The sequence below is a fragment of the Numida meleagris genome, chromosome 1 (assembly GCF_002078875.1).
Source record: "Numida meleagris isolate 19003 breed g44 Domestic line chromosome 1, NumMel1.0, whole genome shotgun sequence".
In the NCBI taxonomy this organism is placed as follows: Eukaryota; Metazoa; Chordata; class Aves; order Galliformes; family Numididae; genus Numida; species Numida meleagris.
Genome location: NC_034409.1, coordinates 63582279 through 63654367, shown reverse-complemented (window position 1 = coordinate 63654367; position 72089 = coordinate 63582279). Strand labels below are relative to the sequence as shown.

Here is a 72089-nt window from a genome sequence, read left to right as displayed (position 1 = left end):
ATTTTCATTCCTCTGCAGAGATGATCCTAACAACCAAAACAAGTCTCCCGCTACGATTCATGCAACCAGTAGCACATTCAGAAAAGCTCCAATATCTGCCTGATTGCAGCTCAATTCTGTTTTGAATGCAATGTCTAACTAAATACAATGCCAGAAAGTGATATACTTCTAGACAAAGAAAGCAATATTCAAAAGTATTTCCACTCAGAAATAGTGAACTCAGGATCTCCAGCTCTCTGTTGATCACAGAGAGATGTCCAAGTTTTCCAGTCCTTAACTAACCCAAATGAAAAAGCTGACATCAAAGCAATGCAGTGCCTTAGCAAGGACTCAACTTCACTGTGGTATGTTAACTCTTTCTTCAGACTTTATATTTATTAGCATGTGTAGCCTGCTTTTTGGTGTGCTCACCTAGGGATGCAGAATTAAAAATCCAGGTTTAGTACCTGTTTCCACCATTAATTTTGCCACATTATAATTATAATTGAAGTCCTACTTTCTATAAATTCATAAGGACTTCCATGATGCAGGTATGCAGCTTGATATGCATGATGGATATCATTGTATAAATACCTATATAGAGAAACATATGCACATGTATACAATATATGCATATACTATGTGTACGGAGGAAATCAGTTACACACCTTTGCTTCATATGCACTTCCATGCCAGACGCCATTCTGTCAGACTGCCCCTCTGCTACCATCTGTCACACAGCAACAAAATGTAATGGAATATTGGCAGGAAGGTTCAACCTTTACTGCTGAACCACCAACATCCACTTCTGACTTTGTGGGCCAACATAAAAATAGGGGGCATTACTTTTGGAGCAGCCCTCATATCTTGTTTTAATTGTAATTGTAATGATTCACTCATTTTTCCCATGTTTTTTTTTTTTTTCTCCCTGCCCGTGCTATTCCTCTGTTTCTTTCACCAATATTCATGCCTGCATTCCATTCCCTTTATCCTGTAGATCTATAAATTGACAGCAGTTTGGGAAAAGTGCATGTTCTTTTAAGTACCATTGTACTATAAGTACCATATTTCTGTGTCCAATGCATAATTTCTAAGCCATCCTTCTCCACATTTTTCTCATTAAGTCATATAACCCAGAAATTAATCTTACTGGTAGTTTTAGCTTCAGCCTTCTGAAATACTGAGGTGTGGAGTTCAGTTGCAAAAAGTAGGGAGGCCATAAGTCACTTGTTTGGCAGTGACGGGGGCAATGTGGTAGATGTATAAAAGCCTCTTTTAATACTCCTGCAACAACCACTTGATTTATAGACTCACTGGACCTAGCTCACCAAGATGTGTACATACGATTTGCAAGGACCTTCTCTCTGAGTTTAGACTCAGCATGTGTTATTGTGCCAGAATAATGCCTGTTCTGCTGACCAGTTATGTCTTCCATATAATTTGAACAAATGGTCCAATCACAGCCCTTAAAACCTAGGATAAGATTAAATCACAGAGTAAAATGCTGTTGACATGAGTTGAGTTGACCCCTGAAAACAAGAGGTGACATGTTTTGAAATTCACGTCACTATCTACATTTGGATTTACAAAGGACTTCTGAACTTACTCTCCAAAAGCCTGAGAACATTTGGTCAAAATCCCACATCTTGTTGTTTGTAATAGATACTACTTCATTCACCATCTTCTCCTTAAAAAACTACTCCACTGTGTGCTTAAAAATACTGAGTACAACTCATAACCACCAGGATAAGTGCTGATAGCTTTATATGCTTTGTTAGATGGTTTCCTGAGAAAGTTTCACATAACTGTACGTCTTCATGGAAACATGAATGTGTGTGTGTGTACATGCAGGTGCTTTTAGCAAACTTGTGAATGATTCATCTGTATAGATTTAAGACAGTGTCAGAAGATTAGAACATTTTCTTAGAACAGCAATCTCCTTAATTCTGTATGCTTTAATACTACTGAAACACATTTTGATTCATTTTTTATTTTACTCTGAATACTCTCTCCTCGCTTTCCCATCTCTTTAAGATCCAGCAAACAGTACAAGACAAATACAGTTAATTTTCAAAGCAGACATTATTGATCCCATGTCACTGCTCTATTAAAGTGACATTTCGTGCTACACAGAATGACTGATGCAGAAGTTATTTAATCTGATGGATACTACAGCAGGAAAGCAATATTCGCTCATTGCATCGTTATTCAGTGGATAACACTGAATAGCTACCTTTGGAAAGACCACTCTCATATGGGGGGTACTATAAAAACTGAAGCTATTTAAAACCACTACTTTATTATGCTTTCAGAATGCATAATTTACTTTTAACATTTTTCCCCCATCCCAGTAAAACCATCTTAAATCCAGTCAAAGCAATGGTGACTGAAATGTTGCTGAATTCTGTTATTTGGATTGGATTAAGCTAGCCATCTGGTTCTGATAATGCCTATATTCTACAATCAGTTCCCTTCCCAGTTTCTTTCCAATAGATCTTAAACAAACAAACAAACAAAAATACAAAAAAAGCCCACACTTCATCTTTGATTTTCTCTTTTGTGTGCAGAACTCTGTTTCCATAAGCCAAATGTCCATGGTTAGAGACTGCCTAACCCACTCAGGGAGATACCAGGCAGACTGAGTGTGCAGAAGCAATCATTCATGAAGCTAAGACTATCCCTCCAGCTTTTAGACAATTCAGACATCTTTCTGTGGTCCTGTCCATTCCTCCCTGTGTATTATCTGGAAACTCCTATGACAGCTAAAAAATAATCCTGAATTAGGAGGAAAGACTGATCAAACTTCTATAGTCTTGTACCACACAAATTATTTCAGTTGTGACTGGCATTATTTGCATGTCTGAGGACTACCTTCACTGGGATCTTACTTCCAGACACCTACACAGTTCAGGACAAAACAGAGCCATGCCACGGGTGTCTCCATGAGCTCTAAACCATTCATACCTGTGGAACAAAGCAGCACAGCCATGTTTGAGCAGTGCTTTGCCAAGGCAGGCCTTCAGTCCCAGCTGAAGGCCATTGGAAATAAAGAGCTAATTGCTAAACCCAATAATGTTTGGATTTTTTAAAGTGTAAGAACTTGAGTCACTCAGAGTACAACCAGAGAGCTTTTTGCGGACATGGGAAACTGGTTTGCCCTGGCTTTGGGCTGCTTGCATGTAGTGTGGCTTCATCCAAGAGCCAGAGAGCTGCCGTTAACATGACCGTGTGCTAATACAGCTCTGCCAAGAACAATCCTCACGCAGTGTGGCATCAGCCTAAGTGAAGGATGATGGCTCTGCATCTGCTGTTTTCTGCTTTAGAAAGGCTAAAAAATGAACAGAGAAACTGGACTCCAGCAGCACACAAACTTTTCAGCAGCAAAGTTGAGCTTGATCTTCCTTTGAAGAAGAGCACAGGATAGACCAGAAAACCAGGCTGAGCATGAAGAATAAAGAAAAACATCACTACATGGGATGACAGATCTATATGCAGGTAGAAGTAGAGAGACAGGAAGAGGTGCATAAGACTTCTTACTTTTTCCCTTGGTCATACAAGAAATAGGCTGAATTTATAAAGAAGACTAAGTCCTAGAAACATCTTGTCTCTGTCAGAACAAGGAAAACAAGCCATCTCTGACAGCACACATCTCTTTATGCAGCTTGTTTATAGCAGAACTCAGTTGCCAACTGGTTCATGAGGAGAGATGGTTCATCACTGCTTGGCCACCAAACCACTATTGCCCTACCCTTCCTAACGTAAATTTGAGGAGATACAATGCGTGAGGACTTTTATTTGTACCTGGAAGAAGACAGTGAACAATATTAGGTATAAGAAATGCTGGTTTTAAGTCAGATTTGTTGACAGCAAGTCCAGCAGAACCAGATGAATCTTCCAAGGGACCTGATCAGTAGCAGCAAAATATTTCTAACACAAACAACTGCGCATTAATAGCCACTCTACAGTGAGAATCTCATGTGATAAATACACCCAAGAGAACCAAAGGCTTGTGCTGGTAATCTTAAAAGTTCCCTGAGGCCTTGTTATTTTGCAGCAACGTTGCAAGAGTTGTCAAGACTCATTGCTTAATCAATCTCTGCAGAATCATTGGGCTGACCGGCTGCTCACTGACAGGATATCCACCACCAGCCTGTGAGCCCTACCTCTGCACAACTATCATATGATAACTGAGCCAATAAAGCATTATTGGCCATTATCGGTTCAATACCATCAGTCATTCATATTGACAAGACTTCCTAAGGATGGAAAGTAACGAGACAGATATTTCTTCTGAGGAAAACCTCAGATTTGGTCATTTCTCTCCTACTGTTCATGCTCACCACATATTTCTTTATTTAGTAGCATCCCTCAATTCATAACAGCCTATTTTAGTAGCTGATCATCCCAAGATATTTCTGGATTCATTCTTGTAAGGCAGGAAGGCATTATTATGATTATCCTGGTCCTTCACATAACCCCAGCCAGAGAACATCAACCAATTTCTCTTAAGTCAAGCCTAAAGCATCTGACTGAGCTATAACACACCCTATACATGGATTTCTAGTCTTGGTATCATTTGCATCAACCTATCTTTGCCTTATAGCACAGTAAAGAAAAGGTGGTAAGTAAAACTGAAGTAAAGATTTATAAGAGAGGAAGAAGCCACTGCTTCCCTAATTTGCTACAGAGATTAATTACACATGATGTAAATTCCTTTTTCATATTAAACTCAGCATCAAATCCTCTGATCTAACAGAATAAAAAATACGGAGATCAATGGACCATATCTACACCGTAATCAAACTGAGTCCTTCCCTTCCCAGGAATAAACTAACTAGACTGAGCTTCTTTAATCTCCCATTCTAAGGCATGTTCCCCAAGCCTCACATCACTCTCATACCTTCTTTCACAACCTTTTCCCAATCTGCGGCAGGCTTTTTGAAGATATATAAAAAAAATAACACAGCTTGGAAACAGCTTGCAGAGTCATAAGACCAAGCAGTTGGATGTCATTAGAGGATCCAGCAGAAGCTGGGTTTTGTTAGCCCAGAGCCAAAATTATTGGTGAAATAGCATTTGTCTGTAGCAGAGGAACCCTATAAACTTTAATGGAGATCTCCAGCGGAAATGAACATAAAATCACCCAGAGACAGCAGAAAGATACAAGAAGAACTAGAGCCACTAAGAAAAGGAAGTTTGTTTTGTGCAATACTATCTTTTTACCACATTTGCTGAAGGATGAAAATTCATCTGTGGAGAAATTCATAATTAGCAAGGACCAGTTTGTTTAAACCACATACCAGCTCTTACTGGGAAGCAGAAGTTGCTACTTTCTATGCTGCCTTTGGTTAAGAATTCTCATTCTCTCATACAAATTTTAAACATAAATGTGTTTTACTCACAGGAGAGATTCAAGGCTGCTTGTCTGAAAGTATTTATATTATAAGGAAACGGAAAAAAACAATTTGATCCCCTTCTGTTCTCTCTTAGTGCTAATGTCCACATAAAACAAGCCTGGAAAAGCTCCTGGAATGGGAAAATCAGCAGCTGTTTAGGGAAAGTAGAAGCTTTGCATTCAAGCATGAGTAACAACAGGACACCACAAAGTGCAGTCAGCGTGTGACATAAACCTGGGGCAGCCCACATCTCTCGGCACACTCTCCACCAGGCCCAGGACCACACACAGCTGCATCAGTGGTCGGGATGCTGAAACACAAGCCAGCAAACAGATGTCCCAGTTTTAGCATTTCGCCAGGCTTCATGCATTTAACATGATGCCAGATCCCAGTGAACCCTCCTTTTCCTGGGCACAAGGCACCACCAGCATGCAGTGCAGCAGCTGCAGCCCCCTGACATCAATGCCACTGCCTTTCTGGTAATGTAGGGGCAACAGTAGGCAGCGGCAATGGCTCACAGGGGGATCCGGCCCCTGAGGCTGCTGTAAGGGCAAGCTCTAGGCAGCTTTTTCCAGATCCCAGATACCACACAATCAGATGTATATTTGCACTGAGATTTCAGGCAAAATTTAAAGCACTGTGGGCACAGGGGTGTGGTAACTAACACACTGGCTACACCTGTGGTAGCAGCAATAAAGCAAAGGAAGGAACAAGAGGAGCTGGTAACAGTTCATTATGAGTTTGAAATTCTGTGCCTTTTTAGCCCATAAATCCTTTGAACTAAATCTGCCAGTGGGCTATGGCATGATGTTACAGCTCTGGACACATCACAGTGTGAGCTGCAGCTATAGACATACATCAAAAGTTAAGCTTTAAGAGAGAGAAGAAAACAGAAGGTCTTAGAAACTGCCATGATCAGGAAACAATTGAGAATATGACTAGAGAAGAATCAATGCAGTGCCAGCTACCTGTGTCTGCAGAGACCCTGAAATGACAATAATTATCCCAGGATCTATTGACCTGAAGGAATTTCATCAGCATCACATTGTTCCCTCCTGTCTAATGACAACAAGACTGTCACAATGCCATAGTAAGCATTATGTTATCCTGCACTTAAGATTTTGGATAGTTTTCAGATAATTATTTCTGATACCATAGACAGCGTTGCTACAAACCTGACCACAAGCAATCTAGAGCTGCAGCTGTATCAGCAATGATTTATTTTTAAGATGTAAAATCTGCAGTGATAACTGCAGATAAAATCTTAGTTATTCTGCTGCAAGCGTTCTGTTTCCTTAAGGATCCAATTTTCAGTTATTTTGCTTTTGGATGATGTACCTGAGCTCATGCAAATTGGATACAACATTAGAGACAATGCTGACTAATATGCAAAGGACTTCCTATGATAAAAGAGCCATGGAACTACTATGTAACTGCTTAACCAATGAAATACAACTCACAGTAGCTTATTAGTGACAGTTGCAAAAGTCTCCAGAGTTTTTAGGGGTTTTATTAGAGGAATGGAAGGAAGAACAGAAAGAAATGGTTTTTTTTCAAGTGGCAGAGCAAACCTAATTTCCCCAAGACCTCAGAAATAATTTTACAAGTCATTTTACTGTTGCAAGAGGAGCTGCACCGTAATGGAGGATGTGAAGCGTTAGCAGACTTCCCTTATATTCTGGTGCCACCTTCCCAGCTGGCAGGTTGGGGAACCTGGTTCCACCAGAATGCTCACTGCCACTTCTCTCAGCCCTAACTGCTGCAGCACACAAACAATTTGGACTTTCCATAAAAAGATGAGCTCATTTGCATTCACTGTTACTCTTGTTTTGTTAATGACAATGCAGCACATCTCTGTACATGGAAATTCATGTACCCACAACAAATTTTCACATTCACATCTTCATGATGTATTTGGCTAAATAAAAAATAATTTTATTTTCTGCTTGTATTTATATCATGGAAACTTTTCAGATGTTTTTTATGTTGCAGCATGCCACTTGTCATTATTTTTTTTTTTTATTCTATAAAGCATTATTGTTGGCTTTTAGCTTTTTGGGGCAGTTTGATGGATACTGCCAGGTAAGCATTCTTCTAGTCCATTATTTTCTCAAGTAAGTGCATGCTGCGTTTGGAAAGAAACTCCCTTCCAAGGCATTGTACTAGCATTTGCTTTTCTCTCAGTGTCCATGGGGAAAAAAACTCTTCAGCAGCTTTTCCAGTACAGAAGTAGGATGTTGAGATTTTCATTCTTTGCTCATACTTGAAATAAAAACTTTATCCTAAACACATGCCTGAGAAATACAATTTCTTCCCATTAAGCCAGGCATGGAGTCTTTGAATTCTAACCTTCTGTTTCACCTTCACACCTAAAAACATGTCTGTATGATAAAAGAGGATGAATAGTACAAACTGTCATCTCCAGGGTCTAATGCCCTCAACTTATCATTATGATCATGTTCCCCTCTATTTTGATGCAGACACTCAGTGATCATCTCTGTATGCCTGAGGAACCAAAGTGGAAGTTTCTCCACCCTCTGCTTTCAGCTCAGAGATGAAGCATGTGTTCTCCTGGATGGGAAAGCCTCGGTGCCCGATGCCCTGCTGGTGACACTGGAATAACTCCCTGAAGCATCACTTTGCTACCAGCTGGTCTCCTTTAACAGTGTTCAACTTACTGAATTTACAAATGTATAGATCAAAAACTTCAAGAAGTGGGTTCAGATTGGTGATCGCAGTTGATGACCGAGATAGTCTCTCCACTCAGCTGCACCGGAAGCTTCACATGTGCAAGAACACTCCATGTATAAATGATCTTGGAGGTGGAAAGAGCTCCTGTCATGTTTCTAAGCCTTTGAAGAAATGACGATGGAAAGAAGGAGGAGGGAAAAGAGAATCATCCCCCTGGGCAGTGGGAGTAAGGCTGACTGTGAGAAAGGCAGGGGAGGGGGGTTGCTGTTATGCAGAAACTGGGATGAGACGAAGAAATCACACAGCATATACCAAATAATGATAGAGTGTCGAGTGCAAGCTTCAGATGGAACAAATGCCAAGTGAAACAAGAGAGCTGCTAGTGACTAACAGAATATGTCTCTGGAAGGCTGCTGGGATGAGGCTGCAGCAGAGGGATGGCATGGAGAGGAGGCACAGCTACAAGACAAGGGACACCCAGTTTTGCTTCTGCATCTCAAAGCAACAGCTACTGTCACTCCACCCTGGCTCCACAGAGATGGAGGCTGTACAGCAGGCAACCTCACATGCAAATAAACATTAAAAGCTTGATGAGACATGTTCACACAGTGCCATTTTGCTGTATTATTAGCAGTGGTTCAAGCAGTAGTAGAACATAACTGAACAGGCACAAGCACACTACAGCAATTCAATTCTCCATTTCTCATTGTGTTCCTCACTCCTTCTCACACTTTCAGGAGTAAATGAGCATTATGTTAAGTTTGGCCCCAAACATAGGAAAACATTGGTTTGTAATAACCCTCCTAATTTGCTTTCCTTGGCAAGAACCCTGCACCAGCAGTCCTCAGTTCTGTTGTTAGGGGCTGATGACAAAGTTAAGAAAACACACACACGCATGCACGCATGCAAAATCTCCAGCAATTATATGCCCAGTACCTGCTTTTTAATGTGCTGCAGTGTAATTACCTTTTTGTCAGCTCAACTTCATTCCACATAGAACAGCTGAAATCCCTAATTACCAAACGCAGCAGCTTAAGTCCCCAATTTGCTTCCCAGAAAGCAATGTCATTAACCCAACTCATTACATGCTGCTTGTTGGCTGAAGGCTACGGAAATTTCATACTCATTCACAGGTTCCCTTCTAGGGAAGAGTAAACAGGTAAAAGATTGAACCAGGAGAGACTGTCTCCCCAGGGACAAAACCCAAAAACCTGACTGGATGTCCCATCCCTGGAGATGCTCGAGGCTGGGTTGGATGAGGCCTTGGCAACCTGATCTAATGGGTGGCAACGCTGCTCACAGCAGAGCGTTGGAATTGGATGATCTTTAGTGTCCCTTCAAACCCAAACCATTCTATCATTCTATGATCCTATGACTTTGGTGACAGTCTCACAAAAGTCAAGCTGAGAGTGAAAGACATGACAATAGATACCAGAGTTCAGCCCTAAATAATGAGAACTGTTCCTTCATTCATTAGCAAGCCTCAGAGTTTGGAAAACGGCACCTTTTAAGTGGGGAACCCAAAGATCTAGTCCCATGTGGGTATAATTTGGATTTTGACCCAAATCACAGCACCAGGCTATGCAGTTGAAGAACTGTTCCATGAGGAGCCGGAATGCCTGGAGTACAGGGTCTCCATGGAGCAGCCAGCCTGCTGATGGCTGGGAAGCTGCAACTCCACAGCCAGCCAGGTGCCTGGAGCTAATCCTAGGCAGACTTCAACTGATGTATTTATATTCTGTCTAAAAAACATCCTCTGCTAGCTACTGAGAAAAGAAAATACAAGCAATATAAGCTAAGTGCTAAAACAACTCCACTTAAAGCAAAGGTATAAAACTATCTCATTGATATCTGCCAGGAGCTATGCTTCTTTGTGTTCTCTGTGCCTATCTTTTCTATTTACATTCCTGAGAAAAGAACAGTTTTCAGTGTGCATTTCCACAGGGTCCTGAGAGACGAGTACTTTCATAATATAAATAATGCGTCGTTAACAATTCCTCTGCTATAGCTGATGTCAAACTTTTAATGAAAAGAAATTGAGCTGTTGTGTAGAGCAGCCACGTGGGTGGGAATTCATAACAGGTAAGTAACAGGACTTCGCTGATCATAAATTAGGCATTAGAACAAATGCAAACTAGTAGCATCAACTCTATGTGTTGCAGCTATATTTATTTGGGTACCATCACAATTTGTCTCTCTAGAATTCCACGTGTACTTTGTAATTGGTGAGTCACAGATCTGTGGATCACCCTTGGAAAGAGTGGGAAATACATCACTATAATAGCCAGGGATTATGTTCACATTCATCAGTTTTTAGTCTTGCTTCCTGCTATTAAACAGAGGATGCATTTCACAAGTCCGCACTGGGATTTGGATACAACGTATGCATTACTGAGTATTTAGAGAAATCCTGAATTTACTTTGCAAAAGTTCTCAGCAAACTTAAAGCCTTCACGATTCAATCCTTCTTTGCCGCAATTTCTACTATAATATTAGCCTGTTAGACATGTACAAATGGAAGAATTAATAAATTATAAATTATTTTTATGTGAGCTTACATGATTTGTTCTCTTTCCAGAAACTAAATGGTGAAACAAAGAGAATGACAGAATTTTAGCAACTTCCAAGCAGATTTAATTAAGGAAACTCCATTTTACTACAGACAGACTGTCCTATTTAATCTCCCACTCCTAGTTTTCCTTCTCACTGCATTTTTTTGCAATTAAAAAAAGACAAACTGGAACTCCAATTAAATGTCTGTGGAAATGGAAGCCACCCTTTCTGACACCTGTTAAAAAATGCATGAACTGACACATTTGCAAACTAATTTCAGAGCTCCCATAGCAGGCCTGGTTGCTTTGCCTTCTAGGCTGCGGCATTTCACGCCTCAGTAAAGCAGAGAACACAACATCCACACTCACAGCCTCTGTGCCACAGAAGGGTTTCCAAAAGCATGTGTGGCGACAAGAAACAGCTGTGGACTTCAGGTTTTCAGTGGCTGCTTGGAAGGAGATGGGATGGTCTCTTTCTCTCCTGATCAGGTACCCTATCTGTTATTCATATGCTTTGACCTACCCCAGGAACCATGAAAGTATGCACCCTTTCTCTACTCTGAGACTTAAAGAAGCCACTCAATCTAACTCCCCACAACATGGCACCTCCACCTTATACAAAAGTTTGCTGATTTAATAATTCATTCTTTCTGCAGTGCTGTTCCCCCCAGTACCTGTTTCATGCTTTTAACCCATCTTGGTTCATGGAAGCTTTGTGCAGCTGCTTCCACCTCTGCAAAATGAGTGGGAGCATTAATAAGCCATCGGTGAGGAATCAGACTTGCTACAAAGCTGCTTCTGTAGTTGCACCAGGAGAGGTTCAGGTTGGGTATTAGGAAAAATTTATTCTCGGAAAGAGCAGTGAGGGATTGGAGCAGACTGCCCAGGGAGGTGTTCAAGAGAATAGTAGACGTGGCACCGAGTGACATGGTCTAGAGCGGTCTCAGGCATGGGTTGATGGTTGGACTAGATGATCTTACGGTCTTTCCAACCTTAATGATTCTATGATTCTAAGCTAGGCCCTACACCTCCTTAATTGTGCCAGCACTGACACCACTAAAAGGCATAATCATATCTTCCTCTCTAGAAGGCTATTTTTCTTCTGTGCTCTTTTTCTTTCCTTGTGCTCTTTCCCTTCTTATAGAACCCTGTGGATACATATTTTCATAAGAATCACACAAAGAATTATTTTATTTCCTTAGATTTTTTCATCCATAAGTGTTAGGAAAGAATTTCTCACCTTTCTAAGCACTACTTGGAAGCATTTAAAGATTACTGCATCTTGTGGGAGTACCAATTACAATCTGTTTTGATTTCTAAATATGAAGCCTCTTTATTTTTTGCCAGTCTGACTCAAACATCAATAGAAATGATGGGATATTGCTTTTTCATCTTGCAGAAAGCAATTGAGTATTTTTTCCTCTGTTCTTCACTGAAATGAAGAAGAATTTACATTGTTTTCCATGGAAAATGAGAAACATGGGGTGGGAGAAACAGGAAAAGGAGGAAATGTTAGAATAAAATCAAGGGAAAGAGATGGGAAGGCAAAACATTCCCACCTTCCAATTTCCTGTTCTGCCTGACTGTAGCTGCAGTTGAACTAGGTATTTTGGTGAAAGTTTAATATATTTCATCTGCTGGACACATTACTTTCTGTGTACTTTCTGAGCAGTGGGAGATCAGGGTTCAGGCCTCTCTGCTCACAGCATCCCAGGCCAATGGTTTAATTCCTAGGCTCCAAAATCAGTCACTCTGACTTTGGAACAATGCATATTGTGTGCACAGATTGTGGCAGCTCCAACCTGAATGTCTGAGAAAGCCATCTTGAAATCATCAATTACTGAGGGTGTTTCCTCGTAAAGTGGCAGCTTGCTGAAAAAGGCGGAGGATCAGACAGTTGAACAGCCCTGCTGAATTCTCACGTCCTGAAAATACTACCCTTCTCCAGAATGAGTCTCACTTTAAAATTAGGGTTTTCGTTTGCCATCCTGTAAAGTTTTCCTGTGAAAGTCTCTTTGAAATTGGTACATACCTATGTAGAGTTCTAATGGAGGAACAAAAAGTTATCTGAATAAACTATTCTTAAAATAAGGCTAAATATGAAGCGTATACACACACAGCTGCCTGTGTAGGAAGCTGAAGCATTGTGCCAAGTCTTTGAATCTTAATTAAAAAAAAAATAATAAGAAGAAAGAAAATAGCAAAAAAAAAAAAAACAAAACAAAACAAAACAAAAACCTAACCAACCTCAAAACCCACACTCATACTGGTTCTCTATATTCCTTGCCTCTGTATCGTTTCTAGCACGTCCTGTCACCAGTCAGATTTTCTGGTAATGGGTGTTCTTGTTGGTGATATACACTGTTCTCCCAGTACATGCAATAGTTAAGCTATGGTGCATATCTACTTAATGTTGTCAGCTTGTATCATTTCTTTATTCCATCTTCAGCCACCTGCAGTTGCAATACTGCTGATCAAGCAGCCAGGCTCTGTCTTCATCTAGGTAGACCTCTGAGGCAAAGCTTACCTCTGTATTTGTGTTTAACAGCACCCAGCACAAGTGTACCCATTTAAGAACCCATATGCACGCATGTAAGAACTATCCAAAATCTGAAAGCACTGAAGGATTACATATGATTTTTTTTTTCAATGAGATGCTTAAAACATATTTCTCCTGCTGTAGGCATAGCCTCAAAATATCTAACCATAGCTAGTTCTGACCTGTGCTAGACACAAGTCCAAAGCAAAAGTAATTTCAGAGAATGGAAATAAGGCATTATCAAAACAAAAGCTCACATACAACTTTTCACATACTTCATTAACAATCCATGCTATTTAAAACAACCAAAATAATTAACAGCTCTTGACCACAAGCCTTCAACTTACAGTGATGGCTAGGACTGCTTAAAAGGTCATTTTCAAATCTTCTGACACTGTCAATTTATTCCACAAACCTGTATGTTAATATATGGGAGACATCAACAAAGCAACTAGGCTAGATGAACTTCTGGATGTGAGGGTGACCCCACAGGTCTCTGCTGACTGAATTTCTGCCAAGTTTGAAGCATACTGAACCAAGCACAGGAAGCAGCATCAATGCTATAATCCCTTATTTGAGCTTAGAGGCCTTCACACAAGACAAGCCTAGAATGAGGTCCACAGAGGAATTCCTAGAGGAGTTCCAATTTGCAAAGGAACAGAACAGTTGCCAATAAAAATTGCAATTACAAATATTTCTTATTAAAAAAAAAAAAAAAAAAAAAAAAAACTTGACTGGTACATGTTTAGGGGACTTTGCCTCACCCAGATAAGCTGCTTATATAGGTGCCTTGGTGCACGTTTTTCATGTGAGCATTCAGCGTAGGCATCCAATATGCTTTGTACCTAACATAACCACAACAAAGTAATGGACCACTAATGGGTAGTAAACATCCTAAGAGTAGACTTATTTTGTAGTATTTTGTTATTGAGGCAAATATGACTGTTGTTGAAGAAGGCAAAATAGCATACATTTGCCTCTATAAGATGCATCCTGGGATCATTATTCACTACAGTGATTAACATTCATTTTCTTTCATTTACAAAAGACATTTGTGACTAACACATTATCAAAGTTCATTGCTTCAAGAAAGAGCATTTTCTGATCGACAATGGACACCCTGTACTATAGTCCCATCGCAGAAAATGAGCATCTAGCATCCTGTGAAACACCCCTCTAGAGACAGTGGTGTCATCCTCTTTGATGATTATTGCTATTATAAATATAACCACGTTCAGGATTCCAATGCACTCAATATTGTGCAAAGTCATCCTTTCTGTAAAGAAGTTAGATTATTAAAAAGAATAGACAAAGAGTGTGAAAAGTAAGAGATAGCTGAGCAAGGTAATAAACAATAAAACAAGGATTTAGGTAATAAAATATCCTTAGGTATTTTACTATAAACAACATGACTGAAGTTATTGAACAAAATCAAAGGCAAAGAAGTAGAGTTAATGCACATCTTCAGAGTCCCATTTCTGTCATTTAACCACACGTTCATTATTTCAACAAGACATCACTATACCCTGCCTTGAGCATAAGGTTGGACAAAATAATATCTTGTTAAAGTTATTCTAAGGTGCTATAATTCTGCTGATGACTAATGAGGGACCTTCCCATCCATTAAAAATAATAATGGTAACTGCAGAGAGAAAAAAAGAAAACATACACACAAAAAACCCAGAAAATAAAACTATGTCACAACATTTTTTTAGGGGCTGTTTTTAGAATAGTGTGCCTAACCATAATGAAAGAATATGAACATATGTTTAATGTAGCAACACTAAGCAACACTGTTTCCTACTAGCAGGACTGGCGCTGGAGTCCTACATCACTCTGAATACAGCGAATGCTCTCCACTCTTAAACTGCCATTTTGCAGGAGCAATATTTGCTGTAAGGGACTCTCGTGTCAGTACGGACAATATCAAACACCAGAGGTGCTATGACCCCTTTACCTGGCCTCTTGCCCAGCACAGGCTGCAGGTTTCAAGCAACACATTTTTTGATTTGGCCCAACAACATGCACAACAGCTGAGAGGTATCACCCAGAGCAGCAGCAGCCCTTCCCAGCAAGGAGGGCAGCTTCACTATGCAGGATCAGCCCTTTTGGAGGTGGAAGCCATAAGGCACATTTAATTTCAGCAGCAACAAGCACAACACAGCTGCACCATGTAAAATATCAGAATGTTTAAACCATGCGGAGGAGAGCTTATTATGCATTCCTGGGTCACTGGGGAGGATGGCCTACATACACATAAGGAATGCGGGGCAAGAGCGTAAGCAGCCTGGCAAAAAAACACTGAAATTTCAGACACAAACCTGGATTAATAAGCGGTGTCCCTCAGGGGTTGGTATTGGGACCGGTGCTGTTCAACATCTTCATTAATGACATAAACAATGGCATCGAGTGCACCCTCAGGAATTTTGCAGATGACACCAAGCTGAGCGGCGCAGTTGATACACTGGAGGGAAAGGAAGCCACCCAGTGGGACCTGGACAGGCTGGACAAGAGGGCCCATGAGAACCTAATGATGTTCAACAAGGCCAAATGCAAGGTGCTGCACTTGGGCCGGGGAAATCCCAGGAATTTATACAAACTGAGGGAAGAAATCCTCGAGAGCAGCCCTGCAGAGAAGGACTTGGGGGTCCTGGTGGATGAGAAGCTGGACATGAGCCAGCAGTGTGCGCTGGCAGCCCGGAAGGCCAACTATGTTCTGGGCTGCATTAAAAGAGGAGTGGTCAGCAGGGAGAGGGAGGTGATTGTTCCCCTCTACTCGGCTCTTGTGAGGCCCCATCTTCAGTACTGCGTCCAGGCCTTGGGCCCCCAGCACAAGAAAGACGTGGAGCTTTTGGAACGGGTCCAGAGGAGGGCCACTAAGATGATCAGAGGGCTGGAGCACCTCTCCTGTGAAGAAAGGTTGAGGGAACTGGGCTTGTTTAGCTTAGAGAAGAGAAGGCTCCGAAGAGACCTCATTGTGGCCTTCCAATACTTGAAGGGAGCGTATAAACAACTGTTTACATGGGTGGATAGCGATAGGACAAGGGGGAATGGTTTTAAACCAAGACAGGGCAGGTTTAGGTTAGATATTAGGAAGAAGTTTTCCACTCAGAGAGTGGTGACGCGCTGGAACAGGTTGCCCAAGGAGGCTGTGGATGCCCCATCCCTGGAGGCATTCAAGGCCAGGCTGGATGTGGCTCTGGGCAGCCTGGTTTAGTGGTTGGTAACTCCACACACAGCAGGGGCGTTGAAACTAGATGATCATTATGGTCCTTTTCAACCCAGGGCATTCTATGATTCTATGATTTGCAGCTTTCCTCTGCCAACAAATGCAATCTAGATACAGAGGAAATTATTCTCTCTCCAACCTTTGTGGTAGCTTTATTATACCTACATCGGCACTTATCCTGCATGTTCAGTCTCATTAGCTTCAGTGGCGCACTTCTTACTGCAAGATCAAAGGAAGATTTTCCTGGAGGGTTTACACCACTGATAATTTGGATAGCTGCAGTAAACTTAATCTATCTGTGCTACACCGTAGAGATTTGAGACAGGCAAAGATTAAAGTGATTTGCCTACGACAACAGACAGTTTGAAGAAATTGAATGCCGGTTTCCACAAAGCCCAGGCTTAAAAAGAAGTCTCTTCACACATTAAAAGCCCCCAAATACACATTTTGAGAATTAGGATTGTGCTATTGCTACAGAAGTTATCTAAAAGAGGAGGATTTGGAAGTAGGCTTATTGTCTTTCTGCCCGTTTTTTTTTTTTTTCTTTTTACCCTTTTCTTCTCTCCTAGTACATCTCAGCTTTGACTATAAAAGTCCAAGTCAAATAGGTCATGCAAGTCCTGTGCATAGATGTATCATCAGTGGACAGTAGCTCTGAGTACGCTCCTCTGACACACTCAGCTCTGCTCAAAGTCTTGAATAAACACTTGCTACTTTTTACAGTTCTTTCCACATATGCTGCTCCAAGAACAGGTTCATGTAGCTGTACCCTTCACTGCAGTCCAGCTCTAGCTGTGACCAGAGTACATGAGCTCCTCTTCTAAATGTGAGGGCTGAGTGAGAGGGCAGAAGGCATAAAGAGTGGAATCAGGACAAGCACAAAGCATCAATAATGTTGGTCTTATGGAAAGCAATTTTAGTTGTTCAGTTTCTTCAAAAGGTTGAAGAAATAGGTATTGTTGTGACAATGAACATCTCTTAGGCTTTGATAATGACATTATGCACAGCTAGCCTGTTCTTTGGCTTGTTAAATTCAAAGTTTCCTGTGGGTAAGAAATGAACATTACTTTGTCCCTGTTTTCAGGGCTTTCTGCCATGTTAATCTGATTATCTATGACAGTTACTGTCAGTTTGTTAGCAGAGATCCAATTATTCTGCTTGGCTTTTAAGTTCTCACATATTTCTGGCTATGAGCCTGATTCTGAATTCTTCTTTGTCCTCATGCCCTCAGTGAAAATTCTGATGTAAAAAACCATGGGATCAGAACATGAGGACTTTATACCCAATTCTTAAAAATGGCTGCATTCTTCATCTCTAGTGAGCGTAAACAAAGAACTGCAAAACTGGCAGCTGAAGGAAAAAAAATATCCCAGCACTTGAACTGCCTACACTTCTGTAATTGGAATTTACATTGTTGGAGAAGGGAAATTTTTATTTTGCTTTATTATTCTCTTGTTTAGATCTTGGCTTCTCTTCTGTATAAAAAAAAAAAAAAGAACCGTACTGTATTTTCCATCTATAAGTAACGCGTTTTAAACATAGAAATAAAAATAGAATCAGATGGATCCATTTTTCAAGACATTTGACACTGGAGGTAAAATATTCTGTCATTTTCTCTCTTACAAAAAGCTTTTCTCAGGTACAGCCTTGTGTGGGATAAACCAGTATGACTGGGAAGTGGCAAGCAAATAGTAAGCCACAGAGATGGACAGAGTAACAGATACCCACATCATTATTATGTGTTCATTATCTAATCCTTTTACGTCACTAGACTAAAATTCATCTCTACTTGAGAATCAAAAATTAGGTTGGTTGTCACTTCTTAATGTCTTTGTCAATAAAACCAGTAATAAACAGTCTTCACAAATTCTTGTTGGCAACCTTTCTCATTCTAGTCTGTTCTGAATGTATTTTTTCCGTGATATCTGTAAACAGTATCTGTCTACACAAGAGATATTTTTTTTTGCTGAAAATGACCGCCCACCATTTCCTACAATGGTATAGTTCCATTGGCAGTGCTGTCAGCAGGAGCTTAGAATAACAGTCTCCTCTAAGTACTGAATTCAATCATTTAAAGCTCTATGATGTCACTATAAACACTATTTGTCAGAGTGGCTGGCTTCTACATCAACACAAAAGTTAGCAGAAGACACGACACCCTGGCATCCACAATTTTTAGGGCCAAACTCCTGCTGATTTTTTCTCAAACAGGGTTGCATCAACAAACAAAAGCTGTTACTCCACACTGGCAAGTCTCCCCTCCATTGCTGCTTCTCTTTCAGATGCACTGCTTGACAAGAACTCCAAATACTGAGCCACATACCGCTGTTAAATATTAGGTGGAACACTACATATCCTCACAGACTATGATATTTATTTGCAGAATTACTTCCAAAATGATCATATTGGGCATAACTTGGCAGAGATTCCTCCAAGCCAGCCAAGCACAGCCAGCCACCATCAGGTGAAGGTGTCACCAAGAGCTCAATTTCTGCACGTCTTAAAAATGATAAATGGAAGAAAAATGTAATAAAAATAATAACGGCAAAAAAAAAAAAAAAAAAAAAAAGAACAGCATTCCCTTCTTTTAAGTGGAAACATAAAGTATATGCTTGGATAACATCAAGACTGGGATTTACATGTTGAGAAGCAAAGATATTTTGTATTACTGCTACCCCTTCATCCTTAACACCCCTCTCCTAGCCAATTATGCCTAAGATAATTGGGTAAAAGCATATATGTGTTAAGTATACGAAGAGGGGGGAAAAAATACGAGGTAATCAAACCTCATAGCTTCAAAGTCTAAGTTTAGCAAAGGCTATAGAGAGAATTCTTATGAGCTATCCCACCTTGTCTGCTATGGCATCAAACCAATCTGTGCTTTATGGGGTTTTATACCTTATTGGGCTGCATGGCTGATGCTTGAGCTAGCCTGCTGACATAGGTGGACCAATCACTTATATGAAGAGCCATGGAGGCATGCTAGGAAACAATTTATCATACTGATTCAACTGGCTGATGATCTCTGTTACACAGGCTTTATGAGAGCCTTGAAAGGTCTATTGAGCTGCACAGAAGAAATTCATTTCTCTGTTATATCTGTCGGTCCCCATTGGAAGTGATTGCATTTTGAGGAGCAGGTAGAAGCAAAATCCGGCCCACTCCCTGAGTCTGGGAGACAGGGTAATAAAAACTACTAGATGGCTGCTACCAGGTCTCTAGAAGGCTGTACCAACCACAAGTTGGTGGGCTCATGGCACTGTCAAATGAGTAGGAAACGTGAGTGGGACTGCTCAGTTCTGTTGTACTGCGTATCCCAAACCAGGCAGATTAAAAACTTGTATCTTGCTCATAGCATCGTCTGGGGTTTTCTGAAACCCATTCTAGTGAAAAAAAATAAAGGCTTCAAAATATTAGTGGCAAGAGAAAACCAAAGACCATACACAGATAATGGACAAGTACCACACATCAACAGAGGAAGGGCTTCTGCTGTGTTTAACTTCCTTCCCATGGATAGGAGCTGGCTGTTCTCCTCTAGTAAGAACATCTAAAAATGTAACCACTAGGTTAAAGTTTCAAACAGGGAGAATGTGATCTTATGGTTATAGCAGAGGAAAAAACAAACAAACAAAAAAACCTTTTATGTCACCAACCTTGAAGCTTGTGAATGGAAGGGGAGTACTTCTGTTTTAAAGAAAATGGAGATTAGCCCTCATAACTGCCTGTAATTAGAATCCCGCTGCAAATGAAACACCAGGGGACACTTGGCAGCTGAGATCACCATCCGCCATGACCATAACCTTTCCACAGAGACACAGCACACACTCAGCTATTCAACACACATAAAACACTCCACTCTTCTTTAAGCCAGGGGTATTTGTCTTAGATCACAGAGTCAGCTGCTACAGCTGGAACAAAGAGAATATGGTGATATTCTTCCATGTTCCCTCTGAGAGGCAAGAGTAGCTCAATTCAGTCTAAACTTGCAACGAGCAACAAGATCTTGAACAGCCTTAAACTAAAAGAGCAAAACAGTATTCAAAAATAATCAGCTATACCGAAGCCATTTGGTAATTACCAAGACAGTATGAAGAGAATAACTCCAAACAGTAAATTCAGGGAGAATGTGACACTATTATTCAGTGCAGCAGTATATTTGATGCAGGGCTTGTATAGAGTTATTGCTGTGAGCAACTTCTAAGAAAGCCTAGGAACCTGAGAAACTTACAGAAGGAAATATTTTCTTCCCTTTATACAGTTGATGTTTTCTGTACAGGCCATTCCTTTTCTTCAGAAATCACTTTTGCACTAATGGAAGGGACTAAAATCACCAAGTTAGAAGGACATACGTTCACATAAAACCACCACTGTGTATTGGTGAATTTACAGGCAGGTAAAGAATTTGAAATAACTGTAAATATTTAAATCTGTATCAGTATGTTTTAAAATTAAAGTTTGCTCCCTTGTACACAGCCTTTCTTTCCAAGATGCATGTGTGGTACACAGCCGAGGCTCTGAAGATGCTTGAAGCTATTTCCATAGCAACTGACTGGGTGAGGTAATACACCTGAGATACTAATGACCTCAACATGGAGTCCGGATGCACACAGATAAATTAAATGAGATGGCTGAAGACTTACGTATTTCAGTGAGTTGTTCTTTTTAAAGGGGAAGAGAATGAACCCATAATAATGATTTCCAGGCAAAATACCTTTTCTTTTTACCACCCAAGGGCACATATCCTTGCTAAAAAAATAAAAAAAGAAAGAAAACAAAAAGAGTGACATGTATCTTCAGTAACAGCAAAGCAGACACAAACAGATCGCTCAACTTCTTTTGTGCTTCTGCATGTACACAAATGCACTTACATATCCTGATTGAATACAGGGAAGTCATTTGAGAGCTCACATCTACTTCACTCTGTTTTGGATTAGGACTAGCACAAGGATCTGTTTTCTCTTATTATTCACCTTCTCTGCATCCTTTCCCTTAAGAAATTCTCCAGTTAACTTTTGCCAATGCAGAAAAGGTCTAAAAGAGTATCTCTAAGTCTGTAACACTGACCTTTGAGGGCACGGAGGACAGCAGTTGATATTTAAATTTAACATATTAAAAACGTTGCTATTTGAAATTGGATAATTTTCTGCCAGACAGGGCTGGGGTTTGGAAGGCAGTCCTCCTGACCTCTCAATCTTGTGGAGAAGGATCAAGACCAACTAAGGGGAAGAAGGGGAGAGGTAAGGTCTCCTTTCACATGGACCAGAGGATTTGAACATGGTGTTTCAGAAAACCCCTTCCTGGTAAAGGGGCGCTTGTCCTCACTTACATCCCTAATTATGGATGCCTTTGCCTGTACCATGTGGGAGGCAGCTGTGGCTCAGCTCTAGCATGGGATGGCTGTGGCTTGCATTGGGTGAGCTCAAGAAGTTAGTCCATACCCCTTCTAGCATCGTGTGTCTGCACAAGCTAATAAACAGAGTAAACAACAGCTTGGACCTGCACTGGATAAATATGGTCGACATGGCCAGTCCCATACAATGCAAAAAAGGAATGAAACCAAGAGACAGTGCCAAAGCTGGCCTATTTTCCAGAGCATCTAAGGGTAGTTTTCTGTCAGTCCTTCTCTCTTTTAAGTCAAGCTTCTTGCTAGTCTGCTGATTTCATCAGGATGTAACGAGTGCCAATAAATGAAAACTGTTTCTCATGTGCACAACATAGTGTTATGATTCATAGTCAGCTATGTCACCAGTTCCTAAAGCTGTCTTTACCTCCAGGGCTCTATACATGTCACTGCTGAAAGCCAGGATCGAAGGAAGAACAAGTCATTTTAATGAACCACCCAACCTACATGAATAAATGAGTGGGGCTGAGAGTCGCAGAGCAATCAGCAGTCCTTCTTAGCAATTATTTTTGAGTCTGTTCTCCTCAACTTTTTCACAGCCCAGGGTAGGCATGTAGCTGCTAATTTCTAGGTAGCTGCTTACACTTCATTCAAAACTCTGCTGAGCTTTATTCTGGTTTTGTGCGTGAGAAATCAGTCTGTGAAGAGGCAGATTAGCAGTGATGATGCTGAGAAATAAGCCAGTTTATGGATAAATGAACATAGCATAGAAGGAGAAATGAGAATCACTTCGTAAGTGGCTTAAAAATGATGGTATGCAAAAAATACTTCCTAATTCTAATCATGCAAGGAGCTGAGCATGGGCTTGCCCTGCAAGAGGCTCATCGCTCACTCTGCAGGAGAACATTTCCTGATGAGGGAACTGGGTCACTGGAACAGGAGTCCAGGCTTGTCAAGCTTCAGCAGATTAAACACAAGTCAAGTTAGTGTTTAAAACCTCAGGCTCTGACCCAAGGAATATGAGCAGATGCTATACTGCCTCTGAGACAAATCACCGATAAAAACAGTTCTGCAGTTTTGATCTTGCAGTCTTCACCTGAATTTCCCGAGTTTTGTGCAAAAAAAAAAAAACCTCAGCAAAACAACCCAGTTTTTGTATGTGTCACAGAATCTAAACTCTTCTCCATGAATATTTATAAACTGTAAATTATAGTCATCTGCATTGTTCGCTTCATGCCCAAAAAAGCAAATGTCACATTCCTTTCACTTAACTTACTTGATATTTCTATTGATGTTGATAGGACTACCTGGGATTGAAAGCGAACAGGATTTGGCTTCAATTGTCATATGATTTCAGATAAGACTGTATTGATACGACTCAATATTTTAGTTTAACACCAGAAAGACTTGTGCTGAATATTGAAAAGGATGGCATTTTATAACACAGAATTGCACTTTACTGTAATTAAAGGTGTCCAATAATATTTATGATCTTTTCCTCTTCACAGTTGTTCCAAGACTTAATGCTAATAAAGCATATTTTGAAAAAATGCTCTTTTATTGCAATTCTCTTCATATTCTTGACCTTGACAAGAAGTCAAAGGTCATTTAGCGGACTGAAATAGGAGAACTGAGTATTACTCAACAGAATACACAATCACACTGTGAAGACAATAGGAGTACTCAGTCCCTGGAGTATGACTGTGAAGGTCATAGGGTATTATGAGGTAATACACAGAAAAAGGCAAGTCAAAGTTTGCTCCTGAATGTCAGATAAATTCTGATCTACATCACAGAACTATGGGTTGGAAACACTTCACTCATCAGTTTTTGAATTACTTCACAAGATATTCATCTGGAGCCATTTTACACCTATGATCTACCAGCTCCAATGGAAGTCAAAGTAGTGTCCCTGGGGACCAGTCTCATCTCCTTGAGAGTTACAACGCTTCTTTGTCACAGTGAAATCAGGAGTACACCGAAAGTATTTCGTGGCTTAAGGCATTTAGTATTTTCAATTCTAGGATGAGAGATTTATGCAAATTCGTATATAGTAATAGAGAACTTTGATACTTTTAAGATGTCCTTTCTCAGCCAAAGGGCTGATGGGAATTTTGCATTTTCATTCAGTGACTCTCCTTTCCCTGTGCAAAACATTACTTTCTTTCACACAAAATTTTGTTCTGTGGCAATTACTATTAAAATGATGGCTTTAAATAATAATACAGCCTGTTGTCACATCCCTGTTGGTACTGTCAGTTTAAGCCACAATTGCTCTTAGGCTGAACTTCTGAGCACAGGGCACATCAAGCACTTCTGTTACATGAGGGATGATGCATTTGGCCCTTTCCAGCAGCATGCTGCACATAAAAAGAGATTTTCAAAAGAGAGGAAATTAGACAGCCAGTTCCAGTTGAATTGCAATGAGATCTAAAGACCTATTTCCCATGAACCTTAAAAGCCATAGTCAGGATCATGCCCTCACATGCAGATAAATGAGGAATGCTATTCTGGCTGCTTCCTACTACATAGTGGTGCCTATGTGGGCTGGCTTGCTGCAGTCTCACAGCTCTTTCTTCACCCTAAGGCTGAATTGTTTTAGGCTTGTAAAAACAAATACATAAAGTTGTTCTCAGCTGAAATGACAAACCTCTTCACAGTTAAAATTGGTTAGGGGCAATTAGTTACTGAGTTAAGCTACTTTTATTCAGCCTATTTCTATTCTGAAAAGTATTTCTTCTACTTCATCTACCTATTCCTTTTCAAGCAACATTCAATTTTGTTTCTTTTTTATTCTTTAAATGTGAAATATTTACAATAAGAAAGAGATGGAAAATTGGGAAAGGTAGATTGCAGAAGGTGGCTTTGACATACTGTTTGGTCCTGGTAGAGCCTTCTCTGAAGAGCCCTACCTATGCTGTGGAAGATGGATGGGCAGGCAGAAAGAGTTTCAAACTATTTAGAGGAATGCACAATGCCCATCTTTCAGTTCTGAAGACCATTTCCAAAACTGTGGGTTTAATCCTCTGCAGTACAGCTGAAGTATCAGGAAAACATCACATCCAAACTACCAGTGAAAATGAGAAAGCTACTGACAAAGACAATATGCAGCAGGCTGTCCCTATTTGGATAGCCTTAGCCTATTATATATTATCATTCAAGAATATAGATCAAACTCCTCTCTTCTCCTCTCTTCTGCCCTGTGTTGCTTTCCAGTTTCTAGTAGGGTCTTCCAAAGGACTTTTGGCTCCAAATGATCCTCACATTAAATTCAGAAGTGCCCCACTGTCTGGTAAAGAAGCCATCAGACTCTGTGCTAAGCTGAACACCAGACCAGGGCTAACTAGCTTCCCTGCAACAGGTTAGTGACCTCCAGAAATCAACTGGAAAGTGGAAGGCAAATCCCACAATTAAATTGAACTATTCAGGTGGATTAAATGCAGAATTTGGGCATCCTCTGTAGTGAGGTCATAAGGGATTGCAAAGCATGAGAAGATGAGAAGCTAATTCCTTCCTCTATCATCCAAAATCTGAAGATAGTTCTTTAGATGGTGAGAAAGGTACATTTGAAATCAGTGGGGTGATCAGTGAATCTCCTTGTTTAACAAAAGAAAATCAACATAAGAATTTCAAAAAAGAATCAGTCTTACTCCTTACAAGATTCTTTTAGATGAATGCCAACAGATTGAAGAGGAGACTGTTTAGATTTAGCTATGAAGTCCATTTCTAAAAAAAAAAAAAAGAGTATTTTCAGATTACACTTACTATTAACATGTTAAGTGTCTCTCTATAGCCTATTGAGAAAAGCCCCAAATCTCCCAACATTTATTAGAAGTGTGATCTTATTTCCAGCACCTGGAGTAGCAGTAGGTAATTACAAAAACAGACAGGATAGCTGGAGTAAGATAAGAAAAAAATCACTATGTCACATGAACTTGAATTAGGCTGATTGCGTATAAAAAAGCTACACTGTAAAATCTTACCTCTTGTTAAATCACTGGTAAAGCTCTCACCAACTTCACTTGGGAAAAGCTTTTATAAAAAGCTTTACTTAGTGAATGCTTGGGTCATCCTACAGCATTTATAAGGTTACAGCAGTCCTTAATGAGAAGTATAATTAAGGTTTCTATGTAATCACATCTAATTTCCTGTGCTACAAGAGAAATGAAGTCAAAGTCCTGATTTCTTTTTTTCAAACAATAGTGTCAATGCAGGAGATGGGGGGTGGGGAGATACTTTTATATCTATTCATGCTGTAGAAATTTGTTTTGATATTTGGAGTATGCATGAAACTTCAAGGCAAAAACCATGAAAAGGACCAAACAAAAGGTTAGTTAGTTTCTCCCCGAAGAGGTTTTTCATTAGCTACAATTTTGTCAGTTACAATGTTACATTTGAATTCTTTTTTTTTTTGGGGGGGGGGGGGAGTGGCAGGAGGTACTTAAGAAAGCAGAGAGGGGCCAAAATCAGAGCACTTATTTCCCAGTGAAACAGCAAGAGTAAGCAGAGGATCTTGCTACTTGATTACCCCAAGAAAGTGCCCTCCAAGGCAGACCTCCAGAGTTTGGCATTACTTTTAGCAGCATCTTCTGTGCGCACAAGCACAAGGATTTTGTTCCCAGAAGTATGAATTTGACAGCTTTTTAATGCAGAAAATTTAGCTAGGAATAAAGTATTTGCCATATGTTGATTTTTCCAGGCAACGGAAAACGAGCCAGCTATAATTATAAGAGTTGATGTCTCCTAATTCTTCCTTCTTTGCATGAACTCTTTAGCAGAATGTAGTTATTAGGTATGAAATGATGTACAAATAAGTGAACGTAAAACCCACGTTTATCTTCCAGGTATTCTCCAGCTAACCCTGTAGTAATTTCCCAATGCAATCAGGTAAATAACAGATTCTCTGGGGGATGGAACTTATATGCAACTTGTCATGTAAGTAGAGAACAATTAATTACACTCTTATTTACAGTTTGTCTGATAAGACCATTAAACAGCAAGTAACAAGAATTCCAAAGTGTTGAAATGATTACTCTCACCCCCTCAGTATGTAAACAGAGGGAGATAAAAAGGATTTGGTACTGACTTACGGTGTGGCCCCTCACAGTGATGGGGCTTGGTTTTTGTAAAACCAGAATCACAGATCCTCTGTCCTAAAGCTGAAATCAAATTTTGTTGGTGCACTACTAAGTCACAAAATGTTCTGAAGAGTCTTAAAAGACATTAAATGCCATTATCTGCTCTGAAGTCCTATAGGTCTGCATACATTACCAGGTTTTTGATCTGAGATGCATCCTTCATTCTTGTCAATTTTCTTAAATCATCTACTTTGAATGGTCCCTGCCTCTGTTTGTATTTACAGTCCTCAGCTTCTGTATTAAGTCAGGAGATTCAAACACTAACTTGACTCGTGGATTACAAACCACTGATTTCTGCAAAGAAAGCGAGATAGGAACTTTATGGGAACCAAAACCAACCAACCACCCAAGCAAACAAGAAAAAAGAAGTGAAGAAGAATAAGATGTATGAAACAGTTCCAATATTCACATCATATTCACATGCGCCCTGTTTAAAATTTCATTCTGGTAGCACCTATCACAGGTCTCCCAGTTCTTCTCTGACCAGACGCAGATATGGTGAAACATGTAAGGTGTTCTTTCTCTACATAAAAAATGAGCCTAAAATTTCAAATTGCAGTCATAAAAATAAAACAAAGGGCAGAAAAAAAGAGGAGGAGGCTTATTTCATTTGAACCATGAAAAAGTAATTCCCTGGGATTAGCATACATTATTGCCTTTGCATATTCTTTTCTGAATTAACTTCACTGCATCTGGATAATAATCTTAGCATACCAAGAGAAAATAAATTGATGCAAAAAAAAGTTATGGTAATAGAAATAAATGGCTTTAAGGGATGGGAAAGTGGATGTACAGCCTCTTTTGTAGGTCACTACATAATCCAGCTCCAAGGTCACCAGAGAGTAAATGTCTCTACCCTCAGGTGGCAACAGATTAGCCTGCCTGGGACCTGCAGTTATGAGGTTCATCCCTAGAAAACGGAGGACTGCATCATGAGCAGCAACCCCAGCAGAGGTAGAGGTCAGCTTGGCAGAGGACATATTTCACATGCCCATACCAGGGACAATGATGGTGGAAGGCAGAAGCATAAAGGAAACTCAGCCTTCTTCATATAAATGATGCCCTGGCATCAATCACGCTGTTCTTAATTTCTGCTGCTAGCAAAGGGAAGAGCAACATAAGTGAGAGCTATTCCCACGTGCTAACTTACTATCAAGTTAAATTGAGTGATGGCTCTAGAAATTATAACCATCTGCAAGGTATGTATGCAGTACAGCAAACTCCCTCTTATATACTCCGTGATAAGTGCTACTTATTCCTTTCGATAAAAGAGAGCAAGATTGGCAGCTGAAATGAAAGTATTCACATGAGTATTAACTATTAATCATTTACTGCTGCTATTATTCCATACTGGAGAGAGAAAAACCTCTCCTAGCTACACAGTTTATTCAAGAAATATTTGTTTAAAATCATATTACCATAGAATTCAGGCACTACTTTACACAATTTCACAGCTAATAGGTCTTGACATATGTTTAAATACCGGGCAGTGCCTGAGATATATTTTCCCCACCCATACTACTTTGTGTATACTTCTTATTGCATGTTATGAATGATACCATTAAATACAGTAAGTACAGCTTGTAATGAAAGCAATGTGTTACTTCAATTTGGAAAAGATTAAGAAACCTAAATCAGTAATCTAGAAAATAAAATCGTCTGTGACTAAAGAGAAGAAAAACAAATCTGTCCCATCCCCCAAAACAAAGCAGCTGAAGAACATTACCCATATCTTATCCACTGGCATAGTATGCTGACCCACTTCCTTGCTGCCGAGGCACAAGAAGCAGATTGCAGCCAGTAGGATTTTTGAAAGCTATGTCTCCAGCCTTGTTTCTTTCAAAGAGCTGTCAAGTCTGCAGCACGTGGCACTTCACAGACTGAGCTCAGCCTTTCAAATGGCACATATCAATTCATCTGAGTCTCAAAACTGTGCTTTATAAAACAATATCAATGGTAGAAAAATAACAAAGAATAGAAAAAGTGTTATGCAGGATGATGTGAACACAAATATTTTAGGAATGTTTATTACATTTTAAAACCATGCCAAAAACTAATTAACTTGTTACCAAAATAACTGATTTTTTTCTTAACTACTTCTATGGGGTTTAATACAAGAAGTAGGACAGACAACGACCAATACAAATAATTTGAGAAACCTTTCTGTTCTGTGGACATCCAAACACTGGAGTTTTATGTATTGAATTGCCTCATAATTGCACTACAAGTTTTAAGCTTTTATCTTGCAATACTGAGAATTCAATGCAGGCTACGCTTACGTAGCCAGAGCTGAGAAATTCTGTCTTTTCATGACCTCTAAAAATCAATTTAAAAAATCATCAACCTTCTAATTAAGGCTTTAAATTGTTTTTGAAAGAATAAGGACATCAAGTGTATGACAGTGAGTCTCCTGCTTACTTCTAGATGGGCATTGTAAAGACAGTTTGAATAGGTGCATTACAACATATCCCAGAACAAGCAGTCAGACTTTCTTCATTTTAAAGCCATGCTTTTGGATACAAGAGATTAAAGGCTAATGATCTAACAAGGACAATCCTTTTAATTGGTTAGATAAGCAACTCAGGTCTCGTATGCCTCTGCAGACTCTCTGGACTAATAGCTTGGATGTGCAACTTCATGTGATTCCAGGCAGTTTCTACTGGCAGGGGAATTGTTTGCTTCATGCTTTTTCACTGCTTCTACCTCTAATTAGAGAATAAGTGTTGATTGAAATGGAAACTACCAAACACTGTTGGCCACACTCTTTTCTGCATCCGAAAAGTGAAGTGGGAGGTCACTAGTATGCATTTATTCGTTTCATCCGGAATCTCTTGTCTTAACACACAATACATAGAATAGAAAGAGGAATGACTAGGTTTCATCCATAATCACTAAGTCTTCAGGGTGAAATCCTGACTCTACAAAAGGCAGTAGAAATCAGTTCTGGGTTTAAAATATTGGGCTGATGCTTTGATACTCACCTGCCATTAATGTTTTTAAATGTCTTCCAGAGCTTTGAAAAACTCAGTCCAAATGACTTCATTCAAGACTGCTGAAATTACCCAAAAGCTTTCATGAACAAGAGATACTGAATTTCATCTGCTTTCCGCAATATAAATTCATGTGCAGCCTGAAAGGTGCATTTAAGAGATATGAACTTCAGTTACAACATCCAACAAGTCTAAGGGGAGTTTCAAAATTACAGTGGAACCAGAGGCCAGGCAAGTTTCACTGTGATGTTTAAATATTAAATAGAAAGCTTCTAATATCAGCTCTGAACTTCGTGCAAATCCAATGTCAGGTTTTGATGAAGCAACAGACTTACACAGAACGCAATCCTGAATTTCCCCTTGCATTAAAGGAGGTAGAAACAAAAACGACAGGAGAAGAAAACTGACATTTAGAAAATATTAATCATCCTTTTCTCCTTTTCTGGAAGCATTGCCTGGAATAACGGGGAAAAAATTAAAGTACAATTTTTCAAGATATCCATCGTTTTCAGCACCACACACCAAGCCCCAAGAAGCAATTTTGCTACTAATGAAGTTTAAGATTGTTGTCAATTCTCAGAATGTCATGATTTTTTGAAACACAAAAAGCCCCCAAAGGTATTGTCATGAACTGCTAGGAACTCTGTGCTCCTCACTTTTCTGTGCAATCAAGAGAATGCTTTTAAATCAAATTCCGTTTGAATCTCAGTATTCAAAGATCACAGAATCACTAAGGTTGGAAAAGACCTCTAAGATCATCTAGTCCAACCATCAGCCCATCCCCACCATGCCCACTAACCACATCCCTCAGTGCCACTTCCACACATTTCTCAACCACCTCCAGGCATGGTGACCCCATCACCTCCCTGGGCAGCCTCTTCCAATGCATCACCACTCTTTCTGAGAATAATTTTTTCATAATATCCAATCTGATCTTCCCCTGGTGCAATTTGAGGCCGTTACCTCTCATCCTGTTGCTGTTACCTGGGAGGTCAACCTTCACCTTGCCACAACCTCCTTTCAGGGAGTTGTAGAGAGTTATAAGGTCTCCCTGAGCCTCCTCTTCTCCAGAATGAAGAAGCCCAGTTCCCATAGCCACTCCACATAAGATTTTTGCCTCAGACTTTTCACAGCTTTGTTTCCCTTCTTTGGACATGCTCTGGGGATGTCAAGAAACTTCCAACACTGTGTTTTAATTTGGTCTCTGTGGCCTCAAATATCCTCTCCCTACATTGCTGTGGGCCAGGGAAGTCAGCACAACATGGAAACCTGGTCACATAGGAAATGACTCTGGATACTGGAGGCTGCTAGAACCAGAAAGCAAGTCTCTAGCTTCATTGCATCCCATCCCCATCTGTAATAATGCAAAATTTGGGCATCTGGTCTAAACAAGGACTCATACTCTCTGGGCAGACATGATTGGGTTTGGAAGGTAAGTTACCACACCTTAGCATCTATATTCAGCACCTGGGATGAACAATAGTCTCTCCTCCACTGGGAATACACTGAAGTACACTTTTTTTTGCTGATAAGAGGCAAATCAAATCTCACCCTGGACACAAACCTCAGCTGCCATGGGGAGGCACCAGAAAGGAGTTTCTCCATCTGCGAGAGGAGGACCAGGTTTGAAGTTTCATTATCCACTGCTCCTAAGCTTCCCCATCACAAATACAGCTGCACTTCGTTGGCAAACAATTTTAATATGGTTTTATATTGCACAGACCAATTCTGCTCTTCCTGCTCGTGGAAGCATTCTGAGTTTAACAGAATTAGGCATGTGAGAAGCAGCCTGGCCCTGTGCCTGCCATCTCTAGAGCCACAGAAACCCTGTTTTTCTGTGCAGACCGCACTGTGGCTGTGCACCCTGCAGGTGAAGCCCACATCACTGCAGCTTGGCTTCTAACAGCAGCTGGCCTGATTAGTTGAAAACAGGTGTAGGAAGAAGTCCCTGAGATGTAGTCACATCTCTGGATACCCTTTCTACACAGCAGAAACCTCTAAAAAGCACAGTGCAGAAGCTGCTCTTACAACAATCTGAGAGCGTGGCTGTGCCATGACTCAGCCAGTGGAAGCCTCATCCTAGTCACGAAAGCCACATGAAATGAGTGACTGGAAATGAATCCAGACAGAGGAAATAAAATCTGAACCTATGCCTCTCATGCTGCATATGTGAAATACCAGTTGCTTCTCTTTTTCTCTTGGTTTTTACAATCAGTATGAGTTAAACAATGCAGCAATGCGATCCTGCTGATGTTGGGTCAGTCACTAATTTACTGAGCTACCCAGACAAGGAAGGATTATTTTAACTAATCAAGACAAAGCACATCATTTAAGACAAAATATTTGCATTAAAACAGACAATTCAGAATTATAAATACTCTTGAGTCTGAAATTATGATTGTTAATCTTTCTTCATATAACAGTGTTCTACTGACACACACTGTAAATCACTCCCTTTTGCTTGCAGAAGATGAAGCCATCACACAGAATGCTCAATTATAAGTCTGAATACAATTAACAAGGTGAACTTCCTTTGCTTTTACTGCACAAGGGCAATGTTGATGGCATAATACCGATGTTAATGCATTTCTTGTGACTGAAATTTGGTCTGTATTCAGTAATTCACTCATTCCTGTGGTTAACACAGGCAGCAGCTCTCTCTTGGATCCTATTTCCCTCTCTGCAAGAGCATTGTGCATAACACCAGCAGGTTACACGGCCTGCTCAGTGCATATTTCTGAAAACACAGATTGCAGGTAGGTCCCAAACTCTCCATGAACACATTTGTTTTGTATCCCCTCTTACATGTCTATAAATTAAGCACATTAGTCTGAGAATGATTTTTTATTTTTTCATATTTTTTTGTGAATTACCAATAAGCTGCTTCAAAAGTACATGTCAATCTTTTATTAAGAATAGCCAGAAAATATAATTCAGTACCTTCATTTCTTTATTAATTACATGAAGGTAAGATCTGTGGTTTACAATATGCAGTTAAACACAGGTGGGAAATCATTAAAAAATAAAATTCTGTATCATTAATTTTCATTATCCTATAGAAATGAGATAGACATTAGCAAGTATTTGAACACCACTGCTAACTCTTTCCACGCCTCTCAGCATCTTTAGGTGCCAGGATTTAATTATCATTTGTCCCATGGTAATCTGCACGGTAATCTACATTCCGATTTCCACAGAATCTTCTACCTGTCTTTGTTGAAGTACAAACCTAAAAATAACCACTTCCAGTGCAAAACTATATTTTACCAAAGTGCAGTCAAGCAAAGTTTTGTTGAAGTTTTACACTAGTGCTATTAACCTCTTTAAGAGTCCTACTGATCTTCTACAGCAGAGAGATTCTGGGTGCTCAGGCTGTCTCATTGCTGGGATATAACAGGAATCAGTTTGCTGACCAAGTGAATGTCTGCAAGTCTAGTCATATTATTTACTTAACAGCAAATATTTTAAACATTTTTCATCTCTAGACTTTTTCAACTGAAAGTTGCTGTGCACCTAGAACACTCTGACTTAGTGATAAATCATTTCTAGAAATGAGCAGAAAGTGAGAGAACTCCCACAGGTAAAATTGGTCTGGTCTTCATCAAAATTTCTACCATCCTTTACTGGCTTCCCTCATTTCCCATTCAAAAAAATCCTTCACGGAGATCTGTTATAGGATGTGAAAGGCAGCAGTCCCAGTACACAATCTCTTTACAAATTTTAGGACACGACTATAAAACCTTTCATTGACACTGACCCCATTTTTTGCCGTAGTTTTCCTAAGAATTCCCACAAACCAGCTATGTAAGACATGTTAAAATACTTGCAAGACGAAACATATCTGAAACTTTGATTTAAATTAAAACAAGCAAACAAGCTATCGTCATCTGCCTCATTTGGGGGAGAAAATTGTCTCTTTTTGCCTTTAAAACAAACAAACAACAGAAAAAACAGATGTACACTGGACTCACAAGTCTCCTTGGGACAGAACAACTCAGTTCTGTATAAAGGCAACTTTTCCTCTTAAATCTGTAAGCCACTGGGGTTTGCACATTTGTCCCTGCTTCACCACTGCAGCTTAGACCCTCTCCATTACTCCATTACCGACATGCCACCCAATATGTTACCAAAGCTACCAGTCTAGCTGCCTTGCCTTCTTCCTTGAAGGGGCCCTCCACCACTCCCAGCTCCAGCTTACAGCTGCTATTCAATTCCTTTTAGATGAGAATCTGTCCCAAACCACCAGCTCTCCATCTACAGACTCTGCGCTTCCAATGATACCCTCTGAAGATATGCTGCAAGAAAAAACACACCTTTGGGATTTTTTTTTTTTTTTGCTTTTGCAAACACATGGTGAGACTGGATTCCTAGCAAAACTACAAGAGCTAGTAACAGTGATATTCAAAGACAAGGTCATACACCTTCCAGAGAAAGTAAGTATTGCTGTTTGCTAGTAATGTGACAGATTAAGTCCCAGTATGCTGTGTGGAAGCATTACTGTTAGTAATTATGGGCATAGAATTTAGTATGGGCTCTGATGTAAATCACATAGCCATAGCAATAGTCCTGGAAAATCTATTTTATGGGCCATCAAGCTGTCCTGGGGTAGAAGAGAACCAATTTATCTACCAGGAAGCTTTGAGTATGATTAATGGAGGGAATATGTGTAATTAAGATAGACACAGAAGACCCAAACAAACTTGCATTAAATGCTTCCCAATAAAAGATTAAGGAAATTTAAAAAATAATTTTAAAAGGATTTGGAATTCCATCCTTTTAATATTACATTACAGTATTTTTAAAAGAAATAACCTTGGCATAGCTATAGCCAGCTGAGCTGAAAGCCACAGGGACTGAAGTTGATTTTAGTTATATTTTTTTTAAAATCAGTGTAAGACCATAGCCGTAGACGAAGTTCATTTGAATTCACAGTGTAGGTGACTAAGCAGAGTAATTGGCCCACTTTTTTTTTTTCCTGTGAAATACAACATCTATTTGAATAGCAGCTATTTTCTCTAAAACAGTCTTTTTGTGTAATCATAGTCTTTTTGTCGCTATTTAGCGTTCCACTGGAAGTTAACTACTGAGCTCTGCTAAATGGCTGTAACTGGTGTGCAGAAAAATCTTTCCTACCAAGGTTACAAAAACACAGTCCAAAATGTTTATTGGAGAAATACGACTTCACGTGCTTGGAGCAAAAAGCAAAGTACATCAGAAAGGAGATGATGCCATCGGGGCTGCTGGAGCCCAGCAGGGTGAGGTGTTGCTGGAAGAGAGCAGGCACTTGAGGAGTGCAGGAGGAGACGTAGGTGAATCAGAGAGTAAAAAGCAGGCAGGGGAGGAAAGAGGCCAAGGGAGTAATAGCAGAGGGACAGATGGGTTGGTGAGAGAAATGGGCTAGTTGTTTTTTTTTTTTTTCAAAGAATAAAAAAACAAACAAAAAAAACAGATCTGACCATTCCTCCCTCTCTTTGTCTTTTATTTAGAAAGGGATGAAAGCTTAGGGTTGAAATGTTCTTTCTGGAGAAACGAAGAATTTGATAGGAAGTTGCTTAGGCTTTTATATCTTATCAAGAACTACAAAATACTTTTTGTCAGTCAGTCCAAGTGATTATTTTGCCTTTCAAGCATTCAGAAGACCCATCCTCTACTACGTTTTTTGTACAGCATTAATAAATAAAACATCCGCACACTCTGCCCATTACTGCAAAGAAAATCTTGTATGTAATTCATGAGAGAAAGAATCTTTGATCCTGCATTTTCCTAGGATTTTTTTTTTTTATTATTTTTATTTTTGGCTTTCCAGAAAGACACTGCTCTTCCTCTTCCCCTTCAGCACAGAATCCTAGTTCTGCTAGATTAGCCAGTATCTTATCCTGGGATAAGCTCCCCACCAGCATTTTAGGTACCAGTCAGCACTCTGGTATGATGATGTGAATGGTAACAGAAGCCCTCAGAAAACATCACAACTAAGGTACAACAGCAGTCCCTCTGTGGCTGGAGCCAGATGTGCATCAGAGATACACCAGCACAGGCCAGATGCACTGCAGAGGAGGACACAGCATCTGCTTCCTCATAATGACCTCAAAGAGAAAAGACCAGCTATGAGCATGGTGTTAGCACCTTCTCCCCGAACAGAAAAGTTGTCTTTCCCTGAAAATGGGAAAATACAGCATCCTCTCTCCTCCTTCCCAAAAGTGGCTGTTGTAACAGGGACAGCTCAGGACAGGGACATAGAATCACAGAATCGCAGGGGTTGAAAGGGACATCTGGAGATCAGCTAATACAACCCCCTGCTAAAGCAGGTTCCCTGTGGTAGAGTTGAGACCTGCAGAACTGCTCCTGGTCTACCATGGAAGCCTGAAGAGGTGGGGAACAACCCAGGTCCACGGTGCCACTGCCACCCTCTGTTTCCATAGTCCTCATGCTACAAGCTCCCAAAATCTGGCCCCTGCTAACCTCCCTAAACCTTGGAAAATAGCATTCACAAGAACTCCTCCATCACTATCAAAAATTTAATATTTTTTTTAAAGCAAGTAAAAACCATATTTGTTTCATCCCCCACAGCCAGAAAATAAATATTTAAATGTATGAGTTAGCACTGGTCAGGGGATTCAAACACTCAGGGAGTATCTTTATCTTGTCTCTTGCCAGGAACAATTTATAGTTTGATCTGACTGGTTACTTTGACATAGCTCCTTTAGCCATCACATCTTACTATTCCTCTAGTAGCACAGATTTAGCATTTCAGGCTAAGTACATATGTTGGATAAGAACATAATCCTCAGATCTGGGCATAGGAGCTCATGGTAAGAGGATGGCTCTGCATACAAATTGAATACACTGAGATACTGGGAGAAAAAAAAACAACGCTAAAACACAAAAACCCTAATATGCATATCATGAAGGCCTTCTGGCATCAGAATAAACCATCAGTATCTAGTTTGACATCTTTAGAAACAGAGGGACTAGAGGGGGAAAAGGAGAAAGAAAAAAATTGATATGACCTTTAGTCCAACACACCAAGTAAAGACTTCGGATAAATACTTGCAGAGGAGGAATATGCCAATATGCAAAGAGGAAAAGAGATAAACGAGACTAGACCATTTCAGAGGAGAAAAATCCCAGAGCTCCCATTCGTCAGCTATTTCTGACAGCACGGAGATGGATTTATCATGAGGCAGAAAGGGACACACTCTATTAGCCTCCTTAACATAGCACATACATTCCTGGGTGCGGGATGCAGACACCTCTCTGCAGTCCATCTGCTTCCCATCCTCCTGACTGGGGCTCAGCTCCTAATGCAAAAAACTTCTCAGTATCACTGCAAAAATTCACACTGGGCATCCAGCAATCACCTGTCATCTGTTGTATAGAACTGCAGGAATAGGGGGTAGCGTTTCCAGACAAAGATACAAAGGATCAATTCTAGGCATGGTCTGACGCCATTAGACTTTGTTCTTGCAAGCTGCAAAAGACACAAAGAAACAACCCACTGTGGAAAAATAGAGTACATGTGAAAGCCCTGCATCCACCTGACATGCAATTCCATAGCCATCTGTGCTTTTAATTCCTTATACATTTTCCAAAGTATCAGTAATCAGCTGAAATGGTGCATTTAAATTGCATTGCAAGTGAGAAGCTCTGAGTCCCATCAGTCTGCATCCCCTTTCCCACACACCCATAGCTCTGCTGAGTACGTGCCATGCAGCCTCAGGTTCTTTTTCCTCCTCACCACACTCCCTGTGCAGCAGACCCAGAGACTGGCACAGCTAAATCGAGCTTTGAAGAAAGCTGGGATTAGAGAATCAAACTTTCTGAACTCACCGTCTGAGCACAGCTGATCCGCACTGGGCCATGCATGACTTCCTGAAATCCCTTCTATCCATTTCTCTTATGCTAAATACGAAAGATGTGCAGAGGTTTCTCCTCTTTCTATAAACTCATCTCATTCCATGTAAGCTCTGTTCTGCACAATATCTTCACACTTTCCGCTGACACTTCCATTTCACAAGTGGCAAGCACATTCCACAGAACTCTTTATTTCTCCCTAAAGTAAATTAAATCTGGCATTGTAGGGTCTTCAGGGAAAAAGCATCATTTTGCCTATCTAACAGATGACATAAGTTGGGGATTTTTTGGGGGGGGGGGGGTTTTTGGAGGAGGGGTTGAACTGTAAGATATTACATTGTGTTTCTCATTTGAAGATCTGCCTTTTTAAGGCTACGAGTGGAAAGCTTTTTCATGGTGGCACTGTTTAGAAACTGGGAGTAACAGAATAGAACTGAAGAAAATAAAGACAACAAAACAGCACAAGAAAGGACTATTAGGGACTATTTAATCTTGATGGGAGTTTGAGGGTTTTTTTTTTTTTACTACATTATACAGAATAAAGGAATCTTCATACTAGCACAGACAAGCAAACATCTGAAAGTATGAGCTAATATAATTTAAGGCAGAATCTGTGAAAACACTAATGAATCACCAAACTCATCCTCCCCTCTGACATTACAAATCATCAGTAGTAAAGTGCCAGTGTGATGCAGAGTCAGGCAGCAGAAGCTGTAATTACAGTCCAGAGTAACAGTTCCTTTAGAGCTCATTAACTGTATTGAGTACCTTTAATCTTGTATTGAATTTAGGAGCAGTAGTTCAGTTATCAATACAAAAAGTGTTTGGAAGACTTTCAGACCATATTCCACATATTCCCTTTAGATATATATTTTTCCATCTTGATTTTTAAAGATTTCTTTAACTGCACGTTGTGTTGAGTGATTTCTTTAATTCAGCCCTAAGTCAGTCAGGACAGAGAGGACAGCCCTGCCCCAACACCTTTACCTCACATCACTCAAAAGTACCTCTGCAATGAAGATTTAATGGTTTTCTGCATACCAAAGATCCAAACTTGTAAAACATTTGAAACGGTGGTTCTCCTCCCAGAAATGTAAGTCAGAAGAAGGAAAAAAGAAAAGAAATAAAAATCTCAGCAAAAAATCCTTCTTGATAAATGTGAACCTGTGAAACGAGCTGTGCAGTGATGGCAGATACCTGCCTGACTCTGCAGAAAGTTTAAATGATAATTAAGGCACATTCTAACAATGGCAGCACTAAGAATTTTATTCTTGATGTTATATTTAAAGTTCAAGCTCCAATGAGCAGGAGAATGCAAGAAACCAGCAGACTTCAGCGAAAAGGCGTGTGAATGTAACCCAGAGTTTCACGTTCTACAAAGAACGATAGCCTAAGATGAGTTTTTTAAATGACTTAAAAAAAAAAATTAAAAAGTTAGGTGTAGCAATTGGAAGGACCAACACGATGGAAAAGGCGTTACAAAAGAGGTGGAAGGACCAGCACAATAGCAAGGCGCTACAAGGGAAGGGAAATAGATTGCTCACCCGTATCAGAAGATTCTGGGTTTGCAAGAAAAATCTTCCATCAAAGACAGATCTCCAGAAAAAGATTCTTCCTCAGTAGCAGTCATCCCTTAAATGAGGCCTAAGAGAGGTGGAGTCCGGCTCCATGGTCCTGGCTTCCAGTCACACAGGTGAATTGCCTTCACCTGTGCTCCCAGGGCTGAGTGGGTCTTTCCTCCAGGTGCTCAATTAGTGGTTCAGGCCGTGACTCAGCAGTTCCCATACATCAAGTTAATAGAACAGTTTCATGTTCTTTCAAACCCCAACTCATTATTTTTAAAAAGGTTTAATTGACTGTCATTCATTTCATCTGGGGCCATTGGAAGTTGTCCAGAGGTGATCTTGGGCTTGGTCTCCAGACATCTCTTCCAGCCTGAATTACTCCTAGGCTCCAAGCAGCTTCACTTTTCCCTGCATCCTCAAACAGCCACAGCTCTATACTTTGGCATCTACCATTTTGTTTCCAACCAGGAAACAATTCTGAATCATCCATTTTTTCTCAGCTGGCTCATTGCATGCCCTCCCAGCTACAGGGCAGGTGTAGGAACATCATTGTTACTGTCAACTTAAAGCCAACTAGAAGACTTCCATGAGATAATCCAAAAAGCGGGCAGCAAGACAAAGCTGTCCAGTGATATCCAAGCAGACCACTACAAACTTATCTAACATAGTTATGACTTCTGCCTCACAATTTTTAATAAATACATATATTTAAAGAACCATTCCCTACCTTTCTCTTGTGGCCTTATCCCTACCTACTCAGGCAAACCTACATGGCAGATCCTGGCTTTCCTTGCTCTAGACAACACTGCTCGTTGCTGTCTCTCTCAGTTGTGCTATGCTGTTGATTCTAGACAAAGAAGGCTGTTGCACAGGGAACGTGCATGAGAAAATTAGGCCTTTTCCTACTAAGCACCAGATAAAACCCATGTACTTTAAAGAACAGCAGGTACAAATGCATAGATGATGAAGGTCCATCTAAGGAAACCAAATTACACTATTCTAGACATTTCAATGGCAGCAGTCACTGCTAATACTAATCCAGGAATCCTTTAGCTCTCATATCAATCATATAACTAGTACTCATAGGGACAATTCTCTACCTCGAGGAAAGAAGTATCAAAGAAAACCAATAAAATTGTAAACGCCCTGATCAGGTCAGTTTCTCTCACAGTACACATCAACGACCAGCAGCTGGTCCTATACAATCATTGCAAAGCACAATTACAGAAGTCAAGCCCTAAACAGGTCATGTCTTTATTGGAGGTTATCTATAGAAAGAAAATGGATGTGGCATTAACTGTGTGCAACTGGGATAGAAAAAGCCTCCAAGATCTGCTCTGGCATTTTCCAAAATGCTTTCTTTCTTTTCCATTTTATCTCCTAACCTCAAAATGTTCACAAACATACTCAAATTGAGAATGAAATAATATCACCTGCAACTATTCTAGTCGTGCCAGTTATTCTGGTGAGGCCATAAGGACAGGCGCTCTGGCTCTGCTCCAAGCTGAGTGCTCAGGCACCATGTAATGGACATTTCAAAGTTTGTTTCCTCAACCTAGACGCACTGCTTTCCTGCTTGGCTGATGTCCAACACCTGCTGTAGTAACACCTACCAAGAAGAGTTGGTATTCGATAGTCAGTCTGTTTTGCCACCATATGAAAACCCCTTTGTCTCAGAATCAAGCACAACATCTGCCACAGCCAACTGGTCTCCAGTATGCTGCTTTGCAAGAGGCCTCCTGCAATGTCCAGGTCATTAAAGACTATGTAGAAGGGCAGAAAACTAAGTATGTGCAAGAGTCTAGGAAATAAAGGCTGGCTTCAGATTGAACCTGAGCACACTCCAAACTGTCACTGGTTTTTGGGATCACTTTTAACTCCAATAGCCTATTAAAGAGACAGGAATCAGCTGTTCTGTTCAGATCCATATTTGAGCGTGTACTTGGCATTTGATGCAGAATTTGGTTTCCATTCATCCACATATCTGTGTTATTGCTGCGATGTCAGCAAAAGTGGCTATGTGCTGAACTTAAATCAAAACTCTTATTTGAGAAGTCTCTGGAAAGAAGAGAAAGAGGCAAACTGTGGCTCTGCATAGGAATAAAAAAGAAAACACCCTTTTTTTTTTGTCTAGTGCTAGTTACGTGACTTAAGTCTCCTGCAAGGAGAACCCTCTTTCAAGAACAGAAGCATTAAAGTGTGTTCCTCTTATACTCTCTCCAGCAGCTGTATTACAACACACCAATCATGGCAATACAGTGACTCCCTAGGATAGAGAAGCCTACTCAAGATTTGTTCAAATTGGAGTTTCAGCTATCAGACTTCCGGATTCCAAAACTCAAAATCATCCTATGGCCTGCAGTTTGTGCTATGACACTGCAGTAGCCCAAGGTCACCAGCACATCACGGTTAGCTCAGTGCTGCATGTCAAGCTTCATGGTACCACCTGGCAGAGATCACAGATCTTCCTGCTACAGCTTGATCCGAAGCCCATTTTAAGTGACATAAAGACTTTTATTGATTTTACTTAGATTTTGGATCTGTTCCCAGAAGCACAGTAGACTCTCTGAGAGCTCCCAGCATCCTAAGAATTAGACGCAACCCGACAGTTCTGGTTCCAGTTAACAGCGGTCAGTGTTGCACATGAGCACTAGGTGAGATCACAATATTACTATCCATATTCATGACCTGTCTCCATTTCTCTTAAATGCCAGTGACACTATTTGATGCTGCCAAAAAAACCTGGCAGGGCTTCGGAGACTATGGAGTCTTGAGTTGGTTTTCAAAGAAAAGATTTAACATTTTTGATTTAACACATTGCTTTGTAACCCACCAGTAAGGAATTTTATATCAGTGAGCATTATTATATACACTTAAGTATTCACTATGTATCCGTTTATTCTTCAGAAAACGCCATAATTTTTCATGCTGTATGCAATAACTACTAGTTAATTATGTAAAATCCCATCCCATCTGCTCTTATTCCCTCACACAGCAAAATTAGAGGGCTTGATTCTGCAGCCATTACTCACAGAAAGAGAGGCATTGATTTAATGGACTTCCCTGAAAAGGGATTACAATATAGAATCCTCCATTATTGATTTTGTGACATCATAATCTTTTCCTCGGAAGCAGACGCTGATGACTCAAGATAATATCAGAGCAAGATTAGGCAGTAGCTGAGTTAGAGAAAGAAAATTATTGAACGACAAACCTACTGATTTACAGCAAGTAGACAGAGACAAATTATTAGCTATACTCTCTGTTTTGAATAAAAGTTCTCTTAAAAACAAAAAGTTTGAGTGATGTTCCTCTCTTTCATCTCTTGCCCTGCTTACAGTTATTTCATGAAACTATTGCAAGCTATAGCATTTTTTGTGAGGGTTAATGGCTTCACTTTGATGGGATTAAAGTCACATTGATTATTAATTATTTTTGATGTTTTAAACTGATGTAAATGTCCAGAAGCTCTGATGAGCAACATTCTGTGGAAATCAATACTGAATAGAAACAAAAGAAGCAAACAAAAACAACAACAACAAAAAAAAAACCCTCTCCTCAGCTCCTAAGGGAAGCAATTGTGACGTATTTCTGTTTGGAAGGTATACTGTCCCTTGGAGAATACCAGCAACTGGCATGTATGATAATCACTTCTCGTTTATCTAGAGCATCCTTATTTTGATGTGTCTATCTTTCAGACTTCAGTCAGAGCCTGCAGATATTTTGCATACAGAACAAAGCTAGGCACAGTACTGCTAAGCAAATAATAAATACATTAATTTCATTGGTGTTGGAAAATATTCATTTTTCTTAAATCTGCCTTTCAGTACTTTGGGAAAATACTAATTACCATTCTTTCTGTGGATTTTTTTTCCTACCAATGCTCTGTACTGTTCCTCACCACATTTTAATAGGTTGGGGTTTTTTTTGTGGGTTTTTCTTTTTTTTTACTTGAGTTAAAAACTTCTTTCCTGTTTGCAGACTGAATGGGAACTAGACCCTTCCTTCTTGTCTGCTAGGCCAATGAGCAGTGAAGCCTTTATGCATGAAAATGACTTCCATATGAACAAAGAGGAAATGATCCTAAATAGCTGCGGAGTGGATAACAGACACGTGCGGAACAGCAAATTACACAAAGGCAACAAGATGACTGGGACATTCCATTGTCTGCTCTGGGGACTCTTCTCAGCCTCAAAGAACAACTCCTTCATTGATTCTACGGTGCATCTAGTTCAGAAGGAAACAATTGAAAGCTCTTAGTATTGAATGAGTTTCTAATTTCATTGACAACTTAGTGACCAGGAACTACCTCTCTTATCCCAAAGATATAGTCCAAAGTCATCATAACTAAATTGGAGACCTGCAGGTTTATAGCACATAAAGCAGATATAGTTTGTTTAAATCCTGCTGAAACAACCAGAAGACTCATGTCTCATCCTCCTAAAGAGCACTGAGGCCCAATCACTTCAAAATTATAACTATTAGATTGTCAAGCAACATCATCTATTTTTCCCCAAAGTTCTTAAAAAATAATATGTTTGTTTGTTTTCCCCTCAAGAGCTTCCTATTTACCAAACAGCTACATCACATCTCTGGCTGCCTAAAAACAGCAGAGTTGTTGACTTCTGCTTCCTGCATTCAGCTGCTCTGAAGTGAACAGTCCCCATGCTTAAATGTCCCTCTTGGATTTTTCCATCCCAATATTGTCTTCTGTATTCAATCATAGCTCTTATCCCACGTATCCTCTCCTCATGCCCATGCTGTCACCCCAAGATCAGCATACTGAAAGCTGAGCATATTACCTTCCAGCTCTATTCCCTGTTGCTATCAGCCGTATAACCAATTTGTCCATCACTGATGCTTACTGTAAAGAATTTCTTCTCTAAATCCACGCATCTAATTGAACAGAAAATGCAACAATAACGATTAGTAATTTGAGAATAGCACATACTACTTTTGCTGTGGTACAACATGCTATCTTTATGGTGAGCCAGACATGATGCACATCAGTTATTTCTGGAACAACTTCTCTTAAAAGCCACTGTTATTTCCTAGCATAAGAATGAAGAGGTTCCAGAAAAGAAACACTGTGCATCACATTTGGCTTACTGGAAAGACAAAAGTCTTCCTCCTTCTTAGTTGCTCCCTTCACTGACTGTATTCATTCAAGATTATACAGTGTTACGAAAAGCAAGGTAAGCTTTCCATTTCAATTATCTCCCATTCTTTATTCATTTGTTGTACATCACAGATGTGGCAGTCAGTATACATTGCTACATCAACTTCATGAAGATTTTTCTCTTTTCAGCTATATACTGATGGAAGCTTAATAGAAAAGTTATAATAGCTTTTGTGTGCATATTAATAAACCATTCTCTTCGCTTGCCTTCTGCCCTAGACCATCGTATTTTCTGGAACTAAGGAGACTTCAATGGGAAAGACAAAATGTCCAGCCAAGTCTTGTGTCCCACAGTGACACTTCAACGGAAGACAGACAGCATCCAGTATTTCACCTGCTTGCTCAAGGTTAATACTTAGCTTCACTTATGATCCTAATTTCTTTTGTTGTGCTGTGCCAAAGCTCTTCAAGAGCATGATGGCTGCAATCCAGTAAAAGATGAAGGACAGTGGTTTGCTTTGACTGGCAGCAACTCACTGACTTTGGATGAATTACAGGTGAGACTAGAACCTGGAACTCCTATGGTGCTCTTGCAGACAGAATCATAGAATCATTTGAGTTGGAAGGGACCCTTAAAGGTCACCTAGTCCAACTCCTCTGCAATGAACAGGGACACCTTCAGCTAGATCAGGTTGCTCCAGCCTGACCTTGAATGTCTTCAGGGATGGAGCATCCACCACATATCTGGGCAACCTGTTCCAGTGCCTCACCATCCTTCCATACCAGGAATTTTCTCCTGAAAGTTTCTTCCATCAGATATCTCAGGCCTAGACACAGAAGAATTGACAGGAATACACCAGCACCACAGCTCCCTCTTACCACTATATATGTAATTGTCCAGCTTGCCTTAATGAATGCCCATTTCTTTTCTTAGTCTTTGAATACTTATTGAACAGTTTACCATCCTAAAACAGCATACTTCTATGTACTACATTCTGTGTAAACATTTTAATTTTAAAACACAACATCTAATCAAAGTAGTTTTTCTTTACGTTGCAGCCAATTACATTTTACTACAAGACTATTTAAAAACTTTAATAACGAAAGTGTGATCACTAATTTACTGGAGGATAAGAGTGCTTATGATAATAAAGATGATACATACTTCTCCAGTGGAAAAGACGTATAATTTTAAATACTTAAATACAAAGTTAAGTATGATCCTTTTAAGTTGTTCAGCAAAAGCATTTATTTCCAAAGCTTATTTTTCTGACATTTATCACACTGACTCACATGGCCAAGTAATAAAAGCTCCCTTCTCCTGTATTGAAAAATCTTGTAAAATTAGTCTCAGGATGGGTTTAGACACAAGACTTTGCTTAACACTCCCTCAATAAACAGTTATCTCACAATCTGCCTGGATTGCCCTATAAGGTGACATCAGAAAGATAGAGAATGAGTGGGCTTCTGAAGTCCAGTCAGCACTTTGCGAGCTCTTTAACAAATGGTCCAAGGGCCATAGGATAGCTCAGGGAAGACTTTATTCAGCACGGTCCCTCTCCTAACCCAAATGAGGAATCACGCTTGGTTGTAGCTTCCAACTGAAGTGTTGCCATCTACAAGTTGCCTTGTTGAGCTCTTGCAATTTGAGTGTAGGGCTCAAAACTCCTGCAGGGTTGAAAGATCTTTTGCTGATGGTCCACTATTACTGTGTTGAAGTTAGAAAGTTACAGAGAGTAATGGTAGACTTATTCCACTGCCAGAGCATGTGCCTACTATAGTTCTGTAAACGTGAGTTGGCACCCGAGCATTCTCATCAATATCTTTGCTCTTTAGAATCATTCTGATGTGGAAATAATCCCTGAAAATATAATCCATGAAAATAACAAAATGAGAATGGGATTTGTAGGAGGAGTCCTAAGCTAAGGATCATTGATCATAAAGAAATAAGATATATATATACAAAAAACCTTTTGCTAAGATGATGACTTTCTCTCCCATATGATCTGTGCAGTCTCAGTAAAGACCAGACATTTTTTACCTCAGTAGCTCATCTGAATGTCCCATCATGACAATCTTATATTAGTCTTGTAAAGAGAAACAGAATGGTGACATAGTTGCTTACTTTGGCACTGCTAGAACACAGTCATGAGGAAGAACATGTTTTCTCAACAAGAGCTTCAGTCAGCATTTCTAAGAGAGGCAGGAGATTCTAGAAGGACTCCATACCAAAATTTTTAAGTGTCCATTTATCTTCTGGCCAGGAGGAACCAGCGATGAAGCACTGAGGCTGTAGGCTGTGAAACCAGCCTCTCTTAAAAAAGGTTTCTCAGTGAGAAAAACACAGTGTCCTGGAGGTATCATCTTTGTTTCAGATTACTAACATTAGATGCAAATATTCTTAAAAATTACACTAATAGAAACACATTTCCTTTGTTTGGTAAGGTTGTGCTGAGTATGATCGTACAGCACCCAGGCCCCTTTGAACATTTTTGTCCATGCGAACATGTATTTAGACTTCACTACAACACCGAACTCCAGGCACTGATGTAGTAGTGGACAAAAATGTTCCTTTAGACATAAAAATTGTCCTTGCTAGCAGAAAAAACAGAAGGTATTGCTGCCTCGCACATAGAGCCTCAACAGTATATAAAAAAAAACTGGTACACAAAGACCTCAATCTCCTGGCAATAAAATGTGTTATTTTTCCTTTGCACTTCCAGAAAATTTTCCTGAATGTTGTCATTCTTTCCACTCAGTTCATGCATAGACAACCGGATTTCTCATTGTTTTCCTAGTATAAGCATTGGTCAGATCCTCTTGGAGGTGCAACAGATTGACGAGGTCTCAGCATCAGGTTTGGCAGTTTTAAGAAGTTTTTGTTCCCCACTTAGCTCTACTTGTCCCACACACATAGCACAATAAGGAAACACAAACCACCCAGCTGCTGCAAGCTACTACAGTGTGAGATATTTGACCTATTAGTCACAAAATCCAGGACAGAACTTCAAGTGGTTGAAGGCTGGTGTACATACGGCTATGGGTAGCCAGCTGGGTTGCAGTTAGGAAAGATGGGAAAGGTAGTGTCAGCCACTGGAAACGTGTCTGTTTTTTATTGTTATTTGTTCAGCTGAAGTACAGCTTTTCCACTCAGATGTGATCAGCCACGCTTTTGTCACATCAGATGAGAAAACTACTAAGCAAGCTGCTAAGGGCTATGCCTCCCAGCCATCCAGAATGAAACACTGGAGAATGCAGAACCTCTGAAAAATGGCAATGTTTAAGATCAGAAAGAGATTCCTATAGCAGGAGGCTTGGAAGCTTTATGTTGAAGCAAGATATAATGCTGTTCCTCTTCCAAGAACTGTAAATCTGTATTAATATCTGGGCTCACAAACAATGTCTTTCCCCTGCTAGTTTCTAAGCTAGCCATTGCCTAAGAAAACCACTGAAGAATGATAGAGCTTCAAGAACACACTGCTCTATTTCCCAAACAGATATTATAATACTGCCCTGGAGCACAGAGTAATGCTCAGATAGAGCTGTGAATGAAGGAACAAAATATTGCTAGCTGATAGACAACAATATCAGATACACGAACGTGCAGTGGGCAGCATCACTGTTTGATCTCCCCTTGTCACTGACCACACCAGCAGCCACAGATAGCTTCAGGGCTTAAAAGAAGTTGGCACTATTTCTTTACATCATGAAATATAGCATGGAACAGAAAAGAAAATGTGCTTTGAGCTGTTTTATCACTGTGCAAAGCCTGCTGATGGTTTTACAAATTGCCAGATGGGCATCAAGGCCACACTGAGCAGATTCGGCTTAGCAAGTGACATTTGGGCTGCTAATGCTGAAACAGCAAGCACACAGGCATCAGAGTCATCAGTTCAATGCAGCTGCTTTCCCAACAAGATTAAATTGCTCACCTGGAAGCTAACAACTCAAGGCTGGATAATTTTAGTAGTTCTTCAACAAGTTAGCATAACTGAACAGCACAGAGCTAGGGAAGTGCCTTGTTTTGAAAATAATTACCTTCAATTATTTGTCATTGCAAGAAAAAAGAAATGCGTAGGCATCCAACAAAAATCACAATCCAGTCACACATAGCATTGCTGATGTGCCCCTGTCTTGAGCTACAGCTTTACCTCTCACGCTACAGAATTCTGCCAGTACTCATTATTATTTTCCTGCAGCTTTTGTTGCCATTCCAATCCTGGGTTTTCTTGAGCAAGAGACCTGAGGGCATGTCTGAGTTTTATCTGGCTCTGAAGTGATGGTCACCTTCCAGCAGGAGAAAAACCCAAGGCCTTGGCTGCCTTCAAACCTTTACCCCATTTCTTGAGATTTATTTCCATAGGTATAGCATCTTACAGGTTTAAACTACCTATATCCTATCTTGCTTTGCCACAGTGATTAAAAATAGCTGCTTAAAGCTGTATGTGCACTTCTATACTAGGAACAGAACTGGAACAGAAATTAACTGCATCCCCTTCAGCTTTATGCTGGGCCATGATGCCCACAGTGTAATTATCTCAGAAGAAAGTAAGCACAGAAAAAGAAAAAAAATCATGAAATTCTGAGGAATTAAGTTGTGTCTCCATGTTAACATCTTACCCTGCATAAATGTACGTTTCAGCAGTTATGAAAATGAGACAGCTGACGCCTGACTATGCGAACAGATGCTGTGAATGCTTCCCCTTTAGTACTTCTGTCAATGCAATGTCAGTGCTTGAAGTGCCTCCGCTGCCGTTCCAGGATACGATCCTGCAAACTCCCATTCACATGGGGAGCCCTGCTCGTCTCTATGGAACGCTTCCATTTGTGAGACTCTGAAGAGCGAGTTCCTTAGTTGCGACTGACAAATACACTACAAAGTTTTCAGTACTGTGGAATACTGCGGTTTAGGGCACTGGCATTTACAATCAGTGCTATTTGCCCAGGCAGAGCAGATGTTTTCTTTTAGAAGTTGCACGAAGCGCATTAAATATGACTGAGGAACCATTAAAGCATCGAACGCGTGATGATAAAAAAACGGCACACCAAGCCGAGCTCGCAGCATTACTCTGAACTTTGAAAAATCCATCTGCCAGGAGGACAGAGCCCGCACCGATCAGGAAGCAATGCCAAATTCTGCAACGGCGAAGCGACACGCGCCCCCCGCCCACCTTTGTTAGCTGCCTTTCTCGGCAGCTCCGGGGGAAGCCGGCAGGAGCCGGGCGGGCTGGCGGGGCGCGGCGGCAGGTGCCGGCCCGCGGTGCTGAAGGACAGCGCGGGGCGCCCGGCGCGGCGCTCCCACTACACCGCCTTAACTTCGGGCACGACGGAGGATGGGGGCACGGCGCCTCCCCGGCACTTCTGAGTGCGGGGAGCAGCGGCCCCGCCTTCGCCCCCCTCGCGGCGGGAGCACAAAGCGGGGGCAGCCGAACCCGGGGCTGAGCTCCCGCCTTCGGGGCGCAGCCGAGCACACAAAGGCGGCCCCGCGCCCGCGGGGCGCGCAGCCCTCCCCTTCCCCGCGCTTACCTTTAGCAGCACAAAGAGCCAGAGCAGGCAGGAGCGGGCCCCCGGTCCCCCCCGGGCTCCCCGCCGGCGGCGGTCGGGCATCGGGGAGCGCGGCTGCTGCGGCCCGCGGGGGCGGCCGGGCGGGGGGGGCTGCGGCTCCTCTGCCCCCCGGACCCTCGCCACTGCCCCTCGTCTCCCTCCGCCCGGCTCCGAGCCGTGCCCGGCAATGGCGAATTGCGGCAGCATCAGGCGGCCGGCGGCGGCGCCGACCTCCCCGCCGAGCCGCGCATCCTGCCGCCCCCCGCCCTTTTATTTGGGATTTGCGGCGGGGGGAGGAGGAGGAGGAGGAGGAGGAGAAGAAGAAAGAGGAGGCGGCGGCGGGGTGGGTGTCTCCGCTCGCAGGAGTTTCGGCGCTCTCGCCGCTGCACGGGAAAGGAAGGAGTGGGGAGAGCCTCCACGGGCCCCGGCAGCGCCGTGTGCCCACGGGAGTGGCCTCGGCAGCCCCGAGCCCCGCGGGCTGACAGCCCGCAGCCGCCGCCCCGCGCCTCTCCTCTCCCCGGGTGCAGGAGGCAAAGCGCAGCCCCGGCCCCTTCCGTTGTTATCCTGCCCCCCTCCCCCCCCCCGCACCGCGCCTGCGAGGGACAAATGCCGGGCGAGCAGGGAAAAGACGGTCAGTCACCGGCTCCGGGCAAGCCCGGCCCTGCACGGGGCTCCAGGAGCCACTACCAGCAGTGAGCACGGGGCTGGGAAACGAGAAGCTCAGGGTACAGCTACGAGGGGTGGAGAGGTAAGAGCTCATCCTGTTCCATCACCTACTGAGGACCAGCGATTAGAAGGGTATATGGAGAAAGGTGAGACCACATCCCAAGTACCCTGCCGACTGGCGCTCTAGACTGCAACTATGAGGATGAGCAGCTGCTCCTCTTTGTCTTGCTTAATCTGATGTCACCAGGAATAACAAAACACATAACCCTCCCAGCGCTGCTGCTAGTGTGGAGATGGTCTCCTCAAAACTAAAACCCCACAATCCCACAACATCTTTTTGTCACTGGCTGCTCTTTCAATCCCACAAAATTGAATTTCAGTGCATCTGTCAGAGTGATAGCCAGTACTGCTCTGGGCAAAATAAGATCATATATGTTCTAGGGCTGTGTCAGAAGCGTTAAACTTCAGAGCAAACTCAGAACCAGGTATGGTTCATTACTTGTAGCACTGGGCCACCACATCACTTTTGCTTAACACATACACAAAGAAGAAGAGCAATGGCTGAATGAGAATAGTTTCAGTGTTTTCAGAATTTCCAAGCCATTTAGGGAAGTACATTATTACCTTCTTGTGGGAACATCCTTTAAGCTGATCAAAAAAGTTGTTCTCTAACAGCATTGGTAATCAGACAATAATACTACTTTACTACTTTTCTGAAAGAGTGGTCAGGTGCTGGAATGGGCTGCCCAGGGAGGTGGTTGAGTCACTGTCCCTGGAGGTGTTCAAGAAACGTTTAGAAATAGTGTTAAGAGACATGGTTTAGTGGGGTTATTGGTGGTAGGTGGATGGTTGGACTGGATGATCTTGTAGGTCTTTTCCAACCTAGCTAATTCTATGATTCTATGATTTCAGAGCTCTTCTTGGTTTATATGTGGCATGTTTTTGATTTTTATGTAATTTGGATCTTCAGTCAACAGAAGCCTGATTTCAAAGTAGCCAAAGCCAGAGAGGAATGTGCTTATTTTCCACTGAAATGGGCTCTCAAGCAGTGATTTGTCACACTTGATGAGGATTAATCAAAAAGATGAAGGAGAATTTGGGGTCCTGGGTAGATACTGGCACAAAGCCTGAATTTACAGCTCCAGAAAGAAGATGCTACTCATATCTTCATTTACAAGAAGCTAGGGACAGAAAAAGACCTTCTCAATACCAGCAGTGAAGGACACAGACCTCTCTTGGGTAGCTATCATCCTCCTGGTATTTTGAACATTATCTCAAATTGGTATGCAAGAGGTTAACCATAGCTAAATTCTCCTTCAGTGCACACAGGTTTAGGAAGAAGAGAGGTTGTCTGAAAGACAGAGGAGTGAATTTCCTTAGGAAATTAGGACTGTCATCAGTACTTAAGAGTCAACAGATTGAATTTTAGTAAACAAAAATTCCTAGCCTAAGTAAAACAAGTTTTGACATACTTCTCCAGTTAGAGTATTCAGAGGCTAAAATGATGATGGCTTAAACAAGATTAAAGACTGAAGATACTTAAAAAGCAAAAAAAAAAAATTGACTTTTAGTAGGGTATTTGAGTCTCAGATAGTTTTTCTGAATCAAAGAGTTAAAGTGAACGATAGCTGAAAGAAATGACAAGTGTTTCTGGAAGTAAACCTTTGCTAAAGGGCTGAGGTGCTAAAACCCTCAGATCTGGCTGTAGCTGTACAGAGAAATGCAGCCAAGAGAATACAAGAACGGCATCCTTTTTAGATTTTGGGAGCCTAGTGTTACTCAAATTTTAAAGAAGTTCCCAATGCTTTGTAAAATTCAAGTAATGCTGCCAATGGAAAAACATCTTTCAGAAAATAATTCAGCAACTAAGATCGAGACTGCGCTAGATGGGGTAGTAGAAGCGTTCCTGCCAAGGAAAGCCTACAGCCAGGTAGAGAAAGGAGATACAACCTGAGCAAAGCAAACGAGCAACAACTGGCATGCCAGAGAGGTTGCCTCCAGGCTTTTTCAATGGGTGAAACCTGGAAAGTCACACACAGCATTTCTTGAGAATGCAGGAAGGCAGGATTTAAAGGAGAAAAAGAAAAAAAGAAGTTGCTTTTTTTCTGAATAAGAAGCATGAGAAGCAAATGCACAGAGGAAAAGATAAGGAACAGTGAAAAGGAGGGCAAGCTTATTTTTTCTAGCATCTAAACAAAAACAGTCTTATTAATAAAACAACAAAGCTTTAAAAATAATGAGACCAAGATATCTTACATTTACTCATGGAATAAGAAACAAGGCGGTTTGTGAGTGTTCCTAAGCAGTCAGTAAATGAAAGACGCTGATCCAAGGTCATCCCAGAAGTTCTCCAAGGCCCAGTCCCCCAGTCAAAGGCATGGTGACAGTACAAAGGGCTTCCTCAGGGCTCTGCAACCCATGGCATCATCCCGGGAAAAAAGGAAGGAGGGATTCTGCTGCAGCAGAATACTTTGCTAATTAATCTGGATTTTGAATCATTTGAATGAAAAACTTGCAAACATAGACGTATTTTAAATATACGTAAATAAAATATTGTGCTTTTTGACTGCGTGGCCTAAAATTTTCTTTCCCTCCAGAATCGACCACAAGTCATATGCAGCATTAGGCCATGGACACATGGCAAAAAGCAGGCCATGATGCATTATGGGCATTTTTTTTTGTTTTTTTTTGCCCCCTCTGGGAATGTTATAAGCATATACTTGGGAGGCAGCCTAATTTTTGAGGGGCTGTGATGTATGTTGCTGGTGCATCAGAGCAGGTGTAAGGGACTTCGGTTCTCTGTAAATCCACCCCAGTAGAATTATGGTGAAAGTATCTGGAGCACGGGGACCTGGCAGTGAGGTGCATAACACATGTTACGGTGCAGGTGAAATTCCCCGAGTACTGTCTGTGCTCACTAGATTTAGTGTAAAATTGGAGTGTGGATCATTTTGTGATGTGCATTATGCAGGAACTTGATAAAGATATTCCAAGGTGTTTCAGGATGGAGATTACCAGAAGACAAAAACCATTAACAGAAATTCTTGCAACCAGCTACAAGCAAGGACTCCACATCACATACACTTTGTGGAGCTTCTCAGGTAGCTTTCACCAGCTACATGAAGGTTGGGCTAGTGACCATGCTAGAGCTCTACCTTTAATTTAAAGGCCCAGCAAATTAAAACAATTGCGGTTATTCATACGTAATGTAGCATCCTAACTGAACTAGGATTATAAACCCCCTAGCTAATTAGAACATGGAATTAAGATATTTCAGCTGTTCAGGCATTTATATGAAGTGCTCCTACCTGTAACTTACACAGACTTAATCTGAGGTTTATGTGAATTCCCCTCATGCCACTGAAAACCCAATGTAAAACTCAACTCTACCATCTTTGGCCAGCTGAAGAAGGAAAGCTCTGAAGTACCATTTATTCTTAGCTGTGAGGTAAATCCAGATTTATATGAAGCTTTACAGGCCTCAGCAAGTATGGATAAATACAGCATAAAATGAGGTTTATAAAAAACCTGTAAGTAGAAGTCCCAGTCTGTGAAGTTTCCAAAGCAAAGCTATCTTTTAGTGACAAATGTTTTTATGGGGAAAAAAAAAAAAAAACGTCGAGTCTCCTTAAGAAGCCGGTTCCCACCTAAAGTCCTTCCATTTCAATGACAAAATCAGATAAAACAGTAAAATAAACAAGTGCAAGGGTGGCTGGAGTAGCGTACACAGGATGTCACTTAGACGTTCAAGTGCAAATTTATCTTTGCTTTCTTTTTGATAAGTACAGGCCCTATGACTTTTAAAGGTATGTCCCACAGTCCCTCTAACAAACAGATCTTAAAAGCTGTCAACTTGTCTTTTCATAACAAAAGTGATTGACACACTTCGAGCCTACAACCTCAGCAGCTTCCAGGTGCTTGTTAGTCTCTCAGCACAAAGCAATGAACTATACCACAAAAGGTCACTTTATGAAAGTCAGAAATCTGTCTTTGGCACTGAATCTCTTCTTTCAGAAATAAGTTTATGAAAGGTTTAGGCTGATATTTCTTTAATGATGGGCAATATTCAGTGAGACGATGTACAGAAAGGAATAGCTTTTGCAGAAGGAAAGCAGTAACAATACACACAAAGGCCAGTGTGATTGCTTTAAAGTTTAAACAGCGTTTAACAACTTCTGTTTACCCGTCCTAGATCATATGGATGCTACAGAATGCCTGAGAGTTCTGTAAATGGAGTTGTAGATAAAGAAAAAAATATTCATATGCGTTTACATTTCTTGCGGACTATTAAATATTTGATCAGCCTGTTATCAATACACATCTTTTTGCTCTCCAACAAGTCTTAATAGATACAGTTGATTAAAAGCAATTGCTACCATTTTCAACTGTGCTTAATTTTCTGTTGCATACTATTTCCTTCCCAGATACAGCTGGCTTCTCCATTTTTGTCCAAGGTCTGAGCAGGTCAAAGGTACATTCACACCAGAGAAATTCCTAAGCTCACTCTTTCTATCTGTTCTTAACATCTTCCTCAGCCATGTAAGAAGATGCAACTAATAATAATAAAATTATATTTTCTGCTTAAGCTGATTTAATCTCTCTCACCTATACATTGCATTATCCCCCCCAAAAAAAAAACTGAAAGAAAATATATCCAAAAGAAAGACTGGGTCCTGGCTCACTCCAGTCAGCTACAGACTTTACTATCTTTCACCTCTAAAATATACTGACTGCCTCTGACACTCAGAGGCTCTATTGATTCACAGAAATCTGAGTCATACTTACAGGAAACATTTCTCCCCCCAGAAATTTACAATAGGAGCTGCAGTTCTGCACAGATGACATCCTTCGTTTTCTTCCCTAGCACGTATGCTGAAAGATATTCCCTGTCTTCATGGGGTTACCATATCTCAGTATAAATGTGCATGCCTCAAATCAGTGCCTTTTCTCTCCCATTTCCCAGGTGTCCTCAATAAGCAGCCTTCTTGCATTAGCAGTATTTCTTCCCTACACAAAGATAACAATATTAGACTCTGCATACTACTGTCAAACCACAGGTATCCAAGTATCTTGCAGGGAAACAACAGCTATTCCCCTCGCCTTGCAGGTGTTAGGAGCACACAGGTCACATGGTCTGGTGTCAGAATATCATGAACAAAAGCACCTCAGAGCCAAAGTTTTGCCTCAAAAATACAAAAAAAAGAAAGTTCTTGTGAGGTCTGCAGATTTGTTACATACGCTCAGCAGAAGTTACCCATGGATAGGCAACAGACTGAAAACTAAATTAAGACAAAAGAACTCTTCCATTCATGCTCCCTGCCTGTGGTCCACCAGCATCCCTTGCGCTGCTGCCTTTACACCTGCGTTGCTGTGCATGGGGTGAGCATTCCTTGCCCAGCCTATAGGACACCAGCACCAGTCATTTTCCTCTGCACATTGCAGACAGAAAGGTAGCACCTTCCTTCACACAACTCAAGTCATTGGTCACACCCTTTAATTAATCATGCCAGTTACTGGGTACTCTAAGTAAACAACTTCTAAAGCAGCCCAGTGTGGAAAATGGGCTCTCAGTTATGTAGGAATGGGTCGAAGCACTTGAAATCATATATTTATTCATAAAAATCTCATTTCGTTCACAAACAATTTGCTTCCTACAGGGTGAATTTCACTCAAAGAAAGAAAAAAAAAAGAAAGAGATTCAGTAAATGTTATTGGCACAGTCAGGTATTGAAATTTCAGCTGCAGAACACACTGAGGAAAGCAGGCAATAGCAAGACTCATATGGGAACAGGAGGAAAAATCTATATGCTTACCAGGTAAGGCAACACTGTTTTCTGTTTAAATTCAGTCTTTAGTATTTTAAAGTCTCAGGGATCAGAAAATATTTAAAAAAGGAAGATATGATACAGGAGTTCTTTTTCCATTTTTGCATTTTCTGTACATTACATGTGGGCTTGTCCAAGAGTATTTGAAAAACTGGTTAATATTGAGAAGGAAAACCAAATTTTGATTATGGAAGTAGTGAAACATTATAGAATTCCCCCTCCATTTTCATATCCATTATACACTGACTTGTAAGATTGTAAAAATAAATAATAAAGTCTGCTTTCCCCTTTGTTGATCATCTCTCAGGAAATATGTGGTCTATCCAGTTTACATAAATTAGCACATTAATATGCCAAATACATCAATTACTAACTTAACACATACTCAGACTAATGGGAGTTGCATTATTGACTTCAGCAGACATAGGATGCCTCATTTATTTTCTTTTTTGGAAGGTAATATAATACAGATTGATATGATGAGTCAGCAACCCTTTTTCTAACACAGCTTTCACCTCTAGGAATATTCCTGCATAGCTCACATAGCATGTTCTCATATCCAACTCTTTTGCCTCAGACAGCAGACCATGGCCTGCTGTCCCAACCTTGATGTCTTCAGCAGCCCCTTAAATCAGGAGGGAGCTCACAGATCTGAGTGAGGCAGCCAGGTAGCTCCGCAGTGAATCAGGAGCAGCAGAGCTCTCAGTTGCCACCTTCAGCTGGAATCAGGGCCAACTCCTCTTCCTCTGAAGACTCACAGAGGGGATGGGCACAAGACCCCTAGACACACATGATATCTTTGTCACCAGAGCCAATAAAGTACAGATGTTCAGTCTCTGCCCAGCCCTACCAGGCAGTTTTGCTTACACCACCAGTGGATGAGCAACACCAAGGGGATGATACCCCAGGTGACAGCCATGTCCAGGCTGTTAGTTACTTCAATATGGCCAAAACAAATGTGCTTTCAAACAACCTATTTGACTAATGATGGAAGAGGATGGAGGGTAAGAGCTCATAGCAGAACTTGCATACTTGCCCAGTCTCTATGTTAACACACCAAAAGCAATGACCACCCGAAGTTCTAAGCTCAAGGTAGATCATACATACGAGTGGAGATGACACTGAGGCTAAGTTAAATTCCCCTGCCCTCATCTACGTAGTCCTTACAGGGTAGTGTTAAGCATACCAAAGCAATGTGGGGAAAGATTGTGCTTCAGAGGCTTTTCAGAGCCTGGAGATTGTCAGTCTCCAGTGAGGACAGAAGAAAAAACAACGTTTAAAAATCTGGCACTAGCAGTGCTCAGCAGAAAAGTCCCTGCATTATCTTAGCCAAGGTTATCAAAGCCATGACAAATATGGGGTTCACTCTCTTATGCTTCCAGGCAACCCACAAACCTCAGAAGTGTCAAATGAACTAAATTGCTATGAAATTAGAGTCATACAAAACTACATGCAACAATAAAACCCAGAACAATCTTCATTTCCATGGCATTTTTGTCATAATTAAAAATATTCATAGAGCTGTACAAAGCATGAAATTACCTTGGCATTTCCATATCATAGAGTGGAACTTTGGCATCAGCTCGGGGTAAAAATCTGGAGCCTCAGGAGGTTGCACATTGCACATCAAACGGGCATCTACCGAGCCGCTCAAATACATGCTGAATGCCTTGTAAACCGGAGGCAGCTACAAAGTGGTTGGAGCAGTCCGGTGCTTTTGGACAAGACAGCTCTGACATTTTCTGTCAGCTCAGGAAATCCACACAAAGCCGGAGGTAGATCAATAGCGTAGAGAACATCAAAATGACATTATGGGGACTTTGACAGTAGTAATGTGTTTACAAGCATAATAGTTTAAGCTGCAGTAATTAAATGTGGAGCTTTACGCAGGCTATACATGGAAACAGCCCCTCTGAAGTAGGCTGCCAGCAGACATGACCCAAATCCATATGTGGGGCTAGAAAACCTTGAAAATAAAGCCACATTGGTATTGTGTTTCTCAGAAAATTAACGTAACCAGAAGCAACTGAAAAGGTGAGATTCATGAGTTCTGATATGCCTTGCATCCTCTGTTTAACAAACTAAGTGAAAATAAGGAATTCCCCACATGAAATGTTGTGAAAAGGGCTGTGACCACTCTCTGACAACAGCCTACTCTCTTCGAGCATCACATTCCTCCAACAAATATCTCCTCTTGTCACTGGAATAATTTATAAGAAGTAAATGCCATTTATTCAGCGGCTTAAGAATTGAGTCTACGGAATTCATGAGGTCAGGTTGAAAATAATCTGTACACGTACTAAGAATACCTCAGCTCAGGTCCACATACATTTCCAACCCATCTCATCTTACCTGGCCCAATAGTTCCCCTCAAAATCCCATTAGGTTTTTGCTCCAGGAATTCCATTCAGCTCTGCTTCCAGCTTGGGGACCTTGTTGACCTCAGACAGCTTGGAATTAAGAGGACTGCATGATTTCAGTGGAACAAGGAAATGGTTAGCAGAAAGCTACAGAAACATGCTGGTGTTCAGAATAGCAAGAGACAGAAATTTAAGCAAGCTTTGTCGCAAGTGTTTGATCATGGAAGTCCTTGTGAAAGGAGGTGCACTAAGAAACCTTCAGTCTCTGTCCCATCACTGAGAGAAGCAAGCAAAGTTCTAATATCAAGGCAGATTTGAATGCATTGCCATCAAAGTAATTACGTTCGACAGAGATGAGAAATAGGATCCTGTTATTTATGGCAACACAGTTTATGACAAAAAAATTTCTGTGTGCCAGAAAAAAAAAAACATAATTAGGTCAACTGAAATTCCCATGAAAAATAGAATGAAACTAAGAAGATAAATGATACTCAGATGAACAGAAAACAATTTTTCAGGATAATTTGCAGTGCATTCTAAGGCTCAGAGACTTATCTGTGAGATTTCTGTCTGTCATCATCATGGCACTTATCTATCCAACCTGAATCAACAGATCTCATCATTTTAATGTGCCATATTGATTCAAGTAATCAGCAGGACAGAAATCAGAAAGGACAAGCTTGTTACTGTACTGGCAACAAATTCTTTGTTGTAACAATGGGGGAAAATGCTTTACTCTGTAGCAGCAAATGCTCCACTTAGCTTGAAAATTCCTGATAGGTGGACATTCACATTGATGCTTACCGTCACGGAGTCCTCACCCAGAAAGCACAATTAAGCAAGGATCTGGTGGAAAGCCTAAAGAGTAAAGCAGAAGCCTTGACTGGCAGCAATGCATTCAGTCCTCCAGATTTCAAATGAGACACAGGCACTGCAGTAGCCAGATATGGCACCAGACAGAACAGAGGCATAACTGTTTGAGCTTTGAGTTCCTGAGATTGGCCATCATCAGCTGATAAAAGTACTTCATATACAGTGATGCAGGAATCCGAAATATGTATCTTAGATAATCAGAAACAGATAGTCTTGAAAAAAATGTAACTTTCTCTATTGTGGTTACCAGTGTACTACCCGGGCCACGGCTGTACAACCATTACTGTTTTCTGTGGATTTGGTTCCTTTTACCCATTTACACTTCTGCTGTAGCCTTACCCTTTTATCCCACTGTAAGCAAGCTGATCTGCTTAATTGCTTCATTCTGGAGTTCCACCGAGTACCACTTACTAGTGTTTGTTAATGTCAAAACATTCTTCAACTTTACACTTTCCAGGCATTTTTTCCCCACACTTGTAAAGCTAAACAAAATCATCAGCTGCACACAGCATTAGTAACCAGTTATTCTTAGTGTTTTACATGAAAGTCTGTAAACTATCATGGCACTCAATTTTAGTATGAGCTCTTCAATAAACCTGAAGTATTTGAACGTTAACATCAGTGCAATCAAATTATTTTAACTGTCAGAAAAAATGCATAAAATTAAAGCAATATCAGACTACACTTTGTTTTCATATAATTTAACCTATGCCAAGCAATGTTTTGACTTTCATTTGAGTACTGCATTGAGCTCCACAGTATTAATTAAGACTTGCAATCTCTCTCCATAACAGGAAAATGTTACTATCTCCATTAAACAGATAGGTAAGCTGTAGTCAAACCGTGTTTAATGACTTGCCTGACTCAATGACAAATCCAGGATTAGAGCCAAGAAGTTCACTTTCCCAATTCCTTCTGCTTTATCACTGAAAAACATTCTCTGACTTTGGCGAATAATTGCTTTGGGTAAGCATGCGTGAACCATTTCAGTGTGTGTATTCTTGGTCAGGCACATAAGCAAAATTCTGTATATTTCCCTTTTGGTCATACACAGGGAAAAACTCCATCAAGGCATGTTCCAATTAATATAAGAAGATGGTCAATAAAATATGTTGACATCAAAGCCTATATTCGCTGATATTGTATACCATCTCATTAAATGGGGAGAATTAATTATAACAGTTTATCAATGTCAAGTTCTGAAATAGAGGCTCCCAAAGCAACAAATGCATCCTTGCACCTTGTTTGATCTTATTCTCCTTTGCTGACAAAGTCAAAAATGAATGTGCCAATGCTTATGAACTATAAAGCCTTTCTAAATCCATCCATGATTGTTTGACCGTATTTTGCTAAAGTAAAAAATCAATAAAAATGCAGCACATTAAATTAAACTTGCTGTAACTATATAGTACATGCATAATATCCAGGATATCAGTGGTAGCCTTCTGAATAAATGAGTGCATTGCAGCAAAATTAATTAAATTTTATCAGAGATAACTCTACTGATTAATATTCTACAGTGAACAAGGAAAACCCTTCAATGAATCTAAGATCTCCCCAAGAATATGAACATCACTGGAAACAAACAACACCTGCGCATACTCATAAGATTTAAGAAGAGCATCACCGAGTTGATGGGACAAGTCCATTAACTCCTATTGCTCAGGTTAGTCTGCAGATTGGGAAGGACATTCAGAGATGTGCCTTTGAAATTAGAGGAATGGGACAAGGACATGCACTAATTACTCAATACGAATGGAAAAAGAAAATACACAAGCATACAGATGCAGAATTCATTAAGTGCTACAAAAATTGATACCAATAGTACAAGCCTTCAGAGAGCTCTATCCACAGTGTAACACTGGAAGTTGGTTATGGGCAAAAATGGAAACTGAGCATCAAGCATGATCCTCTACAGAATCACAGGATGGTTCAGCTAGAAAGGGACCTCCAGATTCATCCCCTTCAATCCTTGCTCCAGCAGGGACACCCAGAGCAGAATGCCCAAGAGCCTTCTAAAAATCTCTTAGGAGGAAGAATCTACAGCTTCTCTGGCATCCCACACCAGTTCTTTGTCACCAGGAGAGCACAGAGTGCTTCCTGAGAAGTGTTTCTATTCCAGGGAAAACAAGTCTGAAATCCTCTAATCCTTTATTTCCTTATTTATTATAGAAGAAGTGGAGGAATATGGCTGAATAATAGACTAATAATACAATTCTTCTGAACTAAAGATCAGTTTTCCTGCTACAAAAAAAAAAAAAAAACTGTATTTGATTTTTACTTCTTTTATAGGCAGAAGCACTGCAGCAGCTTTACAGCAGCACTTGCTTATGTTATGTCCCATCCCCTACTTTCTTTGCCTGCATTACTCCACATCTGTTCTGAAGTGGAAAAATGCAGAACCAACTACTGCTGTGAGAACAGACATACTCTATCTTCACACTTTATTCATTTCCCTCAGGATTCCATTTCATACCTGACAAGCCACTTATTTCTCCCAGAGAATGAAGCTGCATGTACTGAGCACCTTTACCTGACAGAGAGAGCTAGGCCAGGGCAGGCAAGTTTGCAGAGTCTTGTTGCTCAGCCTTGAGATTAGACAAAGAGGAAAGAAAAGGAAGAGAGACTGAATTCAGGAAAAAGGAAAGGGTACCCTGATTTTACACATCCACAACTGTATACTAACCAGTAATGACTTCCTCTAAATAACATTTTTCTATAAATCTCAAATTCCTGCTCCTTTACCTTCACAAAGAGCTAAATGTACAACTGATATACTATAGTTACGGGGGTTTATTGTCAAAGCCAAAATCCAATTCTTTAACTTTATTTTACACCTTAACATTTAAACTTAGTATAATTCTGTAAGGAAACTGGAAGCTGAGGAAATCTTGAGATAGCTGCCTGAGCAACAAGACTCACCAAGCCTGAAGTTAACTGTATCCCAGGTTTTGGCTGTGTCCTGTCTCTTCTCATCAATTGCTGACAGTTTGAGAAATGACATTGGCATATGTGTCTATGTAAGTATTTGTCTGAGTAAAGCTTCAAGCACGTTCAAGTGACAGATCACTGAGAGGCTAAGATAGTGTCTGTGTGAACCTAAATGATTACTTTAATTGTTTAGCATCTTCCAACATTGTTTTCTATGCTAAACAGTCTTACCATAATTCTATATCATTTTTGCAATACAGCATGAGTGTCCAATCCTTTGGCTTGGCTAGGTTGCACTGGGTGAAGAGGGCCACATACGTGTAGGCCACTCAGGAAGTAATGCCTTCTATGTATTTTCATGGAAAACACAGCAAATACAAAGAGCACAGTAACTCTGTTTGATAGAGCAAATTATCAGCTGGAAAACACTATTTTTCAGCATAGTCACCACCATCAGCTAAGAGCCTGCATGCCATGCTTGTCAGAACTTGCACCAGTGGAGGTGACCCATGGTTGCTGTCACCACTGCTGAAACGTGCCGCCCCATTGCCTCAGTGTACTCACATTCACTGTTTGGTCTCCACAAACATTCAGCAAGTGGAAGTGAATATCTATGAGTGCAACTTTTTCTGTGTGGAGCAATTCAATTCCTCACCTTTGCTTCATATGCACTTCTATGTCAGAGGACATTTTGTCAGACCGCCCCTCTGCTGCCATCTGTCACATGGCAACAAAATGTAATGGAACATTGGTCAGAAGGTTCAACATCTACTGTCATACCACCAACATCTGCCTCTCATGTCAGGGGCCAACATAATAAAATAGAATAATAGAATCCTTAGAGTTGGAAGGGACCTCTGAGGACCATCTAGTCCAACTCCCCTGCAATGAACAGGAACATGCACAGCTAGATCAGGTTGCCCAGGGCCTGATCCAGCCTCACCTTGAAAGTCTCCAGGGACAGGGTATCAACCACAACACCGGGCAACCTGTTCTAGCATCTTGCCACCCCCACTGTAAAAGAACTTTTCCTTATATCTAACCTAAATCTACACTCCCTGAGCTTGAAGCCATTTCCCCTTGTTCTGTCACCACAGACCCTGTTGAAGAGTCTGTCCCCTCCTTCCTGTAGCTCCCCTTTAGATACTGAAAGGCCGCTTTCAGGTCACCTTGCAGCCTTCTCTTCTCCAGGCTGATCAGCCCCAGCTCTCTCAGCCTGCCCTTGAAAAAGAGGTGTTCCATTCCGTGGATCATTTTTGTGGCCCTCCTCTGGGCACACTCCAACAGTTCTATGTCTCTCCCATACTGAGGACTCCACATCTGGACGCAGTACTCCAGGCAAGGCCTCACCAGTGCAGAGTAGAGGGACAGGATCACCTCCCCAGACCTGCAGGGTGCAACCCAGGATACAGTTGGCTTTCTGGGCTGTGAGGGCACACTGCTGGCTCATGCCCAGTTTGCCATTCACCAGTACTGCCCAGGTCTTTTTCAGCAGGGCTGCTCCCAATCCTTTCATCCCCCAGTTTGTATCGGTAATGGGGGTTGCCTCAACTCAGGTGCAAGACCTTGCACTTCGATTTGTTGAACCTCATGAGTTTCACCTGGGCCCACTGCTCAAGCCTATCTAGGTCCCTCTGAATGACATCCCGTCCCTCTGGTGTGTCGATCACACCCCACAGCTTGGTGGGTGTGAGGGCTGAGGGTGCACTCAACCCCACGGTTGATGTCACTGATGAAGATTAAAGAGTATTGGCCCCAGCACTCACTCCTGGGAGACACCACTCATCACCAGTCTCCATCCAGACACTGAGCCTTGACCACCACTCTCTGGACTTGATCCTGCAGCCAGTTCTTTATCCATTGAACAGTCCACCCATCAAATCCGTATCTTTCCAATCTGGAGAGAAGGATGTTGTGGAGTACCATAGCAAAGGCCTTACGGAACTCTAGATAGTAGCTCTATCAGTCAGTAGCTCTTCCCTTGTTTTTTTGGTCACTGCATCAATAGACAAAAAAAAAAAATGGAGACTTTACTTTTGGAGCAGCTCTCAAAAATATATGATATGCTTAATGTATGTAAGTAAAAAAAATCATTTTAATTGTTAACATTTTAATAAAAGTAATTTTAAAAGGGAGCAATGAAAACATAAAACTAATGGAATATTTGTCTCTGTTTTTGTGGAACTAACCCATCAGTCTAGTTCAACAGCAGTGGTTGCTATTCTCAGTGAGGTCTCAAGGTGCTCGTCAGAGATTTCTGATGAAACATTACTCTTCCTGCGCTTCATCCTTGAACACAGTTGTTCACAAATGTATGTACTGCCAAAAAGCGGCGACATGAATAAAGCATGACTGTGAATTGAGGAATATCTCTGGTAAAAGAGAGCTTATAAAAGTCTGGTAAAGAGACACAATCACATTTTTCTTTGAGTTGAATATATGACTGCAACTCTATATATTCCATTTCAAAATTCTCAGGTAATTTATGTCAACTGAAAATAGAATCTCAAATCTACCAACCAAAAAAAGATATCTTTTTTTCCAGCAATCTTGAAACATTCTGAAAGTCTTTTATCAAAACGGAAAGCACAGCTGCATATTTTTCCACTGATCACAGGCCTGTGGTTAGCCAATGTACAAAACACATACAATTATTTGCCATAACGTGAGTTAGCGCTGCACTGCGCCCTCTCCGTGCCCTGATTTCAGCCCAGACAGTGCCAATCACACAACAGTGTCTGATTGTTGCTGAGCAATGGGTGTGTGCTCAGGGCCCAGCTGCTGGGCAGGGCAGAATCACTGCCATGAAGGCGCATGGCAGGAGGTGGATGTGTTGTGAGCTGTGCCATGGGCTGGACATGCCTCCACTATGAAATAGTTAGATGAATGTGTGAGAGTAGCAGACAAGTATGCAGTTCTGCCTATTGTTCAGCTTTGAACCCACAGTTCTGATTCTCTCTGATTAAGTAAAGTAAATGTATTGAATGTGACAAACACTCAAAAGAGTGAGATCCCTAAGCCCTGAAACTCAGATAAAAAAAAAAATGGACATGAAGATCTGAGAGAACAGCAATGACGATTTCCTTCCAGCTTGATTGAAAATAAGGAATTTTCTTTAAAATTGTAATTTAATCCTTCCCCATTCCCCCCCCCCCAAAAAAAACACCAAAAACAACAACAACAACAAAACAAACAAACAAACAAAAAAAACAAAAAAACCCTGCAATTCTACGTGCCAGAACCTCAGCAGATTCCTCCTATCTCTTGAATCTGTTGCACCAAGTTGCACAGAGTACAGATGGAGCAGGGTAACCCTCCACCCTTAGCTCACTGTTAGGGTACAGTAAAATCTTCAGACGAACTTTTCTGAAACATTGCCACTCGGTGGCAATTGGAAGTATAACACATACACGTTTCTACGGCTGTAAAACCTGATTTTAACTTCTATGGCACATGACATTACATAGAATGAATCACAGAATGATTTGGGTAGGAAGGGACCTTTAAGATCACCTAGTTCCAAGCCCCCTGCTATAGGCAGGGACGCCTCCCTCTAGACCAGGTTGCTCAGAACTCCATCCAGCCTGGCCTTGAATGCTTCCAGGGAGGGGGCAACCACAACCTCACTGGGCAACCTGTTCCAGTGTCTCCAGTCACCAGGAGAAAGACTTCTCGCAAAGAAGTAGCTCATTGAAAACAACAGCAGTCCCACATTGATCTTCATGCCTTGTAATAACATCACAGAAACTCATTTCTCAGAAATTTCAAATTGAAACGTTACACAAATGCATTCAATGTTACACAAACATGAATTTATCAGAAGCTATTTGTTACAACATAAAAAAGACAAAACGGCCATTTTGTGCTGATGATTGTGGGTAAGCAAGGCTGACTTTGAAATATTGTCCACATGGACAATGGATTCCTATATCACTTCCAAAGGCAAGCAAGGTAAATGAAGTTTACAAGCACTTCATCTAGCCACCAGAGAGTTGTCTAGACATCTCCCTGCTGAATATCAGACATGTCCATTTGCCTTTTTTTTTTTTTAAAAAAAAAAAAAAAGAATTGATCAGAAGCTCATGGTTTTCAGGAAGCTGTCACAGAAGAACTCGGTTGGATTGGGCTCTGTGTTGGTAATGGGGGGCCTGTCCCATATCATGAGCTTGCTCCATCCCATTGGCTACAGCCCAGCCCATTCCCACCCCCCAAGGACAAGCTTCATCACAGAGGGAAGGTTTTTCTTCTGTCTTGTCTCACTGGGAGTCACGAGAGAGTGCCTGCATCCTGGAAATTTCATCTACACTTTTCCTCCCAGTGAAATACTGATGAAGATTTTTGTGAAAATTTTAAATTGCACAATGACATTTTATTATCTCCTCCTCCTAGTGCCATTATTATAACAACAACCACAACCAAAAAAACCATACCACAGAAGTAAACAGTAAAAAGTAAGCTGTGAATCCAGTTTCCAAAGCACTCACGGGTTGTGAAACTGTAATCAGACTAAAAATCAAAAATTTTTTGTTTTCCCAAGCTTAGAAATCAGTGTTGACCTCAGATTTAAATCAGGAACCATTTGAGTCATGGTCAGGCTCAGAAAGGAGCACTGTTCAACTATTTCTCATTGCAGTAGCATTCTTACACGCTTTTGTTTTTTTTTTTAAGGAGCTAGTAGACACATTTTAAAATACTTTTTTCCTCCTCAGGGTCTGATAACTGCACCACTTGGGTGATATGCAAATGGATGCTGCTCCTTCTTCTGAGTCTGCTTGTACAATAAAACTGAATCTTTTATCTCCACCAATACAACCAAGGTTTTAAGTGTCATTTCCCACAGAAAACATGGCAAATCTTTGCATGCGTGAAGAATATAAATGTATTCCCTCTTGGAGAAGATAATAATCATAATCATATATATTTAAGACTGCAAATACATCATTTATTCAGAGAACTCTTTTGCTGATTTCATAGGAGTAGAAAAAACATTTTATCCTCCAAAGTATGAGTGAAACCTTGCTCTTCCTCTCCACAGAATTAAAGTGCAAACCACATTCTGGCAGTACATTTCAAACAGTTTGATGTGATAGATACCAAAATAAATAGGGAAAGGTGTAGCAGTGTGATAATCATGTGCAACCTACTGGAGGGAAAATGCTTTAGCAGAGGAGTTGAATTAGATCTTCAGAGGTCCCTTCCAATCTCTACAATTCTGTGGTTCTGTAATAACTCAGTTAATATCAAGAAGTTGAAAATAGGAGAAATAAACACATTATAGAGCCTTTAGAGCTAATTTACAAATTCTCATTATTTTATATAAGTGTGAAAGACACAGAACACAGTACCATTCTTAGATTGTTGTGACACTGCAAGCGTCAGTCCAGGCCTTTGTCCCACAGGATGCATTGCCCATTGTAAGAACTATCAAAAAAGCAAACAACATCCACAGCACTCCCTGGTCCGAGGCACTTGGTCATATGAAAACTATAAAACATCTATACATCTAAATAGCCCACGAGCCCTGAATTTACTTCTTAACAGCAGTTAAGCTAGGGGCTAATATGCATTTATCTGGAATAAAAATACAAAGTAATGCACCACTAACCTGAGTCAGACTGGTTGGGATGAGTCCATGGGATGGAGCAAGGCCATCTCTCATTACAGCCCAGACAAGTTGTCTGGAATTCCAAAAGGGCAGTGGTTCCTGTGAACAGAGGCTCACTTCCTTGTTTTCCTTCTCTTGGAGCAAGAGCAGGGAGCAGGAGGATGCTGCACTCTGTGTTCTGCAAAAAACCCACCAACATAACCAAGATGCTCAAAGTAGCATCACTTTCTGCTACTGGCCCAACTACAGAAAAGCGAAGGAGAAGAAAAGACAACTCTCTGAAAGGCGTTTTAGCTAAAGCACTATAGCACTACACACAGACAGGAGCTGGTGAAATATCAGCTTCTCCTGTCCTACCCCCACTCAACTGCTCACGCAACAGAGAGAAATCTCTCCCCCACCAATTTCAAGGGGCTGACAAATTAACTGCAATTAGTAAAGGTGGTAGGGAGCTGACTGGTTACTGGGGGACAGGGTCAATGGCAACATAGGAACACTGTCCTGTCAGGTTGTGTAGTCAAAGACTACCCAGAGCAAAGCAGCCTTAAGTCAGTGTACACAGCCTTAGCTTCAGCAGTTCCCGATTTCAGCCTGCCTCTGCACTCACACTTAATATTATCTTACTGTAATTCTTTCCGTGGGGTAGAGGAAATAAACCATGACTATGAAAAGGGACCTCATGAGATTTTTAAGCAGTGAGGATTATGAGACCATCTCTGCACCTTTTGCAGCAAAAAGCAATGCTTTTCTACGCTTCAGAACGTGTTGGCAATTGAACGTTAAGCATCTTGGGGGAAACACAAAAAGCAAAACAATTTGGTGCCTGTAATCAGAAATAAAAGTGGGAAGCCTGAGGCAGGTTGTTTTTGCAAATCCTCCAGTGCTTCGTTGCTAGTTTAGGGGCTGCTGCTGCCCCCAGCAGTAAGGGCACTTATTATTTCTTTCTTTGTCCTCACTACCCACTGCCTTTTTTGGAGTATCTGCAGCCCCTTCCACTTCACTGAAACTCCAAACCTCTACCTCTGGGTAGAAGCTGTCTTTGTACAATGTGTTTGCTCAGCACAGGGTATTGCAAGGTTGGGGATTTCTTGGGACAGGTAAGAACTTCATTCAATGCAGTGAGGACCACATGGGTCATCCTAGGCAGCTTACCCAGGGGCCAACCCTGAGGACAGGGACACACAGCTCTGAGCTGCTCCGAGCTTCCAAATACCACTAAACACAACATGCCTTAACACCCCCTCAGACCCTCCTCCGCAGAAGACCAGAATCCAGAAAAACCCACTATGCTGAGCAAGAAAAAGTCCTTGTCACCATCTGGTGCCCTAGTGCAGCTGCAATCAGGATACTAGATACAAATGATCTGCAGAAGGGCAGGGTTATCTAAGTATCCAGCTAAATCCTTGCTCAGAATTTACCATTCACTTTCAGGTGCAATTGTGCTGATAATAATTGAGCAGCTTGGTCAGCAGAAAAATTGTGACAATGAAAAGGCTCCTGAAGCAGGCACTGTGGAGAAAATGAGAAAACATTCAGTGAATGCAACCAATTCAGTCATGCACTGGTAGGTCTCTACACCTTACTTCCTCACCTCTCCAGGATGAGATATAAAACCAAATTCCTCATTGCATGGTTATTGAGGATCCCATGTCTCTCCCTATAAAATTAGGGATGCTAAATGTACCGTCACAGCCAAATTCTAGTCTGAAATAATATGACCTGACTCTCTGAAAGCTTTCTCCCAGATCAGTTGAATGAAGCATTTCCTTGCATCCTCTCCTGTAATGGATTATCTGCCATTAGCCACTGCTGTGAGCAACCCTCCCTGTTACTTTTAACTGTAATTAGCTGATTGCAGAAGTGGAAAGGATACATAAGGCTTTTAAAGAGACATGATACAAAATGTGCCTTCAAACTAGAGATCTGGATCTTTTCACTTAACCCTGTTTTACACACAGACAAAATGAGAGGTGAGGGAGATGTACTTGCTTTAAGGGAAGTGATTATTGTTTCTGTTCACCAGATGGCACTGCTACTTGGGAATAATAAGGCTTTCCACCTCTAACGCAAACAGGCTGATGAGAGACAGATACAAGGATACAAGGATTTACATCAGAGATTTCTGTTATTTGGTAGCACAAAGTTTCTGAAAAATGGAAAGCTGAAAAAAGATTGGGAGTTCCAGTGGGACTGCTGCAATCCCACAGAAATATCTGGTGCTTGGCACAAATGATGCCAAATAAGTGATGGAGCAGCTCACCTCTGCTGTCCAAGCCAAGCGGTTGCTGCTGTGCATTTGATACCCACGCTGTCTGCTCAAAGCTCAGGTAAGGAAGTTGTAATGAAATACCTTTATATGCAATTTTTTGTATGTGACAAGCAATCAATTCATTAACAGAGAATCATAGAATATCTTGAGTTGGAAGGGACCCATGGGGGTCATCCGAGTCCAACTCCTGGCTCCACATAGGACCACACAAAAATCAAACCCTACGTCTGAGAACATTGTAGAAATGCCCCTTGAAGGGTATGGTAGGACATGGTACCATGCCCACTGATCCGGGCAGCCCGTTCCATGCCCCAGCTGCCCCTCCCCTGACACAGCTCCATGCTGTTCCCTCGGGCCCTGTCGCTGTCACAGAGAGCAGAGCTCAGCGCTGCCCCTCTGCTCCCTGTGAGGAACTGCAGCTGCCATGAGGCCTCCCCTCAGCTCCTCTGCTCTGGGCTCAGCAAACCCAGGGCCCTCACACCTTGTCCTCCAGACCCTTTCCCATCTTTGCAGCCCTCCTTTGGACACTCTCTAACATTTTTATGTCCTTATATTGTGGCCCCGTGCTCCAAGTGAGGCCACACCAGCACAGAGCAGAGAGGGACTGTCCCTACTCTCAAGAGGAAATAAACGTAAACATAATCATAAAAGTAAGCTATACAACATACATAATCTCTATATAATATAGGTGTTGTATTCCCAGCTGTTGATAAATCAGTTCACGATGACCAAAGATCAGTATTTTGGAGCCTAATCACCCACCGTGGGGGATTTGCCAGCAACCCATCGTGGTACAGGGCTGTCCTTGGGCATGGTACGGCTCTGCCTCCAGCAAGGGCCAGCGTTGCTCCCCTGGTGGCAACAGGATGCTTCTCCAGAAAAACACTTGGCTCCAAAGCACAAGATGAGGCTATGGTTACCAGAACAGTGGGCAAAGCAGGACATGGTTTTACCTCACAAAGACTATTGCATCTTTTTCACTAATACTGACGTGGCTGTGCCGCTTCTATGGACACACAAAAAAATGAAGAGATACAGAAAATAAAAGTGACTTCAGAAGGTCACAGTAGATTCAGCTTAAATATCTTGCCAGAAGTGTGCATTTTTATAAGATGACGTGGTTCACAAATCTGCAATGAATTTATGCAGTCATTTTCCCAAGGAAAAAAAAAACCTCCAATAATTGAATTTCTGTGCTATTTCAATTTTCTTTTCATTTTTCATCCTAAATTAATGTTTTGTTTGGAAGAAAGCCTAAGCCTAAAGCAAAAAGCCATCCAACAAATACTGCAAACAAGGAGAAATATTTTTATGCTGGATGAATGAAGTATTTGTTTCATTAAGGAAATAAGGTATGTTTGGGAGTTTCTATCTGATAGTTGTTTTTTTTTTCTATTTTTATAACTGTTTTTCCAGTGATGAAGGGGTGATTTTCCATTTTGGATAGAGCAGAAGAGGAAAAGAAATCCCTTTCCTTCTGCCTTGTGGGGAATTTTGTCTTCCAGAAATGACAATCCTGTTTGCTCGCAGCTCATGTCACACAAGCAGTTAGTTACAGAAAAGGGTGAAAAAAATCAATTGTAACGAATACCCTTCATACATAAACTTTTAGAAAATACAGCTGGA

General features: G+C 41.0%; 1 long non-coding RNA gene across 1 annotated transcript; it reads right to left on the bottom strand.

Annotated features, from left to right (window-relative positions):
* Window positions 35686–39309, bottom strand: LOC110395810. Its single transcript, XR_002436638.1, has 3 exons — window positions 39251–39309; window positions 37683–37905; window positions 35686–37323 (listed from the first exon to the last, which is right to left on the bottom strand). It is a non-coding gene; the product is annotated as an uncharacterized LOC110395810 (long non-coding RNA).